This window comes from Chenopodium album, chromosome 2 (genome assembly GCF_948465745.1).
Source record: "Chenopodium album chromosome 2, dcCheAlbu1.1, whole genome shotgun sequence".
NCBI classification, from domain to species: Eukaryota; Viridiplantae; Streptophyta; class Magnoliopsida; order Caryophyllales; family Amaranthaceae; genus Chenopodium; species Chenopodium album.
The window spans coordinates 64617187-64689275 of record NC_137835.1 but is presented as its reverse complement, the minus strand read 5'-3'; the positions used below and the strand labels follow the sequence as shown (position 1 = coordinate 64689275).

Below are 72089 nucleotides of genomic sequence, written 5' to 3'. Positions count from 1 at the left end.
TAAATGATTTTATTTATAAGGAAATTTTGTGAAAAACTACCTATTATAGTCCAAAATTTGCGAGAAACTACCTATTAAAAAAAATGTTGTAATTGACTACCTAATTTTCGAAAAATGTTGTAATTTACTACCTTACGTCGGATTATGAAGGAGTTTGACCAAAGTTCTCCGGTGTTGACTTGGTCACGTGACCATCACGTGACACTTAATGACCCTTTTTTTTCACCAAGTGTCACGTGACCAAGTCAACGCCGGAAAATTTTGGTCAAACTCCTTCATAATCCGGCGTAAAGGTAGTAAATTACAACATTTTTAAAAAATTGGGTAGTCAATTACAACATTTTTTTTAATAGGTAGTTTCTCACAAATTCTGGATTATAATAGGTAGTTTTCCACAAAATTTCCAATATACCAAAACTAATCTAAATACTGCAATTAAGTTATTATTAAACAACTTAGCTACAAAATAATTACATGACTAGTTATTAAAATTTTATAATGTGAAATAATAAAGAGTTTTCATTTCAAACTATAAGCTTGAAAAAAAGACATCATTTTCTTCAATTGCTTCGAATTCGATCTCTATCCATCTTCATTGTATAAACTCCTGCCATTGTAAAAATATGGAATTATATATCTGTCTGCAATAATAAAAATTAAATAAAAGTAGGTATTAATCATTAATTCATAAGTAAATTAAAATGTTAAATGATCATAAATAAATATTACCCAATAAAAAGAAAGATTAGATAATTAATTTCACTAAAACTTACAATTATTTAAAAAAAAGTAGTACGTACTACTCCTCTTCATCTGCTTCCATTTCATCATCCTTATTCTCATCAATAAATTCATCTTCATCCTCATCTTCATAAGTATTTTTTTGTTAATGAAAATGAAGTTACTATAATCTAACTACAAATAGCATATGTTGAAGCTTTGACCATTTTGTTTTTTCTATTTGCATATACATAAAGCCTAAATAACAAATGCAATATGGCAGTTCAAACACAATATATTATAAACTCAACAAATATAGAATTTGGCCACTAACAATATATTATAAACACAATATAGTATAAACTCAACAAATATAGAATTAGTCCTGTTAAGTGTGAAGTTTATAATCACTCTAATATCATACATGAGATTAAAATAATGACATGACTAACAAAAAGTCTCAGTAATAAAAAGAAAGAGAATGCTTATCAAAACATTATCGAAATTATAGCATCAATTTGCCATGATAGGTTTAGCACATTCAATATATTTCAAAGTAGAAAAAATATTAGTTAATAAAAATAATAAAAATACTTGTTCTGTGAACCATTTTATGAACTCTCTTTTATGAGAAGAAATCATCCTTGTGTTAGTTATAGCATTGTGATTGTACTCACTGTATATAAAATTACCAAAGTTATATATTCTTACTATAATTATTAATCTTTAAATGTGTACTCTACTTGCTAAAATATATTAAACTTACTCAATAAATGGTTGTACTTCGTCACAATTATTCAACACATAATAGTGAACTTCTTCCCATTCCTTTGTTGTAAATAATCGAGGACATTCCTTTCCAAACGCTCTACCCCTTGTCTCAAATATAGGTAAGGAATCAGTTTGAAAAATGTCACGATCATCATAAATTCCGTCTTGTTTGTTTGTCTCTATATCCTACATATATCTTGAGCAAAATGTTAAGCACTCCTGTAAAAGATAATGGCCCTCTGGGTGACCTTTGTTACGTACATACCCTTTTAATTTTTCCGAGATACCTGTTAAAAAAGGAAAATTTATTAAATTCCATATGTATTTATTATTATTATTATAAACACAAAAAAACTATGAAATTTATATACCTTTCAATGGGGTACATCAAACGATAATGAACTGGCCTTCAATCAGAGCTTCACTTGCAAAGTGTATGGGTAAGTGTACCATGATCACAAAAAAAGGAGGAAAATTCTTTCAAGTTCACAAAGGGTAACACCAATTTGCCTTTCCAGCTTCTCTAACTCATCAATCTTACAGCACATATATGGCAGTTACATAATCAATACTATACCACAATATAACAATGAAACGAAGTCCATAACTACAATTAATAAACCAAACAATCAAGACTTTATAATATAGATAATTTATAAGTTATAAGAAAAAGTAGATAATATATAAGTGATAAAAAAAATGCTTGATTGATTAGTTAATGATTTAAGAATACATTGGCTATATGGTATTTTTCTTTTACTGAAGGCACTTTAAATAGATTAATGATAATTAGAGTACAAACAACGAACCAAGTTTTGTGAGCAACCAAAGCCATTATCCTTGAACAATATAATAACAACTCATATCATGTATTCTTCTGACCTTGCTAAATCATCATTTGCCTCACAAATTGGTAAATCGTTATATATTGGGGCTGGGAGTATTTACTTGGTGCGGATGATCATTTTCTTAATCAAACATAATCCCTTTGAATACATGTCCTCCTATGTGTACTACTGCTAAGCTCTTTGATATGCATACTCATCCGTTTCACTTTTTTTCAACACAAAACATTGTTGTATGTTGTACATTCTTCTATATCTCTTCTTTTTCTAACACAAATCATTAATATACACATATTTAATTTTACCAAATTCAACCACTATTATACATATTTAATTTCACCAAATTCAACATTGTTAAGTTTTAAATTTAAATCATTATTCAAAATTTCCCTTAAGTGTAATAGTAGATAATAAGCATTGCATCAAAGTTGATACATTTCATAGCATTCGATTTCAATTCGACAATTAAAGTAGTCCATTCTTAAAAAAAAAAAAATAATAATAACCCTAAATTCTCAATTCAATTAAAAATATTAAGAATACCCTTAAATTCAAAATAACAAAAAAATACACTAAAAATTTTACTTCTATTGATAATTAAACAATTAAATTACCTTGGAGAGTGATGTGTACTCTGACAAATCAAGTTCAGCTGCTAATTCCAATAGGTAATTTTCTTCGTCTTACTTTGCCAATCTGTATGATAATTTTTTGAAATTGTTTAGGGTAAAATTACGGGAGGAAAATTTGGTAAAGAAGATATTCAAGGGATATATTACCACATATTTCACAAATTAGGGAAATTTTAGGAGCGAATAACTGATGAAAACAAAAAAAAATTCCCTCTCAAAATTTGGGGCTGGTTTAGTTTCGAAAATTCCCTTATTTTGGAACAAATTCCGCCAAAATTATCATGAAGATAATTATGAAAAGTATTTTTTTTCATTTTTTTTAATTGTTGAGATTGAAGATAACTTTGGAAGATTTGGTGGGTTTTTACTAAGTATTTCTTTTTGGGGAAATAATGGCGGAGGATACGAAGATCCTTTGCATTGTTGGGATATGTAAGGCTTGTAATAACAAAACTATAAGCTAATTACCTAAGTACTCTTTATTTTTATTTTTTTTAAAAAAAGTACTCTAAGTGGCTGTTCTAATTTAGGGTCTGTTCACATTTACTGAACTGAGCTAAAATGAAATGAACTAATTAGAGCTGAATTGAACTGAATTGAAAGGAGCTGAACTGAAATGAACTGAGCTGAAATTCATTATTGGTGGCTAATTAAGACGCTAATATCACTTTTAATTGCCGCCAAAACACTAAAATTATTTAGGATTATTCTCTCAACTTTCCAACCTAAACCTTTTTGCTTTTGTAATTAACAATTTCACAATCTCGTGAATCACAATTGTCATTGCTCAACCCAATTCGCAAATTCCTTTAATACACCTAGAATTATTCTCATTGTTTTTATTTTTAAATTTGATGATATTGGAAAAACTCTGGTTGTCATTAGTTATAATATCACAAATCAAGAAAAAGAATTGCAATCTGAAACACATGCACAGGTAATATGATTTACTCATATTGTACTCCGCATTTTTTTTTCTTTGCTTGATAAATTAATTCTAGATAACCATGTTGAACAAAATTAATTTTGTAGTTATTTTATACAATTTGTTTCGATTATTCTTTTTTTCTTAGTTTATTTTTTTCCAAATGAATCTCAATCGAATTCTAAGGTTAATTTGATGAATACAATTGTGCTATTTATATATAACTTATTTTAAAATTGAGTATTCATCCTCAATGTTAGATCTGTATGTGTGACATTTTTTTAAGGTTTTTTTTTATTTTTTATTTTTTTTTTAATGTTGATCTTAGTGTTGTTTATGGTCTTGAATTTGCACTAATAAATTTTGTAGATAATTTTAGGGGTTTTTTTTTTTTGTGCTATTTATCTCATTTTTCGTAAGAACCAACTCGCCAGGTTATTTTTTCTGTTGTGGTGATTCCTAGTTCAAGTAAGCTGAATTGATAAAGCTAGTCGGTATTAGAATTTTATTGTGCCTAAATTGATGAATATATGCGTGCGTTATCTATCACCCTGGTTTTTCAATGGTATAAAATTATACGAGTAACATAATTTTTGCTTCTTTATAAGTTAATTAAATTTCTTTTATTTGAAAGTATTTGGGTTGTGATTGTGAAATTGTTGCTGTAATTAATAAATAGGTTTCTTTTGGTTGTATATTTGTATCATTAAAGAAGGTTGTATTGGTTTTGCCAAGACTTTGATTTTTTTATTTCAATTTAGTCCGAGAGACATTGTAATCAAATGGGGACTTTTTGATTTTAGAGGTTAGGAAAATTGGAGGACTGAGAATGTGTTTGAGGGACATATTGTACATCAAATGTAATGTTTCCAAGGAATAATTAACTGTCAATAGCACCATAATATTTAATGTTAAATAGAAACTTTTAGGGGCAACGATATTTTTTGTAAAGGCAACCATAATTTAAATTATATTACAAATAACTTTTAAAAGCAACATAATATTTATTATAACTAAAAATAACTTTTAGAAGCAACATAATATTTATTATTACTAAAAATAACTTTTAGAGGCAATTACATTTTCATTAATGCAAAAAATGAACTTTTAAAGGCAAGTTTGAATTCACTAACGTTAAAAGTAACTTTTAGAGGCAAAAATAATGTCATTGACACAAAAAAGTACATTTAGGGGCATCTTATAAACCACTAATGCAAAAAATGACATTTAGGGACAATCATAGTTTTATTGATGCTAAATATATCTTTTAGAGGCTAGGAAAAACTATTTGCCTCAATGTGTTGCCTCTATAAATAAATTTTTTTGTAGTGTATCTCGATCTTGTTGTCTAGGCATGCTATTACGATCAAACAAAAGACAAAAATCTAAATACTTGGCATCATTTCCTAAGTTATTTATTATTTATTAAAAAACAGCTTAACAGCTACTTTAACTTGCATTTTCTATTATGCGCTAAAATTTTAACTCAAGGCTAAAAAATTGGCAAAATAATAAAATTATTTCTAGTAGTTAGTTTCTCCATGACAAACTCATACTACATTTCTCTTAGTCGCATGATACTATGTTCTCCATGACAATGTAGTACATACACAAAAAATAGAGCATGTTCAAAATTGCACAAAAACAATAGATCGGCACATCATAGCATGTTTTACAAGATCTACAACAATTCTATCATCATTCCAAATGCAAAGAAACAACAAGAACATACTCACGCACAAAGTAGTACCTGTAGACACCTAAAATTGTCTCCCTGAAACCAAACCCGATGATGAACACCTTTCACCGCATTATTGGTCGGGTTGATTATTTAATCTTTGGAGTGCTTAAATCTATGTTCTATCCAAAACATTTCATAAACCAATCCATTTCCTAGCTCATTTCCCTAAACCATAACTTGTTATCCACTTTTCGTGTCCACATCGCAAAACCGAGAGAAACTGATTTTTTGTCCTATAATTTTGATCCAATTATTATTTGGTTGGATAGGCCTTGAAATAAACTTTCCAACCATATATCATAAGCCCAATTCCGAGCTATAACGAAAACGATATGAGCAAAACACTAAACTCGGCCCAAAACCGACAACCTTCTACTAAAACGGCCATATATTAAAATCTAAAAATCATTTTGATCTGATTTTTATTGGGTTGGAAAGTAGACTTGATAATATTTCCAATGAAATATTATATGCCTTATTCCGAGTTACGGATCAAAAGTTATGATGATTTTAAAAACGGGTAAAAAAGTATAATCACAGCGCACAGTGCAAAAGCACCGTGTCACGGCGCCTGATGACGTGGCACGGTCCCTGGTGCCGTGACACAGTACTGAACATCGCGTGACGGTGCTATTTTCGAAGCTTTTTTGCGTCAAATTCCATCGTGGCACGGTACCTGTTGCCGTGACACGGTATTTCTCACCGTGTCACGGTGCTTTTTCGGTGTAATTTCCGCGTTTTCCCATACCGTGACACGGTGTACTGTACCGTACCATGGTGGACTCTTCCATGTCACGGTACGTGTGCCGTGTTACAGAATTTTCTCTTGTCTTTTCCGCGTAAACCCTTCACGCGTTTTCACATCCCGTAGGTCAAATATTTCCGACGTCGCACTGTTTTCCACCGTGTCACGGGAATGTGACCCGTCTGACGGTGCTTGGCACCGTGTCACGGTGTTCTCTGCCATGTTACGGTGTTAATTTTTAGGGTTTTTTTTTTTTTTTTTTTTTATCTTTTTAGGGTTCTGTGTGTTCCCTCTACTCATTTTCCCTATAAATAAGACCCTCATTTCTGCAGTTTGGGTTATCAAATCCTTCTCTCTTTCTCTCTTTTACACCAAAAATCATTCTCTTCTCTCTCCCTCCCATATTTTAAGCCTTAAAACTACATTCCTAATTACACCATACTTCCCTTAAGCACTCCAAGGAGTCCATACTTGACCCGAGGTTCCGTCCTTAAACCAAGGTGTGAAAGGTATAATTAACTAAGGGTTTGGACCAAATCAACTCTACTTTTTATTTAATTTAATTGTTTCAATTTGATTTATATTTTTTTATTGAAATTACTAACAATTTATTCATGATATAACAATTTTAAGGAACGCGCGGAATGTGAGTAATTAATTAATTTAATTACTCTTATTTTATTTTAATATTGCTAGCATCATGATTAGGTTATTTTATATTTGATTTGACTAACGCTATTATTGTAAAATTTCTTCCGATATTTATGTTTGTTCTATTATTATTTCTGATCACCATATTGCATGTTAAAGGGAATATGTAATTGAAAATCACGCCTAATAAGATAATTTGGACGACCGGTTTAAGTTCCTTTTTTAACCTTGTTATTAATTCAAGTGATCACAATATTTTAGAATTATATGTTGCATTAATATTCAACCAATTTAGCATAATAATAGTTTGGAGTGAATTAAATCTTTGTTTGCATGCCTTTGAGATCGCAGGAATCACTTTTCACAATAAGAATCGAGTAGAGGCCAATACGGGCGAATGTGACTCCAGGAATTACTTTTCAGAATAAGAATCTTGTAGAGGCCAATACGGGCGAATGTGACTCCTTCAGGGTGAGCCCGGTTTCGTACTTTATCTTGTAATGTACCTCATGAACACTGGACCGCACAACTTAATCTCACGCACCAAATGAAGAACCAGATGAACCATTATGTCAAAAAATGAGGGTGGGAAATACATCTCAAATTTGCACAAAGTCACAACCACATCTGCTTGCAAAGCATCTAGTGTACAAGGATAAAAAACTTTGCTACAAATTGTATTGAAAAACGAACAAAGGCTTGTTATCGCTTCCCTCACGTGTTTCGGTAGAATACCACAGATTGCAATCGGTAGGAATACTTACATCATAATGTGACAATCATGGGATTTCATACTTGTCAGCTTCAATTCTCCATTTAAGGTTACAAATCTTTTCAAGTTAGATGAGTACCCTGATGGAACCTTAATGCCGTACAGACATGCACAAAACATACGTTTCTCTACCCTTGAAAATGTATAGCAAGCCGGGGGTAAATAATTCTTTTCATCCTTCCCTTTACCCTTAACTTTCTTCTTTGACGCATCTTTGGCCTTTCCCTTTCCCTTGCTCTTCTCCTTCCCTTTTTTCGAAACATTTTCATCTTTTATTCTCGGCTCCTTCCCCTTTCTAACCTTTTCTTGAGGCCACAATTCTGGACGAATCCCCATCTCTTTCAAATCTAACCATGCACCCTTTCCGTCCTTTGTTTTGCCTGGGATATTCATAAGCATCCCCAAAAGAGCATCACACACATTCTTCTCTATATGCATCACATCAAGACAATGCCTAACGTCATGTTCTTTCTAGTACGGAAGCTTCCAAAAGATTGATTCTTTCTTAAACAGAGCAGCTGAGACCATAGTTTTTTCTGATTTTCCAAACACCGTTTGTATCCCTTTCACCCGAGCACTAATCTCAGCACCAGTCAATGGTCTAGGCGCAGTATCCTCTTCCACGGTTCCATCGAAAGCCTTTTTCTGCCTACGGTACGGGTGATCACGCCTAAGGAACCTTCGAGTCCGTAGGTAGATATCTTTGTGAGAATGAGTCAGGTATACGCTTGATGTGTCATCAATACATATGGGGCATGCTTTTTTCCCTTTGACCTTGTACCCACACAGGTTTCCATATGTAGGGAAGTCATTCATGGTCCACATAAGGGCTGCACGCTATGTGAACATCTCGTTCTGATGAGCATCGAAAACGGAAACCCCTTCGTCCCACATCTTTCTCAAGTCGTCAATAAGCGGCGCAAGGTAAACATCTATGTCGTTTCCAGGTTGCTTAGGACCAACTATTAGCAATGAAAGCATTACATACTTACGTTTCATGCACAGCCAAGAAGGCAAATTATAAATCACTAAAAGTACCGGCCATTTGCTGTGTTGGGTACTAAGAGTGCCAAATGGATTCATCCCGTCCGTGCACAACCCAAGCCTTAAATTTTTTACTTCATTACCAAATTCCTCAAACTTCAAATCAATGTTCTTCCACTGTGGAGAGTCAGCTGGATGCTTCAGCATTCTGTTTTTCTTTCTTCCCTCTGCATGCCACCTCAAGTTTTTAGCGTCTTTTGGTATTGAGAACAGACGCTTAAACCTTGGAATAATGGGAAGATACCACAACACCTTAGCAGGAGGTCTCTCCGTGCCAGGATTGCAACTCATGCGCTTGTACCGCGACCGCTTGCATCGTGGACATTCCTGCAGTTGTTCATACTCATTTCGATACAAAATATAGTCAATAGGACATGCATGTATCTTCTTATACTCCAAACCAAAGGGACACATGAGCTTCTTTGCGTAATTGTAAGATTTAGGAATTTCATTCCCATTAGGCAACATATCACTTAATGTGGTCAACAAAGAAGTAAAATTGATGTCCGTCCACCCATGCTTCGACTTAATGTTGAAAAGTGTTAGCACGGCCGATAGTTTGGAGTATTTTTTGCACCCGGGATACAAAGGATTTTTTTGAAGCCTCCAATAATAACTCAAACACTTCACCTTCAACACCATGCAACATCTCATCCACTTGTTCATCCTCAACCTCATCCGCCTGATCATCATCGGCTCCATCCTCACCATTATCAACAATATAGTCATCATTCTCGTATTCCTCGTCCACATGAATCTCATTGCTTCTAACACGCACATCATTCCAATCAAGATCCCCACTGTACTCTCCACTTTCTCCGTGCCAAATCCACACATGGTATAATTGCCTAAACCCACGACATAATACATGATCTCTAATGATTTTAACACTATCGACCACATTCACATTGTTACAATCAACACAAGGACAATAAAGGCCTTTGCCACCCAGTTTGCGTTGATAAGATAAAGCCCTCTCGCAAAACTCTTGAACCCCATTCCAAAATTCCAATGTATCGCGTCTACCATACATCCAATCACGATCCTTCTCCATTTAGTAAATTGTCTCTAAACATATATAGCACCATATAATTTATAATGTGTAAGTGCTACATATTTTATGTAAATCAAAGTCAAGTACAAAACGTGAATTTACCATTCATATAGTGAAAAAATGCATGTTTCCAAAGGGTCCTTATCACTCCAACCTAACCCATCCTTGAATGTCTACTCTCACTAGTGAATGTATGTCAACTTTCCAATTTTAAGGAAAATCCGGCAGCATTTCCCCCTAGTTCTCCAAGTACACGATGTAGATAAATAATTACCCACATATGTACCCTGAGAACATAGTGAGGAAATGGTAAGCCAAGATGTTCCTTAAAATCGAAAAGAAAACATACATTCACCACCTAAGTGAGAGTACACATTCAAGAACAGTCCCAACCGGGGACTATTCAAGACTTTCTCCTAATGAGAAATCCTTGAACGGGTATCTAGGCATATGATGATGCATGTATTCTATATATTGTTCTATTTATTTGCAATTAAACAATACACAAGTTGCAATTTCATAAATAAACATTTATTAAATGGATAAATAGAAAGAAATATAGCTAAGTAAAGTTTATAAGTCATACCAATATAGCAACTACCCACTTGAGCTCAATATGTAGTCCTCAAGCTAAAAAAACTCGTGCTTCAATTCACAAATCTATTAAAAAAAACATTAAACAAAAATTAGGTTAAATATTAGGTATGTACTATTTCTTTCTCATAACTTGTCAATTCACTAATTTATTTATAAGCTAAAACACACCATTCATCGAACTAACAATTGCTAAACAATGTATTCACTACTTTAATTCATCTAATTTATTCAAAATTAACTAACAAGGTTACTAATCTCTAATTTTTCAAAATTACCCATTAAAACAACTTAAAAGTAACCATTCACCCATTCCAAAATTCATCTACTTTAGTAACAAGAAAGGTTACTAATCTCAAATTTATTCAAATATACCCATCAAAACTACTTAATATTAACCATTTAAACATTCCAAAATTCAACTAATTTAATAACAAAGTTCACTAATCTCTAACTTATTCAAAATAATCCATCAAAACAACTTCAAATTAACCATTAAAAGTAACATACCAAATTTCACCTATTTAAGTACCAAGGTTAATATATATTCTATAATTATTTCAAAATTATCCACCAAAACACATTAAATTAACCATTAAAACATAATAAAATCCAACTAATTGAGTTTCAAACTTGACTAATTTGTAATAATTTCACAGATTCCCAATAAAAAAACCAAAAATTGCTAAAAATTGAAGTAAAATTATATTTAAACCTAAATTTTAATTTGCTTAACAATTCTTCAACAAGCAAAAGAAATTAATAAAAGTACTTAATTGATAAAATAATTGTGAATGAAGAAAAAAAAATTAAACCTAGAACAGCCGTGGAAGGTGGTGCAGCCGTGGAAGGTGGTGCGGTGGCGCGGCGGCGACGTTCAGGGCGGCGGCGCGGCGTCTTCGAACAGCCCCAGAGGACACGAGCAAAGAAGAGAAAAGGAGAAGAGAAGAGGAGAACATCAGATCGAGGACGGAGGCTAGGTCTGGAGGCGCGGCTTCTTCGAACAGCAGAGATGGAGGAGCATCCGTGGAAGGTGGTGCGGTGGCGCGGCGGCGACGTTCAGGGCGGCGGCGCGGCGTCTTCGAACAGCAGAGGACACGAGCTAAGAAGAGAAGAGGATAAGAGAAGAGGAGAACAGCAGAGGACGGACCCTTAATTTGGAGGCGTGGCTTCAGATAAACAGCAGAGAAGAGGAGCCAAGGTGGTTTTCAAGGTGGCAGCAGTGGTGGAAGGAAAAGGAGGGGACGGAGGCTAGGTTCGGGTTTTCTGGGTTTGAGTCGAATGAAACAGTACTGTTCGTGGAGGGAAAAGGAAAAAAAATGAATAAGGAAAGGAGGAAGAAAGGAAGGGGGAAGAAAGGAGAGAAAAGGGCCGGTTATTTTTTTTTAAAAAAAAAACACCGATTCACAAAGGCACCGGTTCAAACCAGTGCTTTTTATTATTTTTGGCACCGGTTTGAGTTGAACCGGTGCCTTTTATCAATGTATAAATCCCGCCCAATTTTGGGCCGGTTTTTGGCACCGGTTTGGCTTGAACCGGTGCCATTAGGGGGTTGCCTTTTTGTATTTTTCTACCAGTGATTGTATCACATGATGTTACTGTCCTTAGCCTCCTAGCCTAAGAACATGCATCATGCATACATTATCTTCAAGAAAAGCAATTCAATTCCTGCAATTCATTTCGTCTTGCTCAAGGAGGAAGTTCAAAACTTCTTCCCTTTTTCATTATTTTCTTTAAGGGAAGTTCAAAAACTTTTTCAGAATTTTTTATCGAGGGAAGTTAGAAAATAAAATTTCATTTTTCACGTCTTTCTTTTTTTGGGCGAAATTCGGTACCCTCCACTCATCTCATAACAAAAATGATGGAAATTTTTTGCTTTTTGCATTGTTGATTGCTTGTGTTTGCTCATACATTTAAATCATACTTATACACACACAATCACAAGTCATACACATGTCTTGTCATGTCAAGTCAAAGCTTGGTCAATTCAGTTGGTCAAGTTAATCATAGCCTGTACGAGTCCCTTGGCAAATTTTATTTTGCAGGTCTTAATTACAACCCACGTCCGGGGACAAGCGGACCATCTGCAGCCCACGTTCGGGGACAAGCGGACCATCTAAAGCCCACATCCGGGGACAAGAGGACCATTTACAGCCCACGTTCGGGGACAAGCGAACCATCTACAGCCCACGTTTAGGGACAAGCGAACCATCTACAGCCCACGTTTGGGGACAAGCGAACCATTTACAGCCCACGTTCGGGGACAAGCGAACCAACTACAACCCACGTTCGGGGACAATCGAACCTGCCAAAATCAGACAAGTCTTTCGTCAAGCATGGAAAGTGTCATATGGTGGATTTCTTCAAGCATAGAAAGCCGCCAAATTCATATGTCGACTTTCGTCAAGCATGGAAAGTATTATCTGGTTGATTTCTTCAAGCATAGAAAGCCACTAAATTCATATGTTGACTTTCCTCAAGCATGGAAAGTATCATCCGGTAGATTTCTTCAGGCTTAGAAAGCTACCAAACTCATCAGTCGACTTTCCTATGGCATGGAAAGTATTTCAACAAAACGTCATTCGGTGGATTCCTTCAAGCATAGGAAGCTACCAAACTCATTTGTCACCGATACACTGGTGTCAGATAAGCATTATATTCCATTACTCATTTATCTGTGGAACTAACATTTTTCTCCAGGTATCGGCGTATACAGAGTGATTTAGGATCGCAGAACGTCTTAAATCATTCTCCGTCCCTATCGACAACTTCGACTATCGTTTTTGAAACTGACGTTTCTACAAACTTGGTCAAAGTGGGGGCTTCTGTAGACACCTAAAAATGTCTCCCCAAAACAAAACCCGATGATGAACACCATTCACCGCCATTATTGTTCGGGTTGAGTATTTAATCTTTGGAGTGCTTGAATATATTTTCTATCCAATACATTTCATAAATCAATCCATTTCCTATCTCATTTCCCTAAACCATAACTTGTTATCCACTTTTCGTGTCCACATCGCAAAACCGAGAGAAATTGATTTTTTTGGTCCTATAATTTTGGTCCAATTATTATTGGTTTGGATAGGACTTGAAATAAGATTTCCAACCATATATTATAAGCCCAATTCCGAGCTATAACGAAAAAGATATGAGCAAAACACTAAACTCGGCCCAAAACCGACAACCTTCTACAAAAACGGCCATATATTAAAATCTAAAAATCACTTTGATCTGATTTTAATTGGGTTAGAAAGTATACTTGATAATATTTCCAATGATATATTATATGCCTTAGTCCAAGTCACGGATCAAAAGTTATGAGTATTTTAAAAACGGGTAAAAAACTAGAATCACCGCGCACAGTGCAAAAGCACCGTATCACGGCACCTGATGACTTTGCACGGTGCCTGGTGCCGTGACACGGTACTGAACATCGTGTCACGGTGCTATTTTCAAAGCTTTTTTGCGTCAAATTCCACTGTGGCACGGTACCTGTTGTCGTGCCACGCTATTTCTCATCGTGTCACTGTGCTTTTTCCGTGTAATTTCCGCGTTTTCCCATACCGTGACACGGTGTAGTGTACCATGCCACGGTGGACGCTTCCGTGTCACGTTACGAGTTCCGTGTTACGGAATTTTCTCGTGTCTTTTCCGCGTAAACCCTTCACGTGTTTTCACTTCCCGTAGGTCAAATATTTCCCGCGTCGCACTGTTTGCCACCGTGTCACGGGAGTGTGCCCCGTCTGATGGTGCCTGGCACCGTGTCACGGTGTTCTTTGCCATTTTGCGGTGTTAATTTTTAGGGGTTTTTATCTTTTTAGGGTTCCGTGTGTTCCCTCTGCTCATTTTCCCTATAAATAAGACCCTCAATTCTGCAGTTCGGGGCACCAAATCCTTCTCTCTTTCTCTCTTTTACACCAAAAATCATTCTTTTCTCTCTCTTTCTCCCATATTCTAAGACTTAAACCTATATTCCTAATTACACCATTCTTCCCTTAAGCACTCCAAGGAGTCCATACTTGACCTGAGGTTCCATCCTTAAACCAAGGCGTGAAAGGTATAATTAACTTAGGGTTTGGACCAAATCAACTCTACTTTTTATTTAATTTAATTCTTTCAATTTGATTTATATTTTTTTTATTGAAGTTACTAACAATTTATTCATGATGTAGCAATTTTAAGGAACACGCGGAATGTGAGTAATTAATTAATTTAATTACTCTTATTTTATTTTAATATTGCTAGCATCATGATTAGGTTATTTTATATTTGATTTGACTAACGCTATTATTGTAAAATTGCTTCCATTATTAATTTTTGTTCTATTATTATTTCTGATCACCATATTTCATGTTAAAGGGAATATGTAATTGAAAATCACGCCTAATAAGATAATTTGGACGAGTGGTTTAGGTTCCTTTTTAATCTTGTTATTAATTCAAGTGATTACAATATTTTAGAATTATGTGTTGCATTAATATTCAACCAATTTAGCATAATAATAGTTTGGAGTGAATTGAATCTTTGTTTGCATGCCTTTGAGATCACAGGAATCACTTTTCACAATAAGAATCGAATAGAGGCCAATACGGGCAAATGTGACTCCATGACTAACTTCGTACCATCATCCCCGATCCTCCTTTCGAGGTTCCGAACCATATGGAGTTATTATTCTCATGGATTATGAAAGGGATGTAACTTTCACGGGTCAATTGTTGTTTCCTATCGTTGTCCCTTAATCGTGGTTGCCTTTATATAATCCGTGAACGGTTTACAAGTTCCTTATAAACTTGTTGGCGGTTCCCTACTTTCCTTGTCCCTAATCGTATATGTCAATTCCCACTTCCTATGATTACCAAGCATATTCACACATGCAAACTTGGTCTCAAATTTCTCACAAACCAACATACATTCATATACAAGCTAATTTATGACAAGAATTTTGACAGTAAACCTCAAAATCATAAATACCCTATTTGATTTTTCTAGGGTTTTTACATGAAAATTGCTCATTTACAACGAAATTTGAGACAAAAGGCAAAGGAACTTACATAGATCCTTGTAGAAATTTAAAAATTAGGAAGCTTGTAACAAATTTGAGCGAAAATGGTGAAGAAACGGGTGAGATAAACCCTAAGAACCGCGGCAGCAAAGAATTCGAGCCCCAAATAGCAAGAAGATGGAACTAAAATGAAGAGGAGGTCGAAAATTCGAAATTTAAAGGGAAGCAAAATGCCGTGACACGGATTAATTTCTCGTGTCATGGTAAACACATACGTGGCGAATCAACAAACCGGTTAAACGGCGCGAATTTCGAGCATGCGTAACTTTTGCAGCAGAAAAAGTAACACCGTGTCTCGAAACAGATGTCGTGTGACGGTTAAATACACCGTGTCACGGTGTAGGGAATATTTCAAGCATTATCCCTAGCTTGAACCCCACTGTGATCATACACTAAAGTACGCTGGCGTCCAAAGGGAAAGAAGATAGAGCAAAAGAGTCGCCAACAAGTTTTAGGAACTTGTAAACCGTTCACGGGGTGAAGGTTACACCCCTTAACGATCCAGGAGATCGTCGACTCCAATAGGTCTGGAACCATGAATGGTAGTTCGGGGATGATGGTACAAAACCAACCTAAAAGAGATTGAACCTGCCCTAATAATAGGCCTCTACTTTATTCTGATCGTATTCATGTGCGCTTTCTGACTAACATGCAATCAATAGGTTTACCCTAAACCTGTTTATCTATGTTAGTTGAATATTAATGCACAAATAAATCTATTATTGGCAATCACTTGAATTATAATCATATTAACCCTAAACAAGATTATCAATTATCTTATTAAGCGTGATTACAAGTACCAATTCCCTTTAAACATGCATAAAAGGCGTGATCAAGCAATAACAATAAATAATTTATATCAAGCAAAATAATAATCATCATCAATAATGAAACTGTAATCATAAATCATAATCATGTTAAAGCATAATAATAGCAAGATCCTAGGCAGGATACTAACATGATTAATAACAAACCCTAGCATGTCACTAAACATCAAAGATAAAATATTTAGCCCTAACATGATACTAACATGAATATTAGGAAATAAAATAAGAAGCATCATACTTTTAATCATACTTGATATTAAAGTTACCCTATACATGATACTAGGAAGATCAAAACAACCTGACATGACACTAGGAATCATAATAACAACCTAAACATGATTTCTACATCATAATATCAATTAAAATCAATTAAAGCACTTACTTGGATGCCTCGTACCTCTTTCTAATAACAAAATACACGTGTTAGTAACTTCAAGGAAAATAATAATAAAAACAATTAAATTAAATAATTGAAATAGATATTTGGGACCAAACCCTCAGAAATTAAAACCTTTCACGTCTAGGGCGAAGGCAACTTCGAACTTGGCTAGATGCTTCTAAGTCTTGTGAATGCGGAATTTTGTTTGTAAAAAGGCTAGTTTAGAAAAAAGAGAGAGAAAAAAATAAGCTTTAGCTTTAGAGAGAGAAGAGAATTAGAGAGTTGTTGATATATGATGATTGTAGATGATAAAAAACGGAGATTTTAAGAGGCTATTTATAGAGTAAATCAACAAAAATGATAGAAAAACAAATCAGAGTTTTGACGAGGAAAAAACAAGTTAGCGCCAGACGCTGACCATTAGCGCTAATGTCTGGCATTAGGCGCTAATTAATTCTTGCACGCGTTTTCTAAATTCAGATAAAATTTAACCGTACAGAACGAAAAAATCGTATTTTCCTTAAAAACACTCTTTTATTCTGATTAAAACTCCCAAAAGTCAACAAAAGTCAATTTATCAATGCTAATTGAATTAGGAATGAAAAGAACCTTCTAGAAGAATCTAGAAGACTAAAACCTTTCCTAATTGCATTAGGAATGATAAATCCATATTAGGCCCTCCTCTAGATCATTGGGCCGCATATAAGGCTAGAGAACCCCATGGAAGATTGCTTCGCTTGAAACGACCTTCTAGCACTTGTGACCATCTTCCGTAAGCCAGGGAACACGATCGAAGACAACTTCCGTTGAAATCTCCTCCAATTGTTTGTGATAACTCTCCGCAAGCTAGGGAACGCTGCCAAAGATATCCTAGCTTGAATCTATTCTCATTAGTTGCGATAATATTCCGAGGAAAATTACCGAAGACCCACGCTTGTCGATCTTTAAAAGCTCGCTTGAGATTTGCTTCCGCTATGCATGTACGTCGGCGTTTTTGCTGCTTTTGAACCTGTATGTCGGTGCTTTTGGCTGAATTTGAACCAGTATGTCGGTACCTTCTGCTGTATGAATCAGTATGTCGGTGCTTTGCGATGAGCCAATGTTTAGGCGCTTTAAGCTAAGTGAGACAATCATTCATCAGGTCGATCACTTTATGTAATTGTAATCAAGCCGATTACTAAATCATGTCAAATTTCTTAGAGAGGCTAACTAGAGTACTAAGGAACCCAAAATGTGTTGCAAGAGGTTGGAACAACCGCACTGAGTGGTTGAACAGTCTGTCGCCGCTGAAATATTGCTGGCGCCACGCATATGGATCTAGCGCCAGACGCTGGCACTAGCACCAGGCGCTAAGCCTTATCGTGTGGCGCCAACGCCTGTCGCTTGGCGCTAGAGTAGGGTTTTCCATAAATACCCCTTTCTTCTTCATTTTCGCTGCTGTTGTTCGTTTTTTGCTCGAGAATTCGCTCAGAACTTCAATTCACTTGTTCTTGCTCGTTTCTCAACCGAATTCGCTCAAATTTGTCGCAAATCAAAGCTTATTCTACCCATTTTCCAGATCTATGTAAGTTTTTTCCAAACTCACTCCGGTTTTAATGAATTTTGCATATGTTTGTTCAAGAATTTCTTGAAAATTCGAAACTTATGTTGCTTAATTCTCTTTGTTTATCAAATTTTATGCCATGAAATTTCTTGATTATGTTTATATATTGCCTTGGGAGTAATTTGAGACTTGTTTGACTCAATTTGGTGAAGAAACGAACGAATCACCATTGATGGACCTCTTAAGGTCGGGAAGACAATGTGGCTTGTTCTTGATGTTTTTGCTAGCAATTCTTGTCCAATTTGTCACAATAATTACTATAGTATTGCAAGAAAATGTTTGAATGCTTGAAAAATTCCGTATATGCTCAATTTGAATTTGTGCTCTATTTTAGTACTACGTACTCTGTTTTTTTTTCGAACATAGTATCATGTGGCTAGGAAAACCTTAGATACTATAGAACCTTAATTTATGATGATTTTTCACAATGTAGCATGGCTAGACAGCGAGGTTCAGGTTCACGATCCCGAGACGTACGACGCGAGCATGAGCCCGTAAAGGATGACGCCGACCCGTCCACTTCTCTCGGTCCTCTCCTTGAGTAGGATGAGCGGACTCTGTACTTTTCTCCCGTCCACCACATTTCTGAGAGGGTGCGACGGGGGATCACGGTTGGTAGGACGCGCTGCCACGGTTCAGGTTGCGACACCTTGGGCAATCTATACAAGATGTACATCGGTAATGACGGAGAGGTGAGACTTCTCTAGAAGTCTTGCGGACTGGCGGCGCTTTTTGAGACCTCAGAGGCCATGATTGCCTCTAGCGGGGGTCATCACGTGGTTCTTGCTCTGGTGGAGTTCTTTTTGGACACCACCAACACTTTCCACTTTCCTTGGGGTGAGATGATGGTCACCCCGTTAGTCTCATTACGGGGCTGGAGTTTAGCTCTGTTGCGCTGCCGTTAAACAACGAGATCGGCGTCTTTTCCCATGTGGTCGATGAGCTGTTGGGTCCGATTGCTGTTCGGGCTCGTGCTGAGGTAGAGTCGACTCAGTTCAGCGCCAAGGGGATTCGCCGTTCAACTCTAACAGCGGCTTTCAATGACGATGCGACCACCCGAGAGCAGAGGGTGCGCATCTTTGTGCTATTTTACTGTCAGGGACGTTCTCCCCTAACAAGGGTAGTAGAGTGTTGCTTTACTACCTACCTGCTGTCCATGATCTACACTTGATCGGGACTTATGACTAGGCCAGCTTGGCCTATGCTGACTTCATTCGAGCGTTACGAGACTCGTGTCGACACCGGTCCTTCACGGGGAACGTCGCTCTATCCGTCTTTTGGAGAGTCGTAGAGGCATACTTTATCTCCCTTTAAAGTTTAGCTCTAAGCTTTAGTTAGCACTTGCTGATGCTTTTTGTCGTTTGTAGATCTGGTTCTACGAGTACTTTCCCTCGGTTGCGCCGGCAAGACCGTCGCCGCGCAGGTTTCTTGTGAGTGCCTCCTGGGGAAGCCGCCGTGCTGGGATGTCTACTGCTTATGTCTGAGATCGGATCATCTCGTTACGGTTATTTTATATATTTGAACACTTTGCATTACCTTTGATAGATTTTCATCTGATAGGCATTCTTTGTAGGAGCCTGACGTGTTGTACCGGCCGTGGGTCGACTTGACTGTCCCTAGGTTAGCCGCGCAGTATACTGCTAAGCGTCGCTACTTCTTGGGGACATATGGAGTGATTGCATACTTTAAAGAGAGGGTTGCTATTCAGCATTCCTCGGACACTTTTGTCGTTCCTACTCCTCCACCGCGTCACATGTTCAACGCCGCGAGGTTGGTGAGCATGTCAGAGAGAGTTGGTACCCCTTGGCGATCTTATACGATCCCTGGGCGGTGCTATGAGGAGGAGCTACTGCTGTTGTTAGCTCCAGTACCTGTACTGGCTGAGGAGGTGGCGGTATGATTTTTAGCTTTTACCTTTCATTAAGTAGCCCCCAAGTAATGTTTTACTGACTCCGATTTTCTTTTGTCAGGCTGGACCTATTGAGTTCGTGCCACCTTGTATGTCCATCCATTATTAGGGGACATACGGGCCGATCGAGAAGATGATTCCTCCGGCTCCTAAGGGTGAGCGCTTCGTGGAGCGGTCAATCCCTCGTCACCAGACTCGGGTAAGCTTATTTATTTGCAAATTTTGTCCATATATGTTATGCATTATTACTGACCTTATTTCCTTGACAGTTCTTGTGCGAGGTGGTCACGGCGATGGCACAGTGCATAGATGCCTTCCTGAGCCAGCTCATTCGAATGAGGAATGTGGCTACATGTCATCGCGACGACGCCGTTCAAGAGGTAGTTTCCTTTATTATTTTTGCATTATTGCTTCTATTTTAGCTTGTTTCTAACTTAATTTCTTCTTGCAGGGTCAGCCCATTCCTTCTCGTACCCGTACGAGACCTGAGGTGTGGAGAGAGCCGACGAGGTCTAGCTCGAGACGTCGCCGTACTGGTTCTGGCGGTCGGGGTGGTCGTTCTGAGGCTGCCCGGACCGAGGCGGTGGAAGGCTCGGGCTCTTCATGTGAGGGTGCAGATGTTGCGCCGGTAGGCCAGGAAGAGGCTACCTCGGCTCTTAGAGGTGGTGGGACGTATAAGGTCGGCTCGTCATCGCAGCAGCCTCCGCAGCCTCAGCCTCAGGTTGATCTTTGGTGGACAGGTCCTATGCTTCGTTTTCCACCTCCCGAGGAGACCGGAGATGGAGCTGGAGCTGGTGGAGAGGTTACTCCTCGTACGGCGCAGTTTTATGAGATGATGGGTGTACGTCCTCCGGCGCCGTAGTTTAATCCTGTGCTTTTTATTTATTTTGACTTTCTATAGAACTTTTCCTTTATTAAACTCATTATTTAGACATGTTTGTATATACATACTACCTATGAGTTTATTAATCTATTATTTTTTCATATTTTTATATGTATGTTTGTGTGTGCAAAGAATTGTTGGTAATTAATTTTGCGCAAAAAATCCTTCATTTTTATTATTGATGGAGGGTGTCCGACTTTCTCCCCCAAAAGAAAAAATGAAAAAATAAAAATATTGGATTTATAAAAACTTAAAAGTTAGGTCTAAATAAAATCCAAAAAATAATATAATTAATATGATTGATATATTAATTAAGAAGAAGGAAAAAATATATTTTAGAAAAAGGATATAAAAAGAATAAAAGACCGTAAAGTCGTTGGTCAGACTCGAATCAGGCAAAAAACGCGGTTTTGAAAAGCTCATATGATAAGACAGGTCAGCGCCATCTGGCGCCACGCATTTTGAGTTAGCGCCAGACGCTAACTCTTAGCGCTTGGCGCCAGGCTCTAGCGTCTGGCGCCAATGTCTGGCGTCCGGCGCTAATGAGCGCTGACTCCGAATCCTTTTCGAATTAAAACTGCGCCGATTTTGTGCATAAATAGCCCCCTGCCCAGCCGATTTTCTTCATAAATTCAGCAGATTAAATATAACCTTAGCTCTTGAATAAAATAATAATAATCATGTCTCTAGTATCTAAAAGTTTTACTAACTTCACTATTTACTCCAAGATTGAATGTAGGTCCTCTAAAGTATGCCTACTAGCTAAAGTCATGGATGAAGAAGAAGATGCAGATAAAAATTGGAAGAGAGCAAAGAAAGATAAAAAAGATTAAAGCATTGCTTAACTTTCAATTATTAGACTTAGTTTAAAATTCAAAGTTAATTTATTTGAGATTTATTTAAATTCCATCAATAATGTAATTGTTAGTTTATTTTATTAATGAAATTACAGTTTTTAATTAAATTATCTCCTTTAATTTTAATTTTATTAAAGCAATAAAAATTGAAAATTTAAATTTCCAGAAAATTTTCGAGTACGGAAGTCGGAAATTTTCCGAAAAACACCGAAATATTCCCAGGTACTTTCCAAAAAAGTGGCGCCGTGATTTTACGTCTGGCACCCGCTGCGGCAGTCTAGCGTCAAGCGACAGAGATCGTCGTTTGGCGCTAAGGTTCATCGGCTGGCGCCAGAATTTTTTCTGTGATGCCGATGTTTCGTCGATTTTCTGTCAAAATTTTTTACTAAGTCTGGGATGCGAGGTTTAAAAAAATAAAAGTGTCCGCACCCGTAAAGGGTTGCCTACGTATCCTTTCTTAAGGAATCAGGCCAAACGTAGCTCACTTGAGTGTCCTACTCAAGTAATTATGGGTAGTAATTTTTAAGTTGGTCAAGATTTGTCATGTTTGAGAACTCATTGCCATCCATATCAGTTAATTTTGCCGCACCTCCTAATAGGATTGTTTTGACAATATAGGGTCTAGACCAATTAGGCCTAAATTTTCCCCTTGGATCTAAAACATTTTTCCTTAATGCTTTTAACACCAAATCTCCTACTTTGATGTTTCTTGTCTTGACCTTCTTATTAAAATGCCTAGCCATAGAGTTTGGTAGCATTGAGTATGATGTAGAGCTTCTAGTCGTTTTTCATCAAGTAGAATTAGCTCCTAATATCTCGCTCTAGTCCATTCAACTTCATCGAGTTTGCTTTCTAATGCAATGCGTAGAGATGATATCTCTAGCTCTATAGGTTGTACGGCATCCATTCCATAAACCAGGGAAAATGGCGTATTTCCTGTTGATGTGCGAATTGACGTGCGATAACCCCACAATGCGAAGTGGAGTTTGTCATGCCAATCCTTGTAATTTTCCGTCATTTTCTCGATGATTGTCTTCAAATTTTTATTAGCCGCTTCGACTGCTCCATTTGCCTGAGGTCTATAAGGAGAAAAATGATGATGTTGAATACCATATTTTTGTAGAAATTCTTCACACTCGGCTTGAAAGTGAGTTCCATTGTCACTTATCATTTCATGTGGGACTCCATATCGACAAATAATATTTTTTTCGATAAAGAGTGTGGTAACTGTTTTGCAGTGAGTCTAGCGTATGATTGTGATTCGACCCACTTTGTGAAGTAATCAATTGCCACTAAAATATATTCGTGACCTCATGTTCCTGGGGGAGTGAGTTTGCCAATGATGTCAATTCCCCATGTAGAGAATGGCAATGGCGAAGTGTAGGTGTAGAGTAGAGATGGAGGAACATGTTGTAAATTGGCGTAGATTTGGCACTTAAGGCATCTTTTTATGTATTGATGACAATCCCTATTCATGGTAGTGCAATAGTATCCTTCTCACATTATCTTTTGGACTAGAATTTTTCCATTTACGTGAGTTCTACAAATTCCTTCGTGTCCCTCATTGATCTTTAAGAATCCTTTTTTCCTACACATAAGAGAGCTCGACCCTTAGGTACCCTTTTATGCAATTCGTTGTCTATGAGTACGTATTGGGAAGCCATGAGTCTCAATGCTCGTTTTGCTCTTTTATCAGCATGGGGAGGGTATTCTCCTTTGGTGACATAGTTGAGTATATTCGTGTACCACGGTTCCTCTTCTTCTTCTTCTTCTTCTTCTTGGATCACTTCATCATCTTCTATGGCTTGAATATAAGCCGGTTTATGCCTTTTTTCTATAGTTAGAGGCATTTGCTCGATTTCCGTAGGAATCCTAACCATTGAGGTTAGTCTTGCCGAGGCATCAGCAAATTGATTTTCTTCTCTAGGTAGATATGTGTATTCCACCTTCTCTAACTGATTAGTGAGGGTTTCAAGGTAAGTTTGGTAAGGGGTTAGACATTCGCTCCTTAATTACTTTCCATCTTTTAGAGATTTGATTGATTATCAATGAAGAGTCTCCGAATATTCGTAATTTTTTTACTCCCAATGCCAAATCTGTTTCAAGGCCTGCCACGCATGCTTCGTATTCAGCAGCGTTGTTGGTAACGTTGAAATCAAGCTTTATAGAGATTGGAACATGCTCTTCCTTAAGTGATACTATTAATACTCCAACGCCACATCCCTTTTGGTTTGAGGCTCCATCAAAGTACAAGGTCCAAGTATCATCTTCCGTGACCATCAAGTCTTCGTCTGGAAATTCATTATCGTGTACTGGCGTCGAATCCTCTATTGGAAAGTCTGCTAGAAAATCCGAAACCACATATCCTTTGATAGCTTTTTGTGGCATGAACCTGACATTGAACTGGGCTAAGTTGACTATCCATCTTGATATGCGCCCATTGAGTGTAGATTTCTCGAATAAATACTTGAGTGGATCTAATCGGGAAACCACAAAGACTGTATCCACGAGCATGTAATGTCTTAACTTGGTTGTGGCCCACACCAATGCGAGGCACAATTTCTTAAGTGGTGTATAGCTTACTTCATACTTAAGCATCTTTTTTCTTAGATAGTAGATCGCATTTTCTTTGTCTTCTACTTCTTGTGCTAGCATTGCTCCCATTGTCTCTTTGGTGACTGTTAAGTACAACCTAAGACGTATTCCTAGAAGTGTTGGTGCTAATACGGGAGGATTTGCGAGATAGGCTTTGATCTTTTCAAAGGCTTTTTGACACTCATCATTCCATATTACTGGTACATTCTTTTTTAGCTTTTTGAAGATTGGTTCACATATTGTTGTCAATTTTGATATGAACCTGCTATGTATTGCAACCGACCAATAAATCCTCGAACTTGCTTCTCGGTTTTGGGCGGTGGCATTGACATGATTGCCTTGATATTGGTTGGGTATATCTCTATTCCTCTAGAGCTTAAGACATAACCCAAAAGCTTGCCTGAGGTGACTCCAAAAGCACACTTAGATGGATTCAACCTCATGTTGTATTTTCTTAGCCTTTTAAAGAATTTTCTCAAGGCTATTTGGTGACCTGGGTGATCTTTTGATTTCACAATCATATCGTCCACATATACCTCAACTTCTTTATGCATCATGTCATGGAGCAAGGCAATCGATGCTCCTTGGTAGGTAGCACCCGCGTTTTTCAACCCGAATGGCATTACCGTGTAGCAGTAAGTACCTCATGGTGTTTTGAAGGTTGTTTTCTCCATATCTTATTCCGCCATGAGAATTTGATTGTACCCCGCGTATCCATCCATGAACGAGAGAAGTGCGTGATTCGCTATGTTATCTACAAGAATATCGATATGTGGTAAAGGGAAGTCGTCCTTTGGACTTGCCTTATTTAGATCTCAATAGTCAACACACATTCTTACTCTTTCATCCTTTTTTGGAACTGGGACGACGTTGGCGACCCATTCAGGGTACTTGGATACCTTGATAAAACATGCAGTTATTTGTTTTTGAACTTCTTCTTTTATTTTAAGAGCTACGTCGGGTTTCATTCGACGTAACTTTTGTTTTACAAGTTTCATTCCTGGAATTAGTGGTATGATGTGTTGAGCTATTTCTATATTAGTGCCTGGAATATCTTTATATGACCAAGCGAATAAATCGATGAATTCTTTAAGTAAGTTGATTAAATCGGTTCTCTCTTGTTCGTTAAGTGTCAATCCGATTTTAACTTCTCTTTTATTGGTTGAATCGTTTGAGATATCAACCGTCTCAGTTTTCTCGATTATCGGTGTTTTCTTTTCAAGTGTTTCCATTGCTTTAATAAGTTCTTTGTCATTTTCATTGTTAGTTAATCAATGCTCGTCATCTTGGGTTAAAGAAGAACACAAGGAGTAAGAAGAAGAAGACATATTATTAAATTCCAAGATCATTACATCGAAGAGGGATATGTCCTTAGAGACTTGATCGCTAACTATTCTAGGGGAAGAGATAGAAGGAGGGGACGTTACAACTAAAGACTTAGATGACTCTATAGGTAGAGACTATGACTCTGACTCTGACTCAGACGACTCTTCGAACATCGACCCTTGCCCCGTTGTGATGGAGATTTTCCTTCCGCTTGGAGTAGTTACCTTGAAGATCTTGCGCCACCCCTGTAGTGATCCTTCCGCTAGAGTGATGAGCTTTGAGGGATAAAAGCTTTCGCTTTGTAGGACCGTTGGCTCATCTTTATCTCGCCTAAATAGTAATCCCATGACATTAGAGTCAAAGCATGGGGGTGCTTTCTCCTTATGAATAGGAGTTGGGATTTCATCTATAAAACAACAATCTAGGAAGATCTCGAATCCTGGTTGCCTTGTGCCATTTACGACAAACGGTTCGGGGAATTCGTAGCATGGATAGTCCTCTCCTTCTTTTATGAATTATCCATTGAGGGTAAGAGGATACTTATCCAATGGGATTGCTTTCTTTTGGATGCGAGCGTCCCTACGTGCTTTTGATTTTTCCTGGGCTGGCTTGAGATCTTCCCGAGTCTGTTGGAAACCAAGTCCGAAAGTTTCTAATTTAGGGAGGCCAGGTGATTCCAGCGATTTTGCTATTCCTTTCGTCTTTCCTAGGGTCATCCCAGGAAAATGTCCTTGTTTCTTCAGAATAGCATTCACTACCATACTGGAGTGGGGGTCGTGGCAAAGAGGGGTCCTTTCATCTTCCTCGATTAAGGAGACCTCTTCATTAAAGCCCAACAGATCTTCATCATCTTCATCGTGCTCCACATTAATTATTGGATTTTCTATAGCTTTAATCCTCATGGGTGAAGCATCGATTGTAATGGGAATCCCTCCAACTATGGCCTTTACTTGTTGGTGGAGAGATGAAGGGGCCTTTAGGTCATGAAGCAAAGGGCGTCCCAACAATAGATTAAATGAAGCCTTAATATCTACTACTTGGAATGTAGTAGCGTGTTTTATTGCCCCCGCCGTTATATTCATAGTAATTTTAACAAGAGCTTGACGACGAGTGTTGTCGTAAGTTCTTATTCCTTGCGTTGACGGGGTTAGGTCTTCATCTCTTATGCCTAGCATCCTCGCAGTTCTGAGTGGACAGACATTAATGGCCGATCCATTGTCTACAAGAGTCATAGGGATTTTAATTCTCTTGCAAACCACTACGAGGTTTAACGCCTTATAATGCTTGTCACCTTCTGGAGGTAAGTCCTTGTTGGAAAAGGTGATCAAGTTGATAGGACTAGGGAGATCACTCGTAAGGAAGTTAGCCAACCCCTCAATAGTGGTGTCAGAATCTATCCCTATTTTATCCAAGGCATTCATCACTGCCAACCTATGCTCTCGGGATGTTGCTAGAAGTTTCCATACGTTCATTTCAACTTTGGTTTTCTTGAACTGTTTGACAAAATCATTGTCTTCTATGATAGGTATGGGAACTTCCTGCGTGGTTAGCATAGGTTGTGTCGAAATAGGAGGTTGCATTCTCCCGGATCTTGTGAGGACGTCTATGGATGAATCTTCTTCAACCCAGAAATCATCCATGGCATATGACACTGAAGGTGGAGGTCCTACCATGTCCTTTAAATAAACTTCTTCTTCATCACTGTCCCAAACTCCATTAATAATTATGTCTTCCTCTTGTGGAATTTGGACTACTCTTTTATCATCAATCATTTTCTGAATTAAATCCTTAAATTTAAAACAGTTTTCTATAGTGTGACCCCCTGATTGATGGTATTGACAGTAGAATCTATCTATCCTTTTTAACGATTCAAATGGTCTCGGTTCGAGAGGTTTGACCTCGCCACTCTCGGAGAGAATTTTGAACATTTGAGCATATGGAATCCCAATTGGAGTATAGAGTCTATTACTCTTCTTGGGTTTATCGATTACTTGCAGAGAAAAGGGTTTCTTCTTTGTGGATGGAATCTTGTCCTCCTTTTTCTAAAGCTCTTCTAATTGTTTCTTTGCAAATTCAAGAGCTTCACGCAGCAAATTTGATCCCTCCAACATAGACAATGTAAGCAATTGTATGTCTTCTTTACTTGCTAATTCTGGAAGGTTATCCATGGCATCGAAAAAGATCTCCTCCTCTTCTTCAATAGCATGGATTTCTTCGATAGGTTTGATGAGAGATGAGGGATCAACCTCATTTTCCTCATCAGAAATGGCCAAAGAGTGAGTGAGAGGTGCATTATCAATGCTCGGCTTCTTACTGGCAGGAGGCAATGGTAACTTGTTATTGTCGATTAAGTCTTGGATAGCTTCCTTGAGCTCCCAATAATTCTCGGTAAGATGGCCCCTACCTTGGTGATACTTGCAATGTGCATTGGGGTTCCAATTAGCCATTCTCTTCTCGACCGGTGGGTCCCCAAATGGTCCAATAGGAGTTATAAGACCTTTTGCATTTAATTGATCAAATGCGGTGTCATAACTCATACCTATAGGAGTAAAGTTCCTCCTAAATTGTTTCTTTTGTCCTTGATTATTCATAGCAAGGACTTCACTTAAGTTAAAGGTACGAACATTATTTGAGTGGGTGGTTTTGGAAGAACAAGGATTATCGTTCTTCTTTCCTTTCCAGTCACTGTTGGAGTTACTGTTAGCAGCTTTCAATTTATCCAGGTCGTCTTAAATATTTATTCCAATGTCATAGACGGCTTTGAAACTATGGAGATTATTCTGGTATTTGAGATGCTTGGAGTACTTCTCTTGAAGGCTTTTGATGAATAGCCTCACATATTCTTTCTCACTTGGCACCTCGATCATCTTAGTTGAGTTTTCTCTCAATTTATTGAAGAAAGAGGTAAAGCCTTCATTCTCCTTCTATTTGAGGATTTCAAGTTCTCTATAGTTAGTCTCAACTTGAATATTGCATTTGTATCTATTAATGAAAGCGTTTACTATAGACTCCCAAGTAGAGGTTCATTCTTTGTCAAGGGAGAAGAACCATTGTTGGCAAACGGTTTCGAGAGATAGAGAGAACAAAGAGAGAAACACCTTCTTGTCAATACCCTTAATACTCATTATTGTTTTGAAGGCTCTTAAATGAAAGTAAGGGTTGTCAGTTGCTTTGAATTTCGGGATGTCGTTGGCATTGAACTTCTGCGGAAGAAGATCCTTGTCCACCGAGACCCTCTGTGAGCTAATTCCTTGAAACTTATAGTCGCTGGACATTTTGCTTAGACTCTCTTGCATGAGGTCCATCTGTTGTTGTTTCACAGGATCATCGATCTTAAGGGTTAGAACCTTTAACGCCTCGATCACAGTAATCAGTTGGTCCCTGAGCTCATTAACTTCCTCTTGAGTTGCCATAATTGTCTTAGCTTTCCTTTTACGAGCGATCGGTTTGTCGAAAAGTTGGAATTGAATAAAAAGGTTGTATTTGATTAAACGCCCTTCCTTTCTTGACCACGCGCTATAAATTAAACCGTTTTTGTTTTAATTACTTGACTCAGATTGACTTTTGACTTTACGGTTTGGAAAAGGAAAGAAGCAAAAATAGGGTGCATATTTTTGTCGAAAATAAGGTATATATATTTTTGGGAGTTCAAACAAGTATAGGGTTCAAACAAATTGGAGGATTAATATCCGACTTACCCCCCTAAAAACAAATGACGGAAAATATGTGCATATAAGACATAGACATGGTCAAAGTGTACATTAGTGTGTGCTTTATATGGTGAGTGTAAGGGACATGCTATGACTCTTGTGTAAGACCATTAGACTTAGTGCTTAAACTCGATTAATGACTTGAAAAGATATTATTACCAGTAAAAATTAACTGAATCGACTAGAAAACTTGTTCAATTAGACATAAGGTGATGACTCGAGCAATAAACCGAACTGTTGCCAAAACGACAAGACTGGCGCCTCTCTTTGCAGTGTAGCGCAAGACGACAAGACTGTCGCCAGGCGCTACGCTCCACAGAGGGGCGCTACAGTTTAAATCTTGGCGCCATTGCTGGAAGGTTGATCTAGAACTGCTTTCGGTATTATTACTCTACAGGGTATGTCTAAAGTCGTACTAATTCAACTCTGATTAAAATATTAAACTTTAATTAATCTAATTAATTAATTAATTAATTAACTAGGCAAAGTTCTTTTAGTCATAAATCAGTTTATTATGTCTTAACACAAGTCAAACAAGCGGTTAGAAAAAACACATAGAGGATGCACAACCAATAATGCACAATTAGTCAAGTAGGCACAACATGATGCAATGAGTTTGCAACCTAACCATGGATCTAGTTCTCTAAAGTTCGGGATATGGGTTAGTCAATAGAGGGTCCATGGTTAATTGTCCGGATTCACCGCGTGGAAGCCTAACCGTGAAGGGTTGGCGCGAGTAGATGGGACACCGCGAGTTTAGAAAAACTCGCATCCATGGTTTGGTGAATTCAACATTATCAGATGTACCTTTTGTTGCTCAGAGCGTTCAATCAGGTAGATGGAGCATGAATTCCCAGGGGTTCCGTGTGTTCCCTCTGCTCATTTTCCCTATAAATAAGACCCTCATTTCTGCAGTTTGGGGCACCAAATCCTTCTCTCTTTCTCTCTTTTACACCAAAAATCATTCTCTTCTCTATCTCTCCCATATTCTAAGCCTTAAACCTATATCCCTAATTACACCATTCTTCCCTTAAGCACTCCAAGGAGTCCATACTTGATCCGAGGTTCCGTCCTTAAACCAAGGCGTGAAAGGTATAATTAACTAAGGGTTTGGACCAAATAAACTCTACTTTTTATTTAATTTAATTGTTTCAATTTGATTTATATTTTTTTTATTGAAGTTACTAACAATTTATTTATGATGTAGCAACTTTAAGGAACGCGCGGAATGTGAGTAATTAATTAATTTAATTACTCTTATTTTATTTTAATATTGCTATCATCATGATTAGGTTATTTTATATTTAATATGACTAACGCTATTATTGTAAAATTGCTTCCAATATTAATGTTAGTTCTATTATTATTTGTGATCACCATATTGCATGTTTAAGGGAATATGTAATTGAAAATCACGCCTAATAAGATAATTTGGACGAGCAGTTTAGGTTCCTTTTTAATCTTGTTATTAATTCAATGAATCTTTGTTTGCATGCCTTTGAGATTGCAGGAATCACTTTTCATAATCAGAATCGAGTAGGGGCCAATACGGGCGAATGTGACTCCATGACTCACTTCGTACCATCATCCCCGATCCTCCTTTCGTGGTTCCGAATCATATGGAGTTAGTATTCTCATGGATTATGAATGGGGTGTAACCTTCACGGGTCAATCGTTGTTGCCTATCATTGTCTCTTAATCGTGGTTGCCTTTTTATGATCCGTGAACGGTTTACAAGTTTCTTATAAACTTGTTGGTAGTTCCCTACTTTCCTTGTCCCTAATCGTATATGTCAATTCCCACTTCCTATGAGTGTCAAGCATATTCACACATGCTTTAACGTAGGCGCACTTCGAGTGACGCCTACAGTACCAAAAATGATGATTTGCTCATTTCTTCAACAAATCATGCAAACTTGGTCTCAAATTGCTCACAAACCAACATACATTCGTATACAAGACAATTTATGACAAGAATTTTGACAGTAAACCCCAAAATCATAAATACCCTTGTAGACACCCAAATGTGTCTCCCCAAAACCAAACCCGGTGATGAGTACCTTTCACGTCAAATCATAATCGAATGAAGTGAAAGTGTGGAAAGTCTAGTGTTGCGGATAGTTTTAATTTCTTTTCTCTTCTTTCTATTTTTGAAAACTTATTTTAAGAAAACAGCCAATCCAATTTGGTTGGTCCATGATATGGGTCCTATAGTAGTGTAGTTGGATGGGACTTGACAAGAGCTTTCCAACGATATATTATAATCCCAATTCCAATGAATATTGAGGAAGTTATGGCCAATTTACTAAACTGGGCTCGGTTTGAGCTTTATATGCGGCCCAATGATCTTGGGGAGGGCCTAATATGATTTATCATTCCTAATGCAATTAGGAATGGTTTTAGTCTTCTAGATTCTTCTAGAAGGTTCTTTTCATTCCTAATTCAATTAGCATTGATAAATTGACTTTTGTTGACTTTTCAGAGTTTTAATTAAAATCAAATAGCATTTTCGAGGAAATTATATGATTTTATCCTCTAGTACGGCAAACTTATCTGATTTTCAAAAACGCGTTAAGAACAGGCTTGGTGCCTGACTCCAGGCATTGGCGCCTGGAACCAGGCCTGGCGCCTGGCGCTAGTGTTGGTGCTTAGCGCTAGTTAGCCAGGGTTTGCGCCAGCTCTGTTTTTTGTGCATCAGACTCTGTTTTGTTTATTTTATCTTTTTGGCTGATTTTCTCTATAAATAACGTATTAAAAACTCCGTTTTCATTCATCAACAATCAGTTTTAATTAATATTCACCTACAATCAGTTTTCAATTCTCTCATTCTCTTCTTTAATCATTCACCATCTTTCTCTTTTCTAAACCTAGTCTTTCACATACAAAATTCCGCATTCGCAAGATCTAGAAACACCTAGCCATATTCGAAGTTGCCTTCGCCCTAGACGTGAAAGGTTTAATTTCTGAGGGTTTGGTCCTAAATCTCTCTTTCAATTATTTAATTTAATTGTTTTGTTTATTATTTTCCTTGAAGTTACTAATGTGTGTATTTTGTTATTAGAAAGAGATACGAGGCATCCAAGTAAGTACTTTAATGGTTTAATTGATATTAGGATATAGAAATCATGCTTAGATTGTTACTTTGATTCCTAGTATTATGTTAGGATGTTTTCCTTAATTTGAAGTTTAGGATGACAACAATATATTCCTAGTATCATGTCTAGGGTAATTTTAATATTAAGTATGATTAAAAGTATGATGCCTTTTATGTTTTTCCTAATATTTATGATTGTTCGTATCATGTTAGGGCTAAAGATTTGATCTTTGATGTTTAGTGACATGCTTGGGTTTGTTATTAATCTTGTTAGTATCATGCCTAGGATCTTGCTATTATTATTATGTTTATTATTTTTATGATGAATATTATTATGTTGCTTGATATTTATTGTTATTGCTTGATCACGCCTTTTTATGCATGTTTAAAGGGAATTTGTACTTGTAATCACGCTTAATAAGATAATTAATAATCTTGTTATGGTTAATATGATTATAATTCAAGTGATCGCCAATAATAGATTTATTTGTGCATTTAATATTCAACCAACATAGATAAACAAGTTTAGGGTAACCTATTGATTGCATGTTAATTAAAAAGCACACATGAATACGATCAGAATAAAGTAGAGGCCTATTATTAGGGCAGGTTCAATCTCTTTTAGGTTGGATTTGTACCTTCATCCCCGAACCCTTATTTGGTTCTAGACCTTATGGAGTTGATGATCTCTAGGATCGTTAAGGGGTGTAACCTTCACCCTGTGAACGGTTTACAAGTTCCTAAAAAAACTTGTTGGCGACTCTTTTGCTCTATCTTCTTCCCTTTTGGACGCCACCGTACTTTTGTGTATGATCACAGTGGGGTTCAAGCTAGGGGTTAACGCTTGAAAATATTCCCCACAGTTTTTTGGCGATTCAACTGGGGAGGATTTCTATTTTAATTCCTGAATTTGTTTCGGCAATAATTTAGAATGAGTGGATGAGACTCGAAACGTTCTAAGTATTTCATGTGCGTAATTTTGATTAACATTATTATCATATGCATAAAAAAGATCTCATTGGAAAGACCATCCGTAATGAGTTAAAAACATAGGATTTTACACGTAGGAAATTTGAGAAATATCTTTCACAACTAGGACCGAAATAACACCGCGCGAAACTGGAAAATTTTATCGAGCACAGAAAGCTGCTGAGGCATGTGGGAAGTAGCGTCAGGAGCCAGAGCTTGGTGCCAGAATTTTAGCCGTAGCGCCAGACTACAGTTAAAAGCTGGCGCCAGTCTCTTTTTGAAGGCGCCAACCTCCCCCAATACCGAGCCAGAAATATGCGTTCTAATTTCGACCGGTTTTTTGTATTGTTTGCTCGATCCTACTTCCTGATTGAATTTTTTTCATTTTTCTAAAACCCATATGTGTTCTACATATGGACATAACCCTCTGGGAATTCATGCTCCATCTACCCGATTGAACGCTCCGTGCAACAAAGGGTACATCCGAGAATGTTGAATTGACCAAACCATGGAAGCGAGTTTTTCTAAACTCGCGGTGTCCCATTCACTCGCGCCAACCCTTCACGGTTAGGCTTCCCCGCGGTGCATCCGGACAATTAACCATGGACCCTCTATTGACTAAACCATATCCCGAACTTTAGAGAACTAGATCCATGGTTAGGTTGCAAACTCATTGCATCATATTGTGCCTACTTGACTAATTGTGCATTATTTGTTGTGCATTATTTGTTGTGCATACTCTATGTGATTTTTCCTAACCGTTTGTTTGACTTGTGTTAAGACTAAATAAACTGATTAATGACTAAAGGACTTTGTTTAATTAATTAATTAATTAATTTGAGCTAATAAATAAATATAAAATCGAGTCTTAGTTCCTTTAAGTCAACCCGAATTTTTTATTCCCGTATACTGCACAAACGTCAACTTGTTTTGGTCATAACCTAAGTTTTAGGAAGAACTACGAGTCGTACAACCTATGGATCTGTAGCCCCGAGTGTTATCTTTAATTTGGCGTTGGTTTCATCCAAATCAAAGTCACAGATAAAAATTTATGACTAAAATACCACAGTCTATCCAGTTTAATGCATATACGTGAAGTCTTAACTTAGTCTTTGCTTGAGTCTAGTCACATAGTCTAGCCACATGGTCATGACACGAGTCTTAACATGTCACCTAAACTCACTAGTCTTAGCACACACTTTGAGTACACATCACCATGACCATGTCTTAGGTTCACGTATGGGTCGGTCTTTTCCGTCATTTGAGTTGGGGGTACATTTTATTCCTAATTCTTCATATCCTTCCATCTACATCATTCTTCCTCACAATCTATTCCAATCTTTCTTCACTTCCTCCATCCATTGCATGTTGAATAAAGTTTGAGTCAAATAATTAACAATAAGTATCCCCAAATTCCTTTTCCACAGTACTTGGTCGAGGAGAGAAGGGCGATTAATCAAGGACAACACCTTTGTTCAAGTCTTACTTTTTGATAAACCGATTCGTCAAAAGAGGAAGGCTAAGAAGATAATGGCAACTCAAGAGGAAGTTAATGAACTTAGGAGTCAATTGACTAACGTGACTGAGACACTTAAGCTACTCACACTCAAGATCAATGATCCCGTGAAGCAACAACAAATGAGCCTCATGCAAGAAAGTCTAAGCAAGCTATCTAGCGACTATAAATTTCAGGGCATGAGTTCACAAGGGGTCTCGCTGGACAAGGAACTTCTTCCGCATAAGTTCAATGCCACTGACATCCCAAAATTCAAGGCAACAGATAACCCTTATTTCCATCTGAGAGCTTTCAAAACTATAATGAACATTAAGGATATCGATAAAAAGGTTTTCCCCTCTCTGTTCCCACTATCTCTTGAAACCGTTTTCCAACAATGGTTCTTCTCCCTTGAAAAGGAGAAAACCTCTACCTGGGAATCAATAGTAAACACTTTCGTTGATAGGTACAAGTGCAATATCCAAGTTGAAACCGACCATAGACAACTTGAGATGCTAAGACAAAAATAGAATGAAGGCTTTACTTCTTTCTTTAATAAATGGAGGGAAACTTCCGCCAAGATGATTGAGGTCCCCACCGAAAAGGAGTCTGTGAGGATGTTTATCAAGAATCTCCAAGAAAAGTATTCAAAGCACTTAAAATATCAACACAACTTGAATACTTTCAGAGCCGTCTATGACATAGGTATCGAGATCGAAGACGACCTCGCAAAGCTAAAAGCTACTAACAATAGTAATCACGGTGGCTAGAAAGGAAAGAAGAACGACAATCTTTCTTCTTCCGAAAACGCCCACTCTAGTAATAATGTTAGTACCTTTGACTATAATGGTGTCTTATCCATGGACAATAAAGGATCTAAAAGGAAACCCAGGCGAGAGTTCACACCCATTGGAATGACCTACGATGCTGCTTTCGATCGTCTCTATGATCGAGGATTAATCAAACCTATTGGCCCTACCGAGGATCCAACACCATAAAATCGATCTTCGAGATGAAATCCAAACTCCTATTGCAAGTACCATCGAGGACGCGGTCATACCACTGATGAATGCTACAGGTTTCAAAATCTCATTCAAGATCTCATAGAAGCAAACAAGATCCCATTGCCTCTAGCTAATGAGAAGACTGAGTGATGATAAAGGAAACAACACAAGACAGAGGCGAGCTTCAACGACAAGATTTAGTGACCTTTTTTTTTCTATTTTATTTTACCCTTTCCCTAATAAGTCTATCATAGGTACCTTTTTATTCTCCTTAGATTTATTTTGTAGGATCCTTATATATGTTTTATTTTAACAAAAATGAGCATTTATTTCCTTATATATGATCATTTCATTGTATCGCATCAAATATATTAAAAAAAATAAATAAATAATCCATGTCGAATTAAGCTAAAGGTATACCAATGATTTGAGGCACCCCTTGTAGCCACATCATATCTCCTTTCACCTTTCAAATTTACAATCCTTTCTTCATAAACCACTTTGAGCCTCGTCTAATGATAGACCCTTCTTTTTTCAACCTACATCTACCTAACCTTGCGATGGGATGGTGTGCAACTTATGCAATTCTAAAAAAGGTCTTGAGTGATTCAAAAAATAAAATAGCAAAAATAAGCAAAAGCAAAAAAATAAATAAAAGTGTACAAAAAGGCGAGTGTTCCAATGGCTTTGATATGAAAATATCCTCGATAAGAACACGTCTCAGATTGCGTCTCTTATCTAGTGCTGGTACCATGCCTGAGAAACATGAATGCCAAGTGAGTGATAGACCGCATGATCGGGATTGTCCACGCTTATAAAAATAAAATAAATGCTAAAGAAAAAAAATAAAAGAGAGCTAAAAAAGAGTAGAAACTCAAGCATAGAAATATAAATATTCAAAAGCGAGGTTGCACACCTTGGGGGCTTATCTAGGGTCTTGAACCTTTTATCCCCTTCTTCTTCACCTTTAGCCTAACCACGTCACAACCCTTAAAAAGACCTTTTTGAGGTATACACATACTTGTGCGAGGTTCGGCTATAGCTACGTTCGGCCTGATTCCTAACGGATACGTAGGCAACCTCACATCGAGGTGCGGCCGTAATAAACATGCATTCATATTCACATTCACACACTTACACCATGATCATATTAAGGGATCTCCTATGCTCATCCCTATCAACTTAGAGCTAGACTTGGGGGCTTGATCCCTACATCATTAGCTTACCTAGCCTAAGAGTCACCACCATTTGACTCTTTTCAATATATTTTCCCACACACTTAGCCCTTACGGCCTAACTTTAGTTTCACTATCACACATATCACACATACATGACCAAATATACTTCCCTTAGGAACCCTTTGTCATGGAATCTTAACACAACGCTGAAGCATGCCTTGTCATATCAACATCGTTCATCGATCATAATTGTCATTGTATCACGAAGTATGAAGTACTTAGCCTCCGTGCCTAAGTTACCTAAATACTTTCATCATTGAGTCAACCATTGAGATATCCTAGGATGGATTAATCCTTGCACCTTGAGAGATAGTATCAAACAACATTTGACTAAGCTCATTCAACATGCATCTTCAAACTTTCGATTCTTTTTCACGTCTTTCTTTTTCGGTAGAAAGTCGGTACCCTCCACAAAATGACGGAAAATTTTTGAGTCGTGTCAAGTCAATGAGTCAAGCAACATTAAACCTTAGGTTAACCCTAAGATAATTAAAAATATTGGCAAAGTTCTATAGTCTAAAATAAATACAGGTGCAGCAGAATAGGGAAGACCCTACTCCAATTCCTGGCGCCAGAAATATCTCAGCAACGACAGAGCTCGAAACCTCTCAGAAAGGTGATTTCGACCTTATACAGCAATTTCGGGTTCCTTGGTACGCAAGTTAGCCCCTATAAGAAATTTGACATGATTAGTAGTCGGCTCGATTACAATCGTAGTAAGTGATTGACCTGACAAAAAAATCGTCTCACTTAGCTTAAGCGCCTAAAACACTGGCTCATTACAATCGGTTCAAAAGCAAGCACTTAAACGACAATATTTCCAAAAATGGATTGTCGTGCATCTTCTTCAACGACAATTTTTCCAAGATTGGATTGTCATCTCTAGCAAAGTTTCCAAGCGTGGATTGTCGTGCTCCTTCTTTGTTTAGCAAGTTTTTCCAAGTTCGGATTGTCATACATTCATAGATCGCTGGCAAGTTTTCCGAGATTCGATTGTCATACACCCAGTTCCCTATGGCAAATTTTTCCAAAGGATTGTCGTAGATTTATACTCATCATAAATTTCGGCAAAGGTTCCTCAACGTGGATTGTCATTCATTTCAATAAGTGGCAAATTTTCCCGAAGTGGATTGTCGGTCTTCTCTTTTTCGCAAATGTTCCAAGACGCAGATTGTCAATTGTGGCAATATTTTCCTAAAAGGATTGTCGCATAGCGTTGGCAAATTTCCAAGGTGGATTGCTTTCAAGACTTATATTCCAAGATGTGGATTGTCGATCGTAGCAAAGTTCTTATGAAAGATTGTTACGAAGCATTGGCAACTTTTCCAAAAATTGGATTTTGGCAAATTTTCCGAGATACGGATTGTCGCTTCATTGTGGAAACATTTCCAAGGATAGATTGTTAAGTGGCATTGACAACTTTCTCTAAATCGGATTGTCATACATCATACAAGAGTTGTGTTGGCAACTATTCCCAAATAAAAGAGGATTGCCGACATACTGGTTCACAAACAGCAAAGCGCTGACGTACTGGCATAGCAGCATTAAGGTTAAAAAGGAGTGATCTTTTCTAAGACTATCACAGCGGAAATTGGAGTCATATCAAAAGAATCTCTTTGTTCAGAGACGAGTGAACATCGAAACAGCAAGGTGGCGTTCCCTAGATTGTGGAGAGTTGTCACAAACAATTGAGGATTGTTTCAAGAGAAGCAATCTTCAATAGTGTTCCCTAGCTTGTGGAATATTATCATTGCGGAGGAGGATCGTTTCAGGCGAAGCAATCTTCCAAATTAGAAGCAGTTACAAGCGTAACAGTTTTCAAGCGCGATGACATTCTCTAGCTTGCAGGAGGTCATCAAAACAAATCGGTTACTTTCAGAGACGTGTACTCGACAGTGCAAGATATGCGTTTCTTAAATATTTTATTTGTTTAACTAACTCTAGTTTTGCAGGTATCGGCGTTACAAGAATGATTTAGGATCGCAGAACGTTCTGAATCATTCTCCGTCCCTATCGATACTTTGACTTTTGTTTTCGAAACTCGCGTTTCTCCAAACTCAGTCAAAGTGGGGGCTTCTGTAGACACCCAAATGTGTCTCCCCAAAACCAAACCCGGTGATGAGTACCTTTCACGTCAAATCATAATCGAATGAAGTGAAAGTGTGGAAAGTCTAGTGTTGCGGATAGTTTCAATTTCTTTTCTCTTCTTTCTGTTTTTGAAAACTTATTTTAAGAAAACAGCCAATCCAATTTGGTTGGTCCATGATATGGGTCCAATAGTAGTGTAGTTGGATGGGGCTTGACAAGAGATTTCCAACGATATATTATAAGCCCAATTCCAATGAATATTGAGGAAGTTATGGCCAATTTACTAAACTGGTCCCGGTTTGAGCTTTATATGCGGCCCAATGATCTTGGGGAGGGCCTAATATGATTTATCATTCCTAATGAAATTAGGAATGGTTTTAGTTTTCTAGATTCTTCTAGAAAGTTCTTTTCATTACTAATTCAATTAGCATTGATAAATTGACTTTTGTTGACTTTTCAGAGTTTTAATTAAAACCAAATAGCATTTTCGAGGAAATTATATGATTTTATCCTCCAGTACGGCAAACTTATCTGATTTTCGAAAACGCGTTAAGAACAGGCTTGGCGCCTGACTCCAGGCATTGGCGCCTGGAACCAGGCCTGGCGCCTGGCGCTAGCCATTGGCGCCTGGCGCTAGTTAGCCAGGGTTTGCGCCAGCTCTGTTTTTTGTGCGTCAGACTCTGTTTTGTTTATTTTATCTTTTTGGCTGATTTTCTCTATAAATAACGTATTAAAAACTCCGTTTTCATTCATCAACAATCAGTTTTAATTAATGTTCACCTACAATCAGTTTTTAATTCTCTCATTCTCTTTTTTAATCATTCACCATCTTTCTCTTTTCTAAACCTAGTCTTTCACATACTAAATTTCGCATTCGCAAGATCTAAAAACACCTAGCCATATTCGAAGTTGCCTTCGCGCTAGACGTGAAAGGTTTAATTTCTGAGGGTTTGGTCCTAAATCTCTCTTTCAATTATTTAATTTAATTGTTTTGTTTATTATTTTCCTTGAAGTTACTAATGTGTGTATTTTGATTAGAAAGAGATACGAGGCATCCAAGTAAGTACTTTAATGGTTTAATTGATATTAGGATATAGAAATCATGCTTAGATTGTTATTTTGATTCCTAGTATTATGTTAGGATGTTTTCCTTAATTTGAGGTTTAGGATGACAACAATAAATTCCTAGTATCATGTCTAGGGTAACTTTAATATTAAGTATGATTAAAAGTATGATGCCTTTTATGTTCTTCCTAATATTTATGATTGTTCGTATCATGTTAGGGCTAAAGATTTGATCTTTGATGTTTAGTGACATGCTTGGGTTTGTTATTAATCTTGTTAGTATCATGCCTAGGATCTTGCTATTATTATTATGGTTATTATTTTTATGATGAATATTATTATGTTGCTTGATATTTATTGTTATTGAGTGATCACGTCTTTTTATGCATGTTTAAAGGGAATTTGTACTTGTAATCACGCTTAATAAGATAATTAATAATCTTGTTAGGGTTAATATGATTATAATTCAAGTGATCGCCAATAATAGATTTATTTGTGCATTTAATATTCAACCAACATAGATAAACAAGTTTAGGGTAACCTATTGATTGCATGTTAGTTAAAAAGCGCACATGAATACGATCAGAATAAAGTAGAGGCCTATTATTATTAGGGCAGGTTCAATCTCTTTTAGGTTGGATTTGTACCTTCATCCCCGAACCCTTATTTGGTTCTAGACCTTATGGAGTTGACGATCTCTTGGATCGTTAAGGGGTGTGACCTTCACCCTGTGAACGGTTTACAAGTTCCTAAAAAAACTTGTTGGCGACTCTTTTGCTCTATCTTCTTCCCTCTTGGACGCCACCGTACTTTAGTGTATGATCACAGTGGGGTTCAAGCTAGGGGTTAACGCTTGAAAATATTCCCCACAACCTATTTGATTTTTCTATGGTTTTTACATGATAATTGCTCATTTACAACGAAAATTGAGACAAAAAGCAAAGGAACTTACATAGATCCTTGTAGAAATTTAAAAATTAGGAAGCTTGTAACAAATTTGAGCGAAAATGGTGAAGAAACGGGTGAGATAGACCCTAATAACCGCGACAGCAAAGAATTCGAGCCCCAAATAGCAAGAAGATTGAACTAAAATGAAGAGGAGGTCGAAAATTCGAAATTTAAAGGGAAGAAAAATGCCATGAGACGGAGTAATTTCTCGTGTCATGGTAAACACATACGTGGCGCAACAACAAAATGGTCAAACGGCGCGAATTTCGAGCATGCATAACTTTTGCAGCAGAAAAAGTAACACCGTGTCTCGAAACAGATGTCGTGTGACGGTAAATAAACCATGTCACGGTGTAGGGAATATTTCAAGCATTATCTCTAGCTTGAACCCCACTGTGATCATACACTAAAGTACAGTGGCGTCCAAAGGGAAAGAAGATAGAGCAAAAGAGTCGCCAACAAGTTTTAGGAACTTGTAAACCGTTCACGAGGTGAAGGTTACACCCCTTAACGATCCAGGAGATCGTCGACTCCAATAGGTCTTGAACCATGACTGGTAGTTCGGGGATGATGGTACAAAACCAACCTAAAAGAGAGTGAACCTGCCCTAATAATAGGCCTCTACTTTATTCTGATCGTATTCATGTGCGCTTTCTGACTAACATGCAATCAATAGGTTTACCCTAAACCTTTTTATCTATGTTGGTTGAATATTAATGCACAAATAAATCTATTATTGGCGATCACTTGAATAATAATCATATTAACCCTAAACAAGATTATCAATTATCTTATTAAGCGTGATTACAAGTACCAATTCCCTTTAAACATGCATAAAAGGCGTGATCAAGCAATAACAATATATAATTTATATCAAGCAACATAATAATCATCATCAATAATAAAATTATAATCATAAATCATAATCATGTTAAAGCATAATAATAGCAACATCCTAGGCAGGATACTAACATGATTAATAACAAACCCTAGCATGTCACTAAACATCAACGATCAAATATTTAGCCCTAACATGATACTAACATGAATATTAGGAAGGAAAATAGGAAGCATCATACTTTTAATCATACTTGATTTTAAAGTTACCCTAGACATGATACTAGGAAGATCAAAACACCCTAACATGACGCTAGGAATCATAATAACAACCTAAACATGATTTCTACATCATAATATCAATTAAAATCAATTAAAGCACTTACTTGGATGCCTCGTACCTCTTTCTAATAACAAAATACACGCGTTAGTAACTTCAAGGAAAAATTAATCAAAACAATTAAATTAAATAATTGAAATAGAGATTTGGGACCAAACCCTCAGAAATTAAAACCTTTCACGTCTAGGGAGAAGGCAACTTCGAACTTGGCTAGATGCTTCTATCTCTTGTGAATGCGGAATTTTATTTGTAAAAAGGCTAGTTTAGAAAAGAGAGAGAGAAAAAAAAATAAGCTTTAGCTTTAGAGAGAGAAGAGAATTAGAGAGTTGTTGATATTTGATGATTGTAGATTATGAAAAACGGAGATTTTAGGAGGATATTTATAGAGAAAATCAACCAAAAAGATAGAAAAACAAATCAAAGTTTTGACGAGGAAAAAACAAGTTAGCGCCAGACGCTGACCATTAGCGCCAGGCGCTAACGCTAACGCCAGGCGCTAATTAACTCTTTCACGCGTTTTCTAAATTCAGATAAAATTTAACCGTACAGAAGGACAAAATCGTATTTTCCTTAAAAACACTCTTTTATTCTAATTAAAACTCCAAAAAGTCAAGAAAAGTCAATTTATCAATGCTAATTGAATTAGGAATGAAAAGAACCTTCTAGAAGAATATAGAAGACTAAACCATTCCTAATTGCATTAGGAATGAAAAATCCATATTAGGCCCTCCTCTAGATCATTGAGCGGCATATAAGGCTCAAACCGGGCCCAGTTTAGTAATTTGGCCATAACTTCCTCATTATTCATCGGAATTGGGCTTATAATATATCGTTGGAAAGCTCTTTTCAAACCCCATCTAACTACACCATTATTGGACCTTATCATGGACCAACTAAACTGGATTGGCTGTTTTCTTTAAATAGGTTTTCAAAAACAGAGAGAAAAGAAAAGAAATTAAAACTATCCGCAACACTAGACTTTCCACACTTTCACTTCATTCGATAATGATTCGACGCAAAACTCATCACCGGGTTTGATTTTTGGGAGACACAAATGGTTGTCTACACACGGCAATATTCAACGTGACACGGTACACGCGCGTGATCTGCAAATGCAGTAATCTTCAGCGAATATGCTAGAGAATATTCTTGCAACTTTTGACCGTTTCAGCAGGAAAAAACTGCCGCGTCACGCAAGATGACGCCGCTTAACGGCAGTATTTGTCGTGCCACAATACCCAAACACGTGATACGACGCTTCAGTGTAAGAATATTTCTGCAGCCTTTTGACCAATTTAGTAGCACAAAAAGAATCACGCGTCACTAAAGTATTTGTCGTGTGACGACAAAGTACCTCGTTTCACGGCAACCAGCCATGTGGCACGGTGCTTGCGCGTGACTTGCACACCACAGTGACTTGTTCCTTGAATATCCCAGACATCTTTGACTAGTTTGAATTATTTCCGCAACTTCATGGACAGTTATTTTTCTACCGAAAAACTTACGGGAAAATTATAACTGATATTTAAATGGTATTAAAATTACCATTTTACCCCTACCAAGTATCAAAGTCAGATTTTAAGCACCTAATATTGTCGGATAGTCAACTTGAAGATTTAATCATCTACAACCCACGTTCGGGGACAATCGAACCAACTACGACCCACGTTTGGGGACAATCGAACTATCATCATTTTTAGTGATCATCTCCTAAGAGATGACAATTCATGGCGCAAGGCTCTCGATACATAGAGACTTGCAATTTAATCATTAGACAAGTTCTTCCTCAAACATGGAAAATTGTCGGTCGTTGCTACCTCTCAAGGCGAAGAAGTGTGCGATTATATCTTCTGTCGATTTTCCTTAAGCATGGAAAGTATCTCAAACATTATATCCTATGTTGACTTCCCTTAAGCATGGGGAGTATCTCAACAAATATCATCCGGTGGATTTCTTCAAGCTTAGAAAACTGCCAAATTCATCTGTCGACTTTCCTCAAGCACGGGAAGTGTCACAACAAACATCATCCAGTGGATTTCTTCAAGAATAGGAAACTACCAAATTTATTTGCCATCGATACACTGGTGTCAAATACTATCGAACATATTTGCCACCGATACACTGGTGTCAGATAAGCATTCTATCCCTTTACCCTTTTATCTGTAGAACTAACATTTTTCTATAGGTATCGGCCTATACAGAGTGATTTAGGATTGTAGAACGTCTTAAATCATTCTCCGTCCCTATCGACTACTTTGACTATTGTTTTCGAAACTGGTGTTTCTACAAACTCAATCAAAGTGGGGGCTTCTGTAGACACCTAAAAATGTCTCCCCGAAACCAAACCGATGATGAACAATATTTCACCGCCATTATTGGTAAGGTTGAGTATTTAATCCCGGGATTGCTTAAATTTCATATTCAATCAAGCTCAGTTTACAAAATAGTCAATGGATCAGTCCTAATGTTTAGTCAAAGCATAGTCCAATTTATATTTTGCCCCGAACCCTTTTTATCATTTCATATTATTTATTAATTTATCCCAAATAATGAATAATAAACATAAATAGCCCGTAATTATGAAGCAACACCTAAAAATGCTGAGCGCAATTAGGGTTAAAATGAATCTGGACATAAAAAAGGAAAAAGCGTCGACTGTGTCACATCATCATGTGTCGCGCCACGGTGGAATTTGCCGCGTCGCGGCATGTGGTACACATGCCGCGACACCGGAATTTCTCATGTTTTCTCCGCGTAAAACTTGAACGCGTTTTATCGTTTTAGGGCTGCTACTTCCCACGTCACACTACATTATCCCGTGTCACACCAGATTTTGTCGTGTCGCGGCAACCAATTTAAGGGTTTTATCTTTTTAGGGTTCTGTGTGTTCCCTCTACTTATTTTCCCTATAAATTCCCCCCTCATTTCAGCAGTTCGGGGCATCAATTAATTCTCTCTTATTCTTCAAATATACTCCCTTTAAGCACTCAAAGGAGTCTGTACTTTACCCGAGGTTCCATCCTTAAACCAAAATGTGAAAGGTAGAACTGTTTGAGGGTTTGGCCACAAATTAACTCTATTTAATTTAATTTTAATTATTGTTTAATTAAATTCCTTGAAGTTACTAACTTGTTTATTGTTTTATACTTGCATGCAAGCAAAATCAAAGTAAGGAATCATATTCCTTTTATTTCTATTATTTTTCTAACGATTTTATATTGTTTGATTATTGTTGAATTGCTTCCAATATTAATGTTTGTTCTATTATTATTTATGATCACCATATTACACATTTAAAGGGAATGTGTAATTGAAAATTACGCCTCATAATATAATTTGGACAACCTATTTAGGTTTCTTTTTAATCTTGTTATTAATCGAAGTGATCATGATATTTTAGAATTATATGTTACATTAATATTCAACCAATTTAGCATAATAATAGTTTGGAGCAAATTGAATATTTTTTTTGCATGCCTTTGAGATAGCAAGAATCACTTTTCACAATAAGAATCGAGTATCGGCCAATACGGGCGAATTTGACTCCATGACTCACTTCATACCATCATCCCCGATCCTCCTTTTGTGGTTATTTGGTATGATTTTAAGGTACTTTTGAACCTTATTTTCGTGATTATTCGACATCAAATTAAAGTTCATTATTTATCCTATTTTTACACAATTTTTGAACCATCCATGCTTCACGGGTTGTTTGTGTTTTTGATATGATGTAGCTATTTTTAGCACTATATAGGGACATGATCAAGCATGAGTGGAAAAGGAGAAGGGAAAGCTTGGTTGATAGAGCAATGGAGGAAGAAGGATGAGTGCCTTAAAGATTTTTGCACTAAGGTCAACTTAAACCGACCATAACTTTTGTTACACTCAAAAATTCGAAGTGATTCAAATTGGAGATTAAAGTTCATCTCAAGATCTTTCAAACGACTAGTCACACGCCTTATTCCGATGAGTAACGAAGAAGTTATGACCTTCCAAAAATAAGTTATTTCTCTAGAAAAGGGCTGCACGTCCGTGCCAATAATTGGCACGTCCGTGCAAGTCCCTGCACGTCCCTGCCAAATGAAGCACGTCCGTGCAAGGCCAGGCAGTAGCTACTACTCGTATTTTAACAGGTCTGCACGTCCGTGCCGACCTGTAGATGGGTCGTTTCCTCGTGTTCTCCGTCCTTTTACTTGGGGGTTATATATTACCCCTTTGGCTTCATTTGTAAATGGGGGATCTTCTTAGTGTAATTTTAGCTTGGGTTAGGTTTTTAGAGAGAGAAACTCTCAATTTCTAGAGAGAGAAAGTGGGAAAAACTTGTTGAATCTTGGAATATGAAGAATTGAAGGAAGGAGACTTGAAGATTTGATTATTTCTTGCATTATCAATGAGAATTTCTTACTCTCTCTCTATTATTTTATTTCTTTGATTGCTTATTTTTGTATCTTTTCTTGTTTTATTACTTGTTTATGTTAAATTAGTGTTTGATTTCATTTTCTTAGTTGTTAATTATTCATTTAGTTGTGCAATTTATTATGATTTGTGAGTAGTTCTTTTACTTGGGATGGTTGAAACCATTGATGAATTCACAAATACTTGATTGCATGTATTGAGTTAGCTAATGTGGGATGTTAATTAGTTGAGTTTAAGTGGTTTCATTGTTAGTTCTTGTAAGTGGCCATTGCTAGAACTATTTATCTTAGCTTTCTCAACGAATGATCGAGAGATGAACTTGAGTTAGCTCCCTTAGGCTTGACTTGAAATGCCATGAGAATAGGATTTTCCAGTCAAGGGAATGTTTATGTCATCGTGATTATGCGTTAACACTTGTTTTATGCTTTGTAACTGTAGACCCCCATTTGTGTCTCCCCAAAACCAAACCCGGTGATGAGTACCTTTCACATCGAATCATAATCGAATGAAGTGAAAGTGTGGAAAGTCTAGTGTTGCGGATAGTTTTAATTTCTTTTCTCTTCTCTCTGTTTTTGAAAATCTATTTTAAGAAAAAACAGTCAATCCAGTTTGGTTGGTCCATGATATGGGTCCAATAGTATTTTAGTTGGATAGGGCTTGAAAAGAGCTTTCCAACGATATATTATAACCCCAATTCCGATGAATATTGAGGAAGTTATGGCCAAATTACTAAACTGGGCCCGGTTTGAACCTTATATGCGGCCCAATGATCTAGGGGAGGGCCTAATATAGATTTATCATTCCTAATGCAATTAGGAATGGTTTTAGTCTTCTAGATTCTTCTGGAAGGTTCTTTTTATTCCTAATTCAATTAGCATTGATAAATTGACTTTTGTTGACTTTTTAGAGTTTTAATCAGAATAAAAGAATGTTTTTGAGGAAAATACGATTTTATCCTCCTGTACGGTTAATTTTTATCTGATTTTAGAAAACGCTTTAGAAAGTTAATCAGCGCAAAACGCCAGTTATTAGCGCTTGGCGCTAAGCCTGGTGCCTAGCGCTAGCGTTAGCGCCTGGCGCTAATGTCAGCGTCTGGAGCTAACTCCGTTTTTTTCACGTCAGAACTCTGGTCTGATTTTTTATCTTTTTGGCTGATTTTCTCTATAAATAGCCTTCTAAAAACTCCGTTTTCATTCATCAATTCTCATCAATCCTTCTCATCTAATTCTCATCAACTCTCATCAAGAATTTCTTGATTCTCTCTCCCTCTTTCTAAGCCAACCCTTTTACAAACAAAATTCCTCATACATTAGCACTAGACACACCTAGCCAAGTTCGAATTTGCCTTCGCCCTATACGTGAAAGGTTTTAATTTCTGAGGGTTTTGTCCCAAATCTCTATTTCAATTATTTAATTTAATTGTTTTGATTTTATATTTTTCTTGAAGTTACTAACGTGTGTATTTTGTTATTAGAAAGAGGTAAGAGACATCCAAGTAAGTGCTTTAATTAATTTATTGATTTTATGATGTAGAAATCATGTCTAGGTTGTTATTATGATTCCTAATGTTATGTTAGAGCATTTTGATTTTCCTAGTATCATGTTAGGATGTTTTATTGATTCCTAGTATTATGTTTAGGGAAAAGGTTATAATTTCAAATATGACAATTATGATTTCTATGATGCTTCCTATTTTCTTTCTAATATTCATGATAGTATCATTTTAGGGCTAAAGCTTTGATTTTTAATGCTTAGTGACATGCTAGGGTTTGTTATTAATCTTGTTAGTATCATGCCTAGGATCTTGTTATTATTATGCTTTAACATGATTATTTTTATAATTATGATTATAGTTTTATGATTATTATTGTTATTATTATTATAATGTTGCTTGATATATTATATTTATTGTTATTGCTTGATCACGCCTTTTATGCATGTTTAAAGGGAATTTGTACTTGTAATCACGCTTAATAAGATAATTAATAATCTTGTTTAGGGTAAATATGATTATAATTCAAGTGATCACCAATAAAAGATTTATTTGTGCATTAATATTCAACCAACATAGATAAACAGGTTTAGGGTAAACCTAATGATTGCATGTTAGTCAGTAAGCGCACATGAATACGATCAGAATAAAGTAAAGGCCTAATATTAGGGCAGGTTCAATCTCTTTTAGGTTGGATTTGTACCTTCATCCCCGAACTACCAGTCATGGTTCCAGACCTATTGGAGTTAACGATCTCCTGGATCGTTAAGGGGTGTAACCTTCACCTCGTTAACGGTTTACAAGTTCCTAAAACTTGTTGGCGACTCTTTTGCTCTATCTTCTTTCCCTTTGGACGCCACCATACTTAAGTGTATGATCACAGTGGGGTTCAAGCTAGGGGTAATGCTTGAATATTCCCTACATTTTTTGGTGACTCCACAGGGGAGGATTTCTATTTTAATTCCTGAAATTTATTTCGGCAATGATTTTGAATGAGTGGATGAGACTCGAAAAGTTCTAAGTATTTCATGTGCGTAATTTTGATTAACATTATTGTCATATGTATAAAAAAGATCTCATTGGAAAGACCATCCATAATGAGTTAAAACATAGGATTTTTACACGTATGAAATTTGAGGGATATCTTTCACAACTAGGATCGAAATAATGATGCGCGAAACTGGAAAAATTTATCGAGCGTAGAAAGCTGCTGAGGCATGAAGGAACTAGCGTCAGCGAACAAAGATTAGCGCCAGTATTTTGACTTTAGCGCCAGACGACATCCTCTGTCGCTAGGCTCTAAAGCCAAAAAGTGGCGCTGGCCTCTGTTTGCTGCTGCCAAGTTCTTCCAATACCGAGCCAGAAATATGCGTTCTAATCACTACACCAAAAACTAGATTAGAGATCGCAAAATATAGAACGGTTACCAAAGATAGACGTTCTCCAGAAGAATATAGAACGTATTTATATAAAAGGCGTTCTATATGTAAATACATATAAAACGGTTAGCATAATTAACTGTTCGCTATTTTTTACTCTGAAATATCTTTTAAAAATAATTAATTATTATAGATGATATAGAACAGTCTGAAGGAGTTGTGTCTTCGATAAGTGCAATTACTAGATATATCAAGGATCACTATTATGGAGATAATAAGTTCATTCTCTTGGGGCGTCATCATCTGTTGCTAGACTATGAGAGATGATCTTTGGGCTAGTAAAATAGTCCAAAGCCCACTAGAATGGATCCTATGAGGTCACACACAAAGGTATTAGGTTAAGCAAGTAAGAGGCCCATTAATGGGACTTATGAGTATTTAACTGATCATGAAAGGATTGGGCTAGTGTAGTTTGATTGGGATTAGGAATTGGGCTTGGTCATGGACTCTTATTCATGGATGTGATCTATAAATAAGATCCATGCCTAGGGTTGCAAAATACAGGAGTCACAATTAACTTACAGTGAATTGAGAATCAAGGCAACAAAATCCCAAAACCCTCATCTCCCTCTCTCTCTCACGGCACCCCTCTCCCCCCCCCCCCCTTGGACTTGTGGCCGGCCACCCCTGGTGGTGCTCGCGGTGGTTCGTGGTGGTTCGTGACTAGTTCGTTGCTCATACTTCTCCGTAGAAAGTCGATTGAAGAGTTCGATCGCGACTAACTAGCATTAGTGGAGGTCTTAATCCGTGCCTGTGGATCAAGTAGAGGAATCACGTTTGAGGTTCTTTGTCTCCCTTGTTCTTGCTCGATTACTAGTGGAATCACGCTTCAAAGGTATTATTCTTACTCTTTATGTGTTATGCATTAGATCCTTGGTTAGGTGCTATATGAATATGATTCATGATTATTTCCGTTGCGTAGTACCTATAATTCCCTACAGTGGTATCAGTTAGCCTCTTGCAATTACATATATCGAGTATTAAACCTTTGATAATCCACAATTTTAATTCAATTAGGAGGGAGAATAATTTAATTATGGGTCAATTATTATATTAAATGTTATTTAACAATATAGAATCATTAAAAGTTGTTTAATTTTCTCCATATTAGCCCTAAATTGATCCAAAAATTGCCCTATATTATTCGAAAAAAATTCGAACCCTCTTCCCTTAATATTTCGAAAATTTCGAAATCATTAACTCCAATTTATGAAATTTGTGTTTTTTATTTTTATTTAATTCGAAAGTTTCATGTTTAAAGAATTTAATTTATTTGATTTCATGTTAAATTGTGAATTTTTCACGATCAGCCTATTTAATTTAAAAGTTAAATTGAATTGGGATTAAATTCATGAAGAACCCTAATTTTAAAATTGAAAATGATTTAATTTTAAAATTAGATGGACCACATTAATTTTAATTTTAATAAAAATGTTTTGTTTAAAATTAAAAATCAATAAAAAAAAAAAAAGGGGATTGAGGTGCGGCAGCCGCGGCTGGGTGGCGCAGCCACGGCGACTGCCGCACCGATGGTGGTCCACGAGGGAGGGTGGGCTGGGCACAGGTCGGACAGGGGCAGCGCAGCAGTGTACCACCCCGTTGCGTGTGTTGCTGCTGCTGTCCTTGCGTCGCTGCAGGGGCAGCGTACACTGCAAGGTGTATAGCCACCGTGGCCGGCTTCGGCTGGCCACACCACGGTAGCTGACGCGGCTTTCTAAAAAAAAATTATTATTTTATTTTGGATAAAAAAAACAGTTTTCAAAATTAAAAATTAAAAGATAAGTTTTGATTTTGAAAAGATAATTAACAAAGTTAAAGTTGTTAATTTTGTTAAGATAGGATAATTATAAAGCAAAAGATTCTATTTGGATAATAATTGATTAAATAAAGTGATTATCCCATAATTATTTTAGGATATTAATTGATTTAAAATATGTGATTCGCAAGTAATTAGGGTAGAATTTCCTAAAAGTTAGGATAATCATGGAAAATAAATATGATTTATCTTCCATAATTAAAAATAAGATTTGATTCTATCTCATACCTAAATTAAAATATATGATATTTTATAATTGGTTATGAATAATATATGATATTATCTAATTACAGTAATTAATTATGAATAATATATTTTATCTTCCATGTATCCTTTACTGTGAACATTCGATGTTGTAGTTTAGGAAAGCATGATAAGTGATTTATTATATGGCATTTTATAATATATGATGTTATATATTGCTATATAGACTAGTATGGCCCATAGATTCTAAATACGATCCGCGCATCGTTCCGTATTTTTGTAATCTAAATACGGTCTGCGTACCGTTAAGTATTTTTGTAATTTATTTTATTTTATTTAAGTATTAGATAGAATAGAATAGTATTACAGGTTGCAGTTAATCCAAGAATCCATGGAGTTGAGGCCCAAAGGAGCAAGATGGATAAGATCCATGAAGGTTCAAGTGGGAGCTTTTGCTTTATTAGTTTTCTTAGGATTAAGGGGCCATACTATGTCATGTTTTATTTATGCATTAGTAGATTATGCATGATAGATTTTATTTATGTTGTTTGATGATGCGCTAGATTTCACTAAATAATCACAACATAATAAATCTAGGTCCCAGTAATATTGAGGTTGCTTTTCCAATTAAAAACCCGATGAAACCTTCGATATTTATGGCAGGTCATGCCTCAGCTGGGTGTCATACTATATCTTAGGGGAGTGGGGGTAAATCACGTTTTACACTTTTAATTGGTTATACTCAACAAGGTTACCTAAAGAGTTTAGAACCTTGAAGCTAAGGGTAATAATTAAACATGTGATGGGTAATTATTCAACCAAGAATTACAAAATGTTGTAATCAGTAAAGAGTTTACTCACCTTGAAAATGCAATACTTGGTAGTAGGGCCTCAGTCCGGTCAATTATTGCACAAATAAAGGATCTTGGAATCATTCTATTTAATAGGGATCAATTAAAGATTGAATGAATGTTTTAAAGTTACCAGTTTTATAATCTCTTATGGTACTTTAAAAGTTTATTAAACATAATTATTAAACTTGTTGCCTCGTTTGTTTTTGTTTGTAGATGAGTAACTTATACGACAACACAATTTTACCAATGAAACTTAACTTAAGGCTAAATCTCATAAACTTCAGGGAATGGGAAAATGAGTTGAGAAAAGTTCTCACAAGCCATAGGCTTGAATCTCGTTTATATATTCCTGTTGAGAGCAAGTATATAGAAAAGTATGAAGCTGAAAGGCATGCTGAAATTGTTTCAGCTGCAGAGAAAATCAGAGGGCTCGTTTTAGAATCTATTCCAACTTGTTGGAAAAGAAGATTCAGGCACTATGAGCTAACCGACTTGTACAAATGTCTTCGTGCCATCTGTCGGGGTGGCATTGGGGCATTAGGAAGTGGAGGCTACAAAGATCATAATGTGAGAGAGGTCGTTAACTCGATCTCTCAGATTTACTATTCTTGGACTGAAATCGTCAGGTGTGAGGCTTACAATGTTCATTGTAAGATAATGGGTAAAAGACTCATGCCTGGTCAGTCAGTAAGGGCCCATGTCAGGGAACTGATTGAAATGTTCAATCAGATGGATGTCCTTGGGAAACCGATCGATGATGACTCTACTCATGATATTATCTTGTTCTCACTCCATGATGGTTTTGACATTGTCAAGCTCACTCATAATGATGAGGGATCGTCGGTGACATTGATCAATCTTTTCTTAACCATGCTGAGGAGTTACTGAAAAGGAGAGGAAGCGAATGCTTCTTTTGCGGTAGTTGGCCATGCCATACACCAGGGTGTCCCCACTATACACCAGTGAAAACAGAAGGTAAAGAGTTACTTGATGTTTTCGTTGTAGAAATTAATCTTACTTCATCTTCCACTTGGGTATTTGATACCGGCTCTGGTTCTCATATCGTTTATAACGTGCAGGGCTTGAAAGAAAGTAAGAAGTTAGCAAAAGGGGAAGTAACGCTTTGAGTAGGAAATGGAGCAAAAGTTGTTGCACTTGCTATTGGAAGTTATCATTTAAGACTTCCCTCTGGACTTATTTTGGTGCTTAATAACTGTTATTATGTACCAACAATTACTACACTACAAGAAAATAACCTTTTCGTAGCGATTATTTTAACCTTTAGTATCGATTGTAATTGCAACAAAAATCTTTCCCAACGAATGGTCATTCGATACAATATACCCCGTTGCCTTAGCCTTTAGTAGTGGTTTTCAATATCGCTGGGGTTAACCTCAATAATCGATACGAAAAACTACATCCAATCGTGGCGATTACAATCGCTATAAATGTTTAACTCATTTTTTTCAAAAAAAAAAAACATGCGTATGATCTTTACAAGATTCGAACATGCAACCTCAAACTCTTATATTAAATGTTTCACCAATAAGCTATGACATATTTTATGTATTCTTTGTCAAACAATATTTATATATCTAGTGTTGAAAAGGCTTTTCGTATCGATTTTTAGGATTTAGTGGCGATTGTAAATGATATGATTTCTCAAAATTATATAAATGTGTAAAAATAGTGTGAATATGTATTATTATGTTTTCTGTATCGATTTTATATGGGAAAACCATGGCGATTGTAAAATGATACGACTTCGTTAATTATTTCACAAATATACTTGCATATTGTAGCGAATGTACAATCACTACGAAATAATCACTACGAAAAGACGTTTTTCTTGTAGTGCTAAAAACATTATTTCAGTTCCTGTTTTAGATTCTGAAGGATTTTCATTTGAAATAAGAGACAAATGTTGTTTTATTTCTAAAGAAAATATGTTATATGCTAACGCAAAATTAATTATTGGTTTGTATGTCATAGAATATACAACTCATGTCTGCAATATTGATCATAAAAGGCAGAAAACATATGATTCAAACCCTACTTACCTATGGCATTGTAGACTTGGTCACATCAACCAAAAGCGCATCTAGAAATTACACAAGGATGGACTTCTCTCTTCATGTGATTATGAATCATTTGAAAATTGTGAGTCATGCTTGCTTGGGAAAATGACTAAGTCACCCTTCACGGGTATAGGTGAAAGAGCTAGTGACCTTTTGGGACTCATACATACGGATGTGTGTGGACCAATGAGTTCAAAAGCAAGGGGTGGGTTTAACTACTTCATTACTTTTACTAATGATTTAAGTAGATATGGTTATGTTTACTTAATGAAGAACAAATCGGAATCCTTTGAAAAGTTCAAAGAATTCCATAATGAGGTACAAAACCAACTTGGGAAAACGATTAAAGCATTACGATCTGATCGTGGTGGTGAATATTTGACCCAAGAATTTGATGAACATCTGATTAATTATGGAATACTTTCACAGTTGACTCCTCCAAGAACACCACAAATGAATGGTGTGTTAGAAAGGAGGAACAGGACTTTACTTTATATGGTGAGGTCCATGATGAGCTTTACTGATCTTCACATATCATTTTGGGGATATGCATTAGAAGCAACTGCAAGAATACTAAACAGAAGCCCGTCCAAAGCAGTTGAAAAGACTCCATATGAGATATGGAATGGAAGAGCTCCAAAGTTGTCTTTTCTCAAGATTTGGGGATGTGAAGCCTATGTAAAACGTTTACAAGGTGATAAACTACAACCTAAATCAGACAAGTGTTTCTTTGTGGGCTATCCAAAAGAAACAAAAGGGTATTACTTCTACAATTGCGAAGATAACAAAGTGTTTGTTGCTCGCGATGGTGTCTTTCTAGAAAAGGAATTCCTGTCTAGAAAGCCAAGTGGGAGTAAAGTGGTTCTCGAAGAAATTCGAGACGAGCAACAAATGGATGTGGATAACACCACATCAGAGGCGAGGGCACATGAATCGATTAATCATGCGTCGGAGCCAGCTAATTCGACTAGCGAGACTCCTATCGTCCCACTTGAACCTAGTTCATGCGAAAATCTTCAAGGAGTTTGGAGAGAATATTTCTATTGTTGCTCCTACCCCACGTAGGTTTGCTAGAATCAGAAACAAACAGTTTGTTGAGGTTCTGATAACTAAGGATTCTGAAATCTTCTTATTAGAGAATGAAGAACCTACAACCTACAAGCAAGCTTTGGCGAGCCCTAACTCAGATAAACGGCTTGATGCCATGAAGTCCGAAATGGAATCAATGTCTGAAAATGAAGTGTGGACCCTAGTTGACTTGCCTGATGGGGTAAAACCTATTGGTTGGAAATGGGTTTACAAAATTAAAACAGACAAGGATGGAAATGCCTACATCCATAAAGCAAGACTGGTTGCAAAAGGATACAGACAGGTTCATGGTATTGACTATGATGAAACCTTTTCCCCAGTAGCCATGCTTAAGTCCATTCGGATTCTTCTAGCGATAGATGTCAAAACCGCCTTCTTGAATGGATTCTTGAAAGAGGAAGTGTACATGACACAACCTGAGGGTTTTGAAGATCCAAAAAATCCTAGTAAGGTATGCAAACTTCAGAAATCCATTTATGGATTGAAGCAAGCATCCAGGAGTTGGAGTCTTTGTTTTGATGAAGCAATCAAACAGTTTGATTTTCTCAAAAGTGAAGAGGAACCTTGTGTATACAAGAAGTCTAGTGGGAGCAGCATAGTTTTTCTAGTCTTGTATGTAGATGACATACTGCTCATGGGAAATGACATACCAATGCTTGAGTCAGTCAAGGGATGGTTGAAGAATTGTTTTTCCATGAAGGACTTGGGTAACGCCGAGTACATTTTGGGAATCAAGATCCATCGAGACAGGTCTCGAAGGATGATTGGACTAAGTTAAGAGACTTATATTGATAAGGTTCTTGACAGGTTTGAGATGACAAACTCCAAGAGAAGATTTCTCCCCATGTCTCATGGCATTACACTCAGTAAATCTCAATGTCCGGTTATGCCGGATGAGATGAGACGTATGGCTATCACTCCTCATGCTTCTGCAATAGGATCGATAATGTATGCCATGATTTGTACGAGGCCGGATGTTGCATTTTCTCTAAGCATGTGTAGCAGGTTTCAGGCAAATCCAGGTGATGCACACTGGACAACTGCTAAGAACATCCTTAAGTACTTGAGAAGGACAAATGGAATGTTTCTAGCTTATGGTGGCGAAGATGAATTGGGTTTCAAAGGTTATACGGATGCGAGTTTCCAAACAGACAGGGATGACTTTAGATCACAGTCTGGGTACATTTTCTGTCCGAGTGGAGGAGTAGTGAGCTGGAAGAGTTCGAAGCAAAGCACTGTCGCAGACTCTACAACAAAATCAGAATATTTGGCTGCAGTTGAAGCAGCCAAAGAAGTAGTTTGGATAAAGAAGTTCCTAACTGAGCTGGATATCGTATCAAGTGCTCAAAAGGGAATCGAGTTGTATTGTGACAAAAATGGCACCATTGCTCAATCAAAGGAGCCTAGGTCACACTTCAAATCCAAACATGTTGAGAGGAAGTATCACCTCATTCGAGAAATCGTTAACAGAGGAGATGTGAAGATGTGCAAAGTTCATACGGATGAGAATATCGCTGATCCACTTACTAAACCCCTTCCACTACCTAAGCATGAGAAACATGCTAGTGAAGCTGGATTGAAGCAAATGATGTAATTAGAAGTTGTATTTATTTTTGGAGAAAAATAAGTTACATATGTAATACACTCATTTGCAGAATTATGTTTAATCAGAAATTTTGTTATTTATCTTATTTAATGATGGTTTTCAATATTAAATAAAATGTCCAAAATAATTATGGATTGATGGGCTCATCAGGTGGATGACCTGGTGAATGAAACCCCACAGGTAAACAAAATCCATATATTATTTAAGTTCCTAGTTCAGAATCATTAAATTGGACATAAATGATTTCTAATAATGGACTAGCATGTAAGATTGATTGGATAGCGCAGTTTCATGGGCTGTAGGAGCATAGTGAGGCTCGGTCAATCACATGGATATGCATGAATGATGCATGATCGAACTATAGACCTACTTTGAAGTTCAAGTATAGAGCTTCCGGATATATTAGTGGATTCCTTTGACATGAGTGGAACATTGATTTCATTCAATGGATGTTATGGCTGTGATACACTCAAACGTCTGCCCGTAACTAGAGATTATAAAGGGTGTTTCCCGGTTATTTCAAAAATTGAGTGGGAGCTTTGGTTGCCACAAGATTGGATTGAGTCTACCTATTTATTAGGAATGTGTATTGGCTCCTTGAAGAGGGAGAATTCAGAAAAATGCATGGCCGTGCTCAAATGCATTACATAGTAATCATTTGTTCTTTGAATCTCACTCAGTTTTCAAGAAAAGATTTGTAGACTAATATGATCACGACATGAGATGCAATCATATTATCAAATCGACACACATTGACTTAAGGAATTTGAATATTGCGCACTTGTCTCAGACAAGTGGGAGATTGAAGGAGTTGTGTCTTCAATAAGTGCAATTATTAGATATATCAAGGATCACTATTATGGAGATAATAAGTTCATTCTCTTGGGGCGTCATCATCTGTTGCTAGACTATGAGAGATGATCTTTGGGCTAGTAAAATAGTCCAAAGCCCGCTAGAATGGATCCTATGAGGTCACACACAAAGGTATTGGGTTAAGCAAGTAAGAGGCCCATTAATGGGCCTTATGAGTATTTAACTAATCATGAAAGGATTGGGCTAGTGTAGTTTGATTAGGATTAGGAATTGGGCTTGGTCATGGACTTTTATTTACGGATGTGATCTATAAATAAGATCCATGCCTAGGGTTGCAAAATACAGGAGTCACAATTAACTTACAGTGAATTGTGAATCAAGGCAACAAAATCCCAAAACTCTCATCTCCCTCTCTCTCTCTCTCTCACGACACCCCTCTTCCCCCCCTTGGACTTGCGGCCAGCCACCTCTGGTGGTGCTCGCGGTGGTTCGTGGTGGTTCGTGACTAGTTCGTTGCTCATACTTCTCCGTAGAAAGTCGATTGAAGAGTTCAATCGCGACTAACTAGCATTAGTGGAGGTCTTAATCCGTGCCTGTGGACCAAGTAGAGGAATCACGTTTGAGGTTCTTTGTCTCCCTTGTTCTTGCTCGATTACTAGTGGAAACACGCTTCAAAGGTATTATTCTTACTCTTTATGTGTTATGCATGAGATCCTTGGTTAGGTGCTATATGAATATGATTCATGATTATTTCCGCTACGTAGTACCTATAATTCCCTACACAGTCATCTTAACAACTGTTTTGTATTGTATTAATTAATTGTTTTTTTTAATTATTAGGAGGAAAAATATACATAGTAATAATTTGCCCAAATTAATTAAAGGCGGCTAAAATGAATTGAATAGCGCGCTCTCCTCTTATCACTTTCACTTTCACGTTCTTTTATCACTTTCACTCTAACTATACCTTAAAAAAAATTGAACTGCTTGTTTATTGCTTTCGTGAAACCTCCACCACTGTCCTTCAACCGCTGACTGTTCGCCGCACCGCTGCTCCACCGCTCCACCGCCGCACCACCGATCGCCGCACAACTTGTAAGCACCGCACCACTCCTCTGAGGTAGGTTCGAATCTTGTTATTGAGTAATTGAATTTTGATTATTATTTGTCAATTGAAATGCATGCATCATTCGAAATATGAAGGAAACATAATTAAATTCATAGTTTTCATCTATTAAATTAATTTGCAATTTGAATTTTAGGTGATTATAAAAAACTTCAAAGTTCTAGTTTTAGGATTAAATTCAATCAATTGTTTGTATGCAAATATTTCAGTTGAATTGCAGTAAGTTAAATAAAATTACCCTTAATTTTGTCGAATTACATCTATTTCAATAGTAATCAAAATAATTTTAGCCAAATTTATCTTACCTAAGTTCAATTTAGAACCCTAATCAGATAAAGAAAGATGGGTAGGGGAAATTGTTTACCACTAGATTATTTAATTGTGCTCTATTAATTTCAAATACCCTCAACCTTCCTTGAAAATTATAAAATTTACATACTCATCTTCCCTTGCACTAATAATCTAATTTACTAGGCTTGTTTTATGTAGAGTATATAAATAAACGGCAAATGCAGTTAATATCTACTGTTCTTGGGCCTAAAGCTTCAATATGACAGTTTTCAGCTCAAGACACCGACAATACACAATTACTCAATATTTCAGGATTGTAGACAAATTTTACATTTATTTCCACAATTCCACTTCGTTGTGTTACTGGATGCATTGCTAAATACAGTCCTGAATAGAGGTACTGTTAGTAAAATGTAAGTTGAACATATTCAATTTAGACCCAAATAAGAAAAGGCTCCATCATCATACAAGACAAATAATAAGTTAGAGATCTAATGAAAGACCAAGGTGTCAAGATTGCATGAAAAGTCCAAAATAACAGCTATTAATCTAGTGATTATGTTTTCATTGACAAGACAAATAGCATATGCTAGATTCTCTATCTAAAGAATCCCTAGCAAACCATGTGAAGAAATCCCAAGCATCATGCATAGACAAATGACAAAATCTACCATTATTCATGTCCTCAACCATTCCCCTAGTATACTCATTCATGCCCCAATAAGCTATACCACAAGCATCATTAAGAGAACACCCATGGTAACTAAGAAAACCATCTAGTCTTTCAAAGTAAGCATAGACGGGTTCACCATCAAATTGAGGAAAAGATAAGCATGCCATTTTTATACAAAGAACAAATAAAAGCAAACAAAATCAAATAATATACAAGAACCTAGCTAATCTAATCAACACAAACTAATGAACGCCTTAGTCCCCGGCAACGGCGCCAAAATTTGATCGAAGGATAAAGTAGGTCGTTGGGACTACTAACCCTAACCAAATTAGAAATTTATAATACCTAAACCTTCACTAAACTAGATAGTGGCAAGTAAAGGGTCGAACCCAAAAGGACTAAGTGTATCAATTTGTGCTAACTAGACTAGTAGGAAAGCTTGTGAGATAGAGAGAGGTTCAACTAAACACAACTAAGAACAAATAACTAAAACTAGGGAAAGTGGAATCCAATTACATCAATACATTCAATAACATCATACAATTAGATGAAAATTACCTTGATTAGGAATAATCAACACATTTAACTCACTCTCGCACAATTAAGCATGTTAATTATCCTACTAAACTAATTCACTCTCGTGCAACTAGCCTAGCAAAGGTATGGAAGAAATTAGGGCTCTCAACCAACTCACTCTCGCACAATTGATTGAAAGCACAATTAAGAACATAGAATCAATTAGCTAGAAAGATTCTAATCCATAAAAGCATCATCCATACACAATAATCAAGAAACAATTCCATACTAATCACAATCAATCATTCAATTTATTAACATAACCTTCATCCATTTCCCTAGAACAAAATCTAAGCTAACATAATGAAGAAAGACATGGAAAACAAGGTAAAATAAGAATAAAAACAAGATTAAACAAATAAACTAATTAATCTACTCAAATTAATAAACAAAAAGCATAAAACTAAGAATTAAGCAAGAAATAAAGATGAGAGAAAGTTAGAAAATGCTCATTGAATAGATGAGAAGAAGTTCCGTTGCTTCTTCAACCTCTTAAAAACTCCATAGAAATCCAAGCTTTCTCTCTCTACACTACTCCTAAACTAACCCTACGAGAGAGAAAATAAAGGCTAAACTAATCTAAAATAAAATGTTGATTAAAAGTTAAGTGAGAAAATAACCCCAAAGGGGTATTTATAATATAAGTTAAATAAAAAAAATAAAATAAAAGAAAGAAACTAAAAAGAAATAAAACTAAATAAAACAAATAAAATAACTAAACTAAAAACCAATAAAAACAAAACTTACAATAAAATAAAATAAAAGAAAATGAAAAAGGAAAAAAGAAATCCCAAAACCCACAATTCCCGTCCAAACCCACGAAATCAAATCAGACTCCTAAACTCCTTCCCTTTCCAAAATTGCTGCTTTCATTTTACCATTATCAATCAGCAAAACAATCATCATCACCACCGTAAATCAACATCATCATCAAGCATCATCACATCGCAGTCGTCCGATTTTCATTAAAAACCACGTGAAAAGCTCGTGCTTGACCCACAATTGCGCGCCCGCACAGAAGTCGCACAGCAAGTCACGCAAAGCTACTGTATCATTCTGTTTTGGACTCCAATTGTGTGCGCTTTCTGACAGGGTTGCGCGGCCGCGAGTAGTTGCTCTGTGAGTTTGGGTGTTGGGCAAATCGAACGCCTGTAATTGGTGAGTAATTGGGTTGGAGATTGGTGGTCGATTGTGGGTGAAGGGTTGTTGGTTGTTACGGGGGGTGATTGGTGGCTCAGGTGGTTTGGGTGTGCTGAGTTGAGGTGGTGCGAATAGGGTGAGGTGGCTGAGATTGGTGGTTGATTGAAGTGGGGGAGCAGGGGAATTGGTGCTTTAGGTGGTTTGGGATGCGCTGAGTTGAGTGAATTTGCGGGGTGTTGGTGTGAATTGGTGAAGGGGCATTGGTTGGTGTTGGTGGCGAAATGGGAGGTGCGTGGTGGAGCAGGGGAATTGTTAGGTGGGTGCGTGGCTGGAGATTGGTGAGTGTGAATTGGAGTCGAATTGAGGTGTGGGATTGGTGAACTGATAGGTGGTGTTGGTTGCGGTTTATGGGAGCAGGGGATTGGTTGCGGTTTTGGTGGAGGTTGGTGATTTGAGGTTGGTGGTTGGGTTGTGCTGCTGCTGGCAGCGTGGTGGTGATTGATGTTGGTGTTTGTTTGGTGTATGGAAGAAGTGAGTTGCATGGCTGATGGTGGAGGTTGGTGATTTGGGTGGTATTTGTTGATTGGAGGTGGGTGTGAGAAGGAGGAGCAGGGGCTGCTGGTGCGAATTGCCTCGAACCTCGGACCCCGAACACGATTTGAACTTGAAACCCGGAACACCTACAACCAAAAACACGAGGGTATTACCACGAAATAAAATAAAATAAAGATAAAATAAAATAAAATAAAAATAACATAAAAAATAAAATCAGAAGAAATTAAATAAAATAAAGAGAACAAACATGAAAATAAAATAAAATAAGAAAATGAGAGAAACTAGGAACTTATTAGAAAACAAGAACTAAAAACTTAAAATATAAACATAGAATATAAGATAAATTAAATAAATTAAGAAAATAAGCTAAAAACTATTAAAAAAATACTAAAATACTCAAAATAAAGATAAAAGACGAGAATAAGCAAATAATAGAAATAAAGGACGAAATGGGCTAAATTATTGAAAAATAAGCCGGAAAACGACTCAATAAACACCCTAAAAGTGACATAAAAGTCACTTATCAATGCTCATCATTAAATCAACCAACATCTTATACTTTAGTAATTATAGAGCTTAAATAAATTGTTATTTACATGTAAAAGTGAGTTTATTAGGTTGTTTTTATTTACATTGTTGTAGGCATTAACTATTGTAGTGTATGTTAAAATTATATCCATAATTATATAGCAGTTATCTTTGTGACTTGTGTGAGTTTATTTTTATTTTTAACTTTCTAGTTTGTAGAAATGGACCGAACTTGGATAACCACAAAAAAATTAGGGGATCCAGAATATGAAGTTGGAGTTATGGAATTTATTAAATTCGCTTTGGAAAATAATAGTGAAGGGCGTGATAAATTGCCATGTCCTTGTTACATCTGCCATAATCTTATGTATCACAAAGCTAATGTGATACTTAATCATTTGAGTAAAAGGCAATTTGATAGAACATATACTTGTTGGCATCGTCATGGTGAGAAAAGGGAAGAAATTTCAAGCAAGGATGCTCAAGGCCATAATATCGATGAGGGTAACGAATTAGAGGACATGACGAGTCAATTCGTACACAGAGTAGATGATGATCCTAATGCGATGGAAGAAATGTTGAGTGATTCTGAGAAGCCTTTATATGAAGGGTGTAAGTAGACAAAGCTATTAGCTTCACTTAAGCTTTACAATTTGAAGGTGGGTCATAGTTGGACAGATAAGAGTTTTGCAGCATTACTTGAGTTCTTGATAGATGTCCTTCCATCTGATAATGTTTTGCCAAAGAATACATACAGGGTAAAAAAAACATTATGTACAATGGGTTTGCGTTATGAAAAAATTCATGCGTGTCCTAACGATTGCATACTTTATCGAAATGAAAATGAATCAGCAAAGATTTGCCCAGAGTGTAATCTCTCAAGGTACAAGAAAAAGGAAGGAGTGTCAGCTAAGGTTTTGTGGTATTTTCCAATTATTCCTAGGTTTAAACGGATGTATTCAGACCCGGTATATGCAGAGAAGTTTACATGGCATAAATTTGGTCGGAAAAAGGATGGGTTACTTAGACACCCGGCTGACTCACCGCAATGGAGATTTATTGATGGACAATTCCCTTAATTTGGTAGTGAAGAACGAAACCTACGCCTTGGGTTGTCTACTGATGGTATGAGTCCATATAGTTCCCTTAGTAGCATCCATAGTACATGGCCAGTCATGCTAGTGGCTTATAACTTACCTCCTTCGTTATGCATGAAAAGAAAGTACATTATGTTGTCAATGCTTATTTCTGGACCTAAACAACCAGGGAATGACATCGATGTGTATTTGGCACCTCTCATAGACAACTTAAAGTTGTTGTGGGAAGAAGGTGTTGAAGTGTTTGATGCTAATCGGAATGAAATGTTCAATTTAAGAGCAATGTTATTTTGCACCATACAAGATTATCCAGCATATGGCAATCTTTCTGGCTATTCTGTAAAAGGGGAAGGTGGTTGTCCTATATGTGAAGATGATTGGAAAGGTAAATGATTATCGGCATCTAGAAAGACGGTCTACTATGATCATCGTCCATTTCTTCCTTTGGATCATAAGTATCGTCGAATGAAGAAAGCTTTTAATGGGGAACAAAATTTTGAAATTCGCCCAAAAGTCTTTACTAGCCAAGAAGAATTTGAAAAGGTGAAAGACATTCAACTTACTTTTGGCAAGTTAAAAAAAATAAAGATGTCATTCCTAAGAAAGGGTACAAGAAGTGTTGTGATTTTTGGCGTCTTCCTTATTGGAGATTTCTCTTTGTTCGACATTCTCTAGATATTATGCATATCGAAAAGAATGTGTTTGATATTTTGATTGGCACACTATTGAATATCTCTGAGAAGACAAAAGACGATGTTAATGCTCGACTTGACTTGAAGGAAATGAATATGAGAAATGAGCTCCATGCCGTTGAAACTGGAAAACGGGACTATTTGCCACCTGCTGCTTATACACTGTCTAAGAAGGAGAAAGTTGAGCTTTGTGCATCCTTAGCTGGAGTTAAAGTGCCTGAGGGTTATTCTTCAAACATTTCCTCTCTTGTTTCAATGGAGAATTTGAAACTCGTGGGTTTGAAGTCTCATGACTGCCATGTTCTTATGCAAGATCTCTTACCTATTGTTATTTGTTCAATTTTTCCAAAAAATTTACGATATGCCATTATCAGGTTATGTCTTTTCTTTAAGGCAATCTATAGGAAAGTCATCAATCCAAAAGATTTGGATTTCTTAGAAACTGAAATTGTTGTTATTTTGTGTCAATTGGAAATGTACTTTCCCTCTGATTTTTTTGATGTAATGATACATTTGCCCGTTCATTTGGTAAGGGAGATTAGATTTTGTGGTCCCGTGCACAATAGAGCTCAATGGGCCTTTGAAAGACAAATGAAAACTTATAATGGTTATGTTAAGAATGCGTACCGACCCGAGGCTTGTATCGATGAGAGAATGCTTTATGAGTTAGCTATGGAATATTGCCTTGAAAGTTTGGGAGATATGAGGACAGTAGGGATTTCTACTTCTCGACACAGTGACACACTTGAGGGTAAGGGAACCATAGGTCGTAGAGAACTTGACTTGTCTCCTGAAAAGTGGCACATGGCCCACACATATATTCTTTTCAATGAAGATGAAATTGCACCGTATATCAATAGACATATGACTTTTTTGAAGATGCATAATCGAAAGGCTAGCTCCAAAGCTTTGGCTACTAAACAAAGTAAAACATTTCATCTTTGGCTCAAGGATCAAGTAATGAAAAAGATCAAAAATTCCCCACAAACTATTTCTGACCGACTTAGGAGTTTAGCTAATGGTCCTGATTTCTCTGCCTCGTTTTTCTCTGATTATGCCATTAATGGCTACACTTTTTATACTAGGGACCAAGATGATAAAAGCACTATGCAAAATAGCGGGGTATGTGTTGAAGCGGAAGCGATGCATTTGTCTAGTGCTAAAGATAATCGACCTGTTTATAGCAAAATGCAATACTATGGGGTAATTGAAGAGATATGAGAGTTGCATTATATGGGTTTTTCGATACCTATTTTTGGTTGCAAATGGGCTGACAATAATAACAATGTTGTATGCGATGGTTTAGGGCATACTACTATGAATCTCAACATGATAGGTTATACAGAAGATCCATACATTTTGGCTAGTCAAGCTAAACAAGTGTTTTATGTTACTGACCCGTGTGATAAAAGAAAATCAGTTGTTGTCACATCAAAATCTCGATATGTCATTGATGACAATGATGACAATATTTCTTATGAGGAGAGGTACCCCAAGTGAGGTACAAAATGTGGATGATAGTCTTGATGATACAACAACATATATACGTAGTGATCATGAAGAAGGGATTTGGCATGACAATGAAAATAGTAATGCTAATAATCGACCTAAAAAGCGGCGTCGTACAGGTTATTATGCTACTAAAAAAATCTGATTCTTGTGGTTCTTGTATTGAAACTTATAATTTCTTCTTGATATTAATAATCGACAAATGCTTTATTTTATTTGATTTTAATGACACTTCTTAGAGATGATTTCTAATATATTTGTATGTTTGCAGGTTGATGTCGAAAAAGAGAAAGCAATCAAGTGCTAATGAGGCCTCTGAAACTGGAGAGGCTGAAGAATCCGCTGAGTGTGAGAATCGAAGAGGTCGTACAGTAGCTGCAGTAGTTGGAAAAGCAATTCTGAGTGGCGTCAAAATCCCCTTGGAATGGAATCACAATAAAGTGCCAATCGGGGAAAATAGATATATCTTTTCATCATACATTGGTGTAGTTATTTGTGAAAGAGTGAATATCAATTATCAAGACTGGGAGGAAGATCCGAAAGAAGTTATTGATGACCTCTTTAAATTCATTACGGTAAGATTAAAGGCTTTTTGATTAGTTCCATGATCATGAGTTAGAGGTGTAGTCCAGCAATGTTGGACTCCCTTTATATGCAAGAACTGATGTTGTGTTAATGATGTTGGACCCTTGTTGCATATGCTTCAGAGCATGCCTACACATACATACATGAAAATAAAACGTTGATACTCACGAGTCGTGGCAGCTTTGGCAGTGGAATCTATTTTATTCCAAATGAAACATGAATAATTACCATAGGAAAAAGGCATAATTTTCAGTTTTATTGTACTCTTTTATGTTTAACTCAAATGCCTATGTTTTAACAGTTTCCTTAAGTAATAATCAAGCTGCAGTGAAGTCAATAGAAAACAAATATGAATGGTACCAAGTAGTAGCATTGTTTTCTTGATTTACCTGAAAAGTCATATTTGGTGAACTTTCTTCAATATGTAAAGGCTTTTTAATTAGTTCCATGATCATGAGTTAGTTGTAGAATTATGTGACAGATTGAGTTAATAAAATAAAGTTCTATCCGTTTCATTCCTCAAATTATTTGCTTTTAGTCCAATAAAAAAAATCACTTATCATTATCACAATGCATTCATTCTGACAACTTTGTTGTCAAATTAATGATTTTCAGCTGTTCATAAAATATAAGTACTTAATTTATGCTAGGGATTTTGAACTAGATTATATGTGATGAGGTTTATGCGAATCAAATAGTCTTTAGCAGGTGCTGAATGTCTGAGAGTTTAAATGTCAGCCCAACTTTGTTTTGACTGTCCTGTATTGTATCCTTCATTAATCACTCTGTCCCACATAATTGTCTGTTTTTTTCTTTTTATGAATGCAAATTGTAATTAATTAATATTGGAGATTTAACCAATTAGGCTATGGAACAATGGTTTGATGGTAATGAGGAAAAAAACTGATTTGGCAAACTAACATTTTTTTACTAAAGAGGCAACAGTTTTAGACTAACTAAATTAAAGCTTCTTCTTGACTTCTTTGATTCAAAATTGTATGTTAAAGTGGTTGTAGACCCCATAAGTTAGACCAACTTTTGGATAGCAAGACATATCTTTTGTGGTTTCAGGCTTGCAGCTTTCAGATGCAACCCTAAAGTGATTATTACATAATCTTAGTAAATTAGTGATGTTTAAGTGTTAGGATTTTAGCTGTTTCAATTGAAAGGAAATGTTGGGTTTGTTTCTTGCTTTAGCATATGAAGTTATGGATTTTATTACTCCAACTTTTATGCTGCTTCACTGCAGTAAATGTGATTTTATGCATAATTGCAGTAAGCACAAAAAATATTGACAATTCGAAAGCTTGCCTGAAATATATTCATCCATGCTCCAATTATAGCAGCAACACGAGGAACATGCCTTTTATGCATGGCAAGCAATTTTAGAGCATCTGTTTGTGTTTGTTTGTGTTCATCTCGCTTGTATGCTTATCTGATGTTCTGAATCACAGAGTGAAGTATTACTGTGCTTGTTTGTGTTCATCCCACTTGTATGCTTATATGTAAAGAAGTACAGGAGGATATTGTGCATACGCATGCTGGGAACAAGTAGCAGGCTGCAGTTTGCTCTGTTTTCCAATGTTGTGATAGGTGGGAACTGAAGGCTGCTGAAGCTAAAGCAAAGCTATCTGGTGGGGTTTACAGCTTGCTAGAGAGGCTTGGTTGAAAAAAAAAATCATTGATGAAATTCTAGTTCGTTCCATTTCATCATTGATGATATTATTAATGTAGCTATTTTTAATTTATCTATATAATTTCTGCCTAGATGGGGTTCCTAAAAAAAAAATCAAGATTGTAGTGTGGCTTCCAGAGGATGATCAAGCCTCATAAAAGCTTGTTTATTGGAACTCAGGTATTGTTTTGATATATGAATTTCGGTATTGTTATATCTGATATCTTTTATTTGAATTGTGTAGAGAGGATTTATAGTGCCGGAAGAACGTAGAAATTATGCATTAGGGAGAGCTTCAATCCGCTGGAGAGCTTTCAAGGCCAGATTAAGAAAGGATTGGATGTACGACACCAAGAGAGTAAATCCAAATGTGATTATAAAGAAGCCACCTTTGATATATCCATTTATACCACAAGCTAATTGGACCAAATTCATTGAAACATATACTGATGATGAGTTTAAGGTAATCTTTGAATTATAGCCCATAGCTAATCATAGTTGTGAAAAAACCTTTGAAAACTGGGAATTAATTGTTTGTACATTATTATATTGAAAGGAACTAAGTGACAAGAATCGAGAGAGGGAGAAAATGAATACTTCAAGATATTGAGGAGGTCGAAAAGGGTACTTGTATTATGAACAAGAGATTGTAAGTTTAGAAATGATTATTTTCTATTTTTTGTTGATTTTTTTAAGGAATAACATTAAATAATTAATGAAGGGATGACTTTTAGTTGTTAAATGACATTGTGTTATCTGTATTGTCAGGCTGCTGAAATTCAGAAACAAGGAGTGCAAGTTAGAGACGTTCCTCGACATTTGGTTTGGATAAGAGCACATTCCAGACAAAAAGATGGTGCAATGACCTTTGACAGTCCTGCTGATTTTGAAATAGCTCAAACAATTGTGAGTTTGTTTCTACTTTCGAATCAAATAAATTATTTGGCTATAATAGATTACACTGCCTTAATTAGGTTGCTAATTATTGATGTTAGAAAGCATTGGAGGCTCAACAAATCCAAGGAGAAATTGAGGCCACTGGCCGGAATGATATCCTAGCAAAAGCATTAAAGAATCCTGAACATGGAGGTTGTGTTAGGGGTGTGGGTCGGGTGTTACAAATAAGCTGTACTTTGGTTACAACAAACCAACACCACAAAGTCAATTACAATCAGATCTTAAGACTCTCAAATCAAAACTAGAAAATGTGGTTAACACACAAAATTTGTTGTTGTCTTACTTAATGTCAAGTGGTCAGGTTAACGCGGAGCAATTGAAAGAACTTGGTGATTCAAATGCCAACCAATTTGGCCACCAGTTAGCAGGTATCCAAGCTGGTGGATCTAGTGGCCAAGGTTTAGATGGCCTTGGTTTGGGTCGTGACAGTTGGCTTCAAGGTCTTTGCTTCCAACTTGCCTCAGAACAAAACAAAGTTACCCATCAATTAGCAAGTGTCCAAAAGGGTGGTTTTGGTGGTGAACAGTTAGATTATCATTTAGATGTCTTTGGCTCCGAAGGTGACCAAGGGGTTCATGGTTTCAACTTCCAAGAGCAGAATGTTGAAGCGTTTGAGGTTCAACCCGAGCCATACCATGTTGCGTGGCCTAAGGAGGGATATGTGCCAGAAAATGAGAATTTGTAAACGCATGTACTCAATAATGAACAAGACATTACAAGCCCACCATTTCCACAGGTAACATTATTTCCTAATACTTATGTGTTTGATGTAAGTACATATATCCTAGATTCTTCTGATGGTGTTAAATTATAGACTACTACATCTTATCAATCCACAAAAGTTTTATTAATACCATAATCCATATTTAGGGAGTTGATAATCTTTGTTCCTTGGCAATTAAGAGTGACAAAGGGGTCGATATAGTTGCTATTGGAGAAGTGTATGTTGGGATGGAAGGAGAAGTTGTCAAGCATCATTTCAAGCCTGTCCCAAGTGGTCATTATCGAGTTTGTGTTAAAGAAGAAATCAACCCAAATGCACCTCTGCCATGTCCTGAAGGGGAGATAAGATTCATTTGTCAAACTTTAAATTATTATTTAATATGGCCTTCTCACTTGGTTTTTCCTATAAAGAAGGTAAAATTCAGTTTTAAATTATAATTATCTGTCACATTATATAATACGATCATCTTTTTTTTTTTTTGCTGATTTTTTTTCCTGTGATTATATGACAAGGCTGATAAGCAAGTCCCTAAAGAAATCGCTGCACCATCTCCACACTCGCCATCGTCACAATCATCATGCACTCGAAAGTACACAATAACTCACGCTGATAAGTTGAAGTTGACTTCTAATTTGGTTCGAGTATTTAAGGATGTGGCTATTGCAATGAAAACGAGCGGTAAAACCAAATCTTTTACCGTTTTGGCTAGAGTGTTTCAAAATGAGCAATGTGGCCGTGTTTCCCTTGATTATGAAGACATGCTTGACTGGTGCTTCCAAAGAGAGATAAAATCGTCACACATGTCAATTTTAATGATGTAAGTGTTGTATACTTTGCCATTTCTAGGTTAAATTTATAACGCTTTTTGATTAATGAGCTAATATATTTTTTAAAAAAAAAAAATGATATGCAAGGTATATGAGTGAGATTGTTCATACAGAAGGTATCTCAAGGTTGTATGGATTTTGTGATTGCAACTATCTATCCCCGTATGCTCCAATTGTGGAAAAAAGACGATGATCGATGTGACTATCTATCTAGGCTATTTTCATTTAATGATGGCAAAAACAAAAATCAGCTCTTCTTTGCCCCGTATTATGAGGAGTAAGTGCATATGAGTCTATCACATATTTTTTAATTTTTTATCAGTTTTATTTCTTCCTTTTAAACATTCATTATTGTATTTGAATTCTATTGTTTTAATCAATATAGTGGACATTGGGTGTTGGCTGTTATTTGTCCATGGGTTGGTTTGGTGCATTGGCTAGATCCCGCGGGAGTAAAAGATGAACCTCCCAAATTTTCTTAAACAATAATCAACAAGTATGTGCTAGATTACTTATTTTGTTACATGTTAACTTCTTTTTATGAAAGTATTTCAATACTATTACTCTAATATTTTGATAATTATGTAGGGCAATGATCAATT

The 72089-nt window shown here is 36.6% G+C and overlaps 1 long non-coding RNA gene across 1 annotated transcript; it reads left to right on the top strand.

Moving 5' to 3' along the window:
• The first annotated feature begins 59572 nt into the window (after nt 1-59572).
• On the top strand, nt 59573-71858 carry LOC145586396 (uncharacterized). Its single transcript, XR_014100934.1, has 3 exons — nt 59573-59652; nt 71442-71477; nt 71575-71858. It is a non-coding gene; the product is annotated as an uncharacterized LOC145586396 (long non-coding RNA).
• The last annotated feature ends 231 nt before the right edge of the window (nt 71859-72089 follow it).